Here is a 72,089-nt window from a genome sequence, read left to right on the forward strand (position 1 = left end):
TTTTATAAAAAGAGTAGTATCAATTTTTTCTCTTGAAAATTTATTTTCTAATAAAAACTTACTTAATCTTTCATACCATGCCCTAGGAGCTTGTTTTAATCCATATAAAGCTTTGTTTAACTTAAATACATGATCTAAAAATTTATGATTTTCAAAATCAGAAGGTTGTTCTACATATACTTCTTCAGCAATATAATCATTTAGAAAAGCACTCTTAATATCCATTTGAAACAGTTTAAAATTCATAAAGCAAGTAAAAGCAAGTAGCATTCTTATTGCTTCTAGTCTAGCAACAGGAGCAAATATTTCATCAAAATCAATTTTTTCTTGTTGATTATATCCTTTAGCAATTAGTCTTGCTTTATTTTTTATTATATTTTCATCTTCATCTAATTTATTTCTATATACCCATTTAGTTTCTATTATGAGATGATTTTTAGATCGAGCAACTAGTATCCATACATTATTTTTTTTCAATTGATTTAGCTCTTCTTGAATGACAATTATTTAATTTTGATCTTTTTTAGCTTCATCTATTATTTTAGATTCTAGATGTGAAATAAAAGCTACATAATTATAAATATTTCTAAGTGAGGATCTAGTTCTTACTTCTTGTATCAGATCACTAATTATTAATTCTTTAAAGTGATTGTGGACATACCTCCATTCTCTTGGAAAATTATCTGTCTTGAGGTCGTTCTTAAATATTCTGATCATTGATGCTTTTATCCTCATGCTTTTCGTCCAATTGATTTTTTTTTTGCTCATTTGAGTCATTGAGGATGAACTCTTTCATTCCATCTTCTATCGTACCTGTATCATCAGCACTCTCTCTCTTCCTTGATGGAAGATCATTAGTTTCATAAAAAACTATATGAATTGACTCTTCTACTACTAGTGTTATTTTATTAATCACTTTAAAAGTTTTGCTAGAAGTGTAATAGCCAAGAAAGATAGCTTCATCAGATTTAGCATTAAATTTACCTAAGCTATCTTTGCTTTTATTCAAAATAAAATACCGACAACCAAAAACATGAAAATAGCCTATATTAGGTTTTCTACCCTTCCATAATTTATAAGATATTTTCTTTAAAATTGATCTTATTAAGGCATGATTTAGAATGTAACATGCTGTGTTAATTGCTTCTGCTTAAAAATACTTTGGGAGCTTGCTTTCACATAGCATGGTACATGCTATTTCTTCTAGGATTCTATTTTTTCTTTCAATAATTTTATTTTGTTATGGAGTTCTAGGTGCTGAAATGTTATGTTCTATGTCTTTTTCATCACAAAATTTTTCAAAATCTTTATTTTCAAATTCAGTGCCATGGTCACTTCGAATATAAACAATTGGTAAACTTTTTTCATTCGACATCTTTTGATAAAACTTAGAGAATGTTGAAAATGCTTCATCCTTAGAAGTTAAAAATAAAATCTAAATAAAACATAAAAAATCATCAATAATTATAAAATCATATCTTTTTTCTCTTAGACTAGTTGTCCTTATAGGATCAAATAAATCTATATGTAAGAGTTCTAGAAGTTTAAAAGTTGAAATAATATTTTTAGATTTTAAAATTTTATTTATTTATTTACCTAATTGATATGCATCGCATATTTTATCTTTATCAAAATTAATTTTTGACAAACCAATAATCAAATTTTTTTTAACGATTTTAGAAAGTATATGCATACTAATATGTGCAAGCCTACAGTGCCAAAGCCAACTAGTCTCATTAATTTTAGTATTCATGGCCATAAGACATTGCATATTTTGTAAGGATAGATTATCTAAATCAACTATGTATACATTGCCATGCCTATGTCTAATGAATCTAGTACTAATATCAGTGGGACTAATTACAATGCACATAGATGATTCAAATACTAGTTTATAACCTTCATCACATAATTGACTAATATTTAAAAGATTATGCTTAAGACCATCTACAAGTGATACATTTTCAATACAAGTGGAGGGAGTGATATCAGTGTTACCAATGCTGATGATCTTTTCTTTGCCATTATCTCCAAAGGTGACCATCCTTCCATTCTTGGCTTCTAATGTGATGAATTGAGATTCATCACCAGTCATGTGTCTTGAGCATCCACTATTGAGATATCACTTCTGTTTTGTTACTTGGGATGCAAGACACATCTGCACACATAAAATTAAGTTTTAACCTTAGGTACCCAAGCTAACTTGGTTCCTTTGGGGTTAGTCATAATGGTTCCTTTTGAAATCCATATTTTCTTAATATTTCTATCATCAAATTTATTTGATAAACATGAATAAGCTTTATGCCCTACTTTGCCATATTTAAAATAAGTAATATTTGATAATTTTCTTATAGATGTATTGACAAAAATATTTTTCAAAAACTTTTATTTTCTTAGAGTGTTATGGTCAAGTCTGACTTTATCATATATAGCTTTTTGACTATCAATGATCATCTGAAGTTTGTTTGAATTTAATGTAAACTTATCAACAATAGATTTTAACTTGGTTACTTCTTTTTTTTAGTTTTTGATTTTCTTTTATAGAGTTTCATTTTGACTAAAAAGTTCATCTTTTTCTTTTATTAGAGACTGATTCTTTAGTTCTAATTCTTCATTTTTCTTATCAACTTCTTCTTTTTCTTTAGCTAATACTTGATTTCTTGATCTCATATTTGTAATTTTTGTTCTTAATTCTTTTAGATCATTTAAAAGTTCATGAAAAGCTTCTGATAGTTCATCATAAGTAAATTTATTTTAAATTTTGGAGGTTATCTCATTATCATGTACCATAAGACACAGGTTGGCTTCTTCATGAGATTTTTCATCAGTGATAGAGTCATCACTGTCACTCCATGTAGCCATCGTAGCTTTTTTTTTCTTGAACTTCTTTTGATCTTTCTTGAGCTGGGGGTATTTTGATTTGAAGTGGTCCGACTTCTTGCATTCATAGTAAATGATGGGCTATTCTTTTTCTTTTTCTTTACTCGGCTCTCTCTTAGCTGGTGGTCTTCTCTTGGTCCCTTATCTTTTTCTTCTCATGAAACATCTAAATTTTCTGGTGATTAGAGACAAGTCTTCATTTTCTTCGCTATTGTCTGATTTTTCTGTGTCTTCTTCTTCTTGAGCTGTCGACTTGAGAGTGATGGTCTTTTTTCTTCGAGTTTTCTCCTCAGTGTGTTGCTTCATGATCAGTTCGTGAGTCATGAGGGATCCAAGTAGCTCCTCCAATGATAAAGTATTTAAATCATTGGCTTCTTGGATTGCGGTGACTTTTGCCTCCCGCGATCTTGATAAGGACCTGAGCACTTTTCTCACAAGATCACTATTAGAATAATATTTATCAAGACTTTTTAAACTATTTATAATGTCAGTGAAATGAGTAAACATTTAAGTTATTGACTCTTCAGGTTCTATTTTAAATAGTTCATAGTTGTGTACAAGCATATTGATCTTAGATTCTTTTACTTGGTTTATACCTTCGTGTGTGACTTTTAACCTATCCCAAATTTTTTTAGCTAAATTATAAATAAAAATATGATTAAATTTATTTGCATTCAAAATATAATATAAAATATTCATGATTTTAGCATTGAGCGGAGCTATTTTCTTATCAAACTCATCCCATTCACCTTTCGACTTAGGGAGAGACACCATCAATCAGTTTAGTGTGTGTGTGTGGTCTATTTATTATGACACTCCATATGTCATAGTCAAGTATTTGAATAAAACTTTTTATCCAAGCTTTTTAATAGGTATAATTTGATCTATTGAAAAGTGAAGGTCGGTTTGTGGATTGCCTCTCGACTAGGGATGTGCCAAATTGGGCTGCCATAGACCTTTGGCTCTTGATAGTTAAATCAAGCAAGGGCTAGATCACTGGACTCTGATACCACTTGTTGTCCATATATGAAATCCAAGAAGGAGAGTGAATTGAATCTTTTTAAAATTTTAAAAATTAGTGCACTAAAACAATGTGCTAAAATATTTGAGTGGAGTGGGTTGATTTTTCATAAAAATAAATTCAAACACAAAAGATAGAAATGCAAGTATAAGGTACAAAAAATAAGTAAAGAGAAGCAACCACAGCAAACACAAAGAATTTATAGTAGTTCGGTGTCAACCTTGCATCTATATCTACTCTTCAAGTTCCTACTTAAAAATTCAATCTACTAAACGAATTTTAAAGTTACAACACGTCGGACGACTTTGATCCTTGCTATCCAAATAAGAACATTTATTTCTCGGATACAAACCAATCCTCAATAATTCAATTTCAGATTCGGATCAACCCAACTGAGTTTTGGAACCCCCCAAAACTCAAAAATCCAAATACAATATGAGAAAAATAGGATACAAAAAATTCAGCATAATATCTCTTTAAATAAACACAATAAATATAATAGAAATACAATACTTAAGCAGAAGAATCTTTTGCTGAACATCCTCAATAAATTTTACACTTGATTGCTGCTGGAGAGTGGTTGGTGAAGTGATTAAATGCTTCTATTTCTCTCTTTAGGGTTGATTGAGCTTTTTTCGGATTTAAACCTGAATGCTTGCAAACTCTTATGATTTCTCACTTCAAAAGAGTATTTATAGTCACCATTCACCTTTGAGAATATCTTAGAGTTGGTTTAGAGCCATTTGAGAGTGTTTAATGCATATTAAATATATAAAAAATAGACTGAAAATTAGCTGTTATGAAGCTCGCCCAGAATGGATCGTCCCATATAGGTCATCCCACTGTGACTAGGAAGTCCCATGTGATGCCTCATTAGGTTAGACAAAAAGTTCAGCTTTCTATTTTGATCTCAGAATTTTAGAAGTCGTCTCAGATGGATCGTCTCACTGAATGAGTCATCCCAAGTGGGTTGTCCCACTGCGTGTCATGAGCCAAAATGAAGCGTACCGGCTATCCAATGAAGAGGGATGACCCAGATGGGTTGTTTCATTTTATACCAACTCTATTTTTTATATATTTAAGATCCTAAACTTATCATAATACTTTTAAATACTCTCAAATAATTTCAAATCAATTGGACACTCTCAAAAGACTTCACAAACATCTCCAACTTGTAGAAACTTTAACTTTGGCACGTTTGATGAAGTTTTTCAAATTCAATCTCTTGGACTATCTGAAACATCACAAAAATAATCTTCAAAGATAAGAAATACATTAGTAGTCTCCTCAAATAATTTGTGATCATTAAAATCAATTCTTGGAGCAACAGCTTCAAGGACTCACATTCTACTTGCATGGTGCTTGCATCTCACTAGTGTAGCTCTGATTGGCGCTTCAAGGACTCGCATCCTACTTGCATGGTCCTTGCATCTCACTGGTGTCTTACTTGTATGGTGCTGGCATCTCGAATGGCATAAAAGGGTGGCCTCCAGGAATTCACATCATGATCTCCAAGGATGTGCAATGTAGGAGCTTGTCCTAAGATCAACATGGCTTGGGTTGACCTCCTAGGACTTGCTTCCTACTTGCATGGTGCTCGCATCTCGAATGGAACGAAAGGTCGGCCTCCAGGAATTTACATCCCAATTTCCAGGGATGCACCGCCTAGGAGATTAGCACGGCTCTAGTTGGCCCTCCAAGGACTCGTGAGTCCATGAGAAAGAGGAGGGAGAGAGAAGACATGATTGGACTTAACTTATCTGGAGGGCTCCTAGGGAGTGGTTTATATAGACGAGGGCTGCAGCACATCATGGTCGAAATCTTGAGATGTGTGAGGAAGGCCGTTAAAAATAACCACTCGCATGTCCAAAAGATACAATCTGATAAGATGTGGATCTCACAGTTATGGAGGTCGTTTCATCATTTTGAGCTAGTTGTAAACGAGTGGGAGGATTTGGGCATCTCCTCATGTCTTTCGAAGTGGATACATGGTGGAAACTAGCTAGTTGGCCGAGGTGAAGAGTTGTATGGCTGGTTCGTGTCAGGCTCCAATTGATCGATAGTGCGATGTTAGATGGATGAAACCTAAGGTGTATCAAGACTAGAAAAAAAAAAGAAAAAAGGCTAGCACTGCTAACACACCATTAGACTTGCTTATGAGACAGGCCAGGATGGGTTCGGGCCAAGCTCAGCCCAAGGGATACGAGTGATTTTCTAGGTGGAAGCCCAACCTGGTCCAGCCTTCGAGCTCCTTCCTAGGGCAGGCCGGGCCTCGGTCTTCCCTAGATGAGGAGAAGGCAAGGAGGCAGAGAGGTGACCAGGGCTAGAGAGGCAGAGAAGATTATTAGTTGGGAAGGAGCAGAGGGAAATGAATTGTAACAAAGAGAGGATAGAAGAAAAAGAAGAGAGTACTTGGATGCCCATAAGATTGGTGTTTTAGGCAATTACCACTTTGATGGAGTCGTCGGGTTTGGGTTGCCAGTAGCCGCTCTTAACATACATCAGCTCATCAGAGGGCAACTTTCATATCTTTTGGGAGCTCTTCATCGTAGTAGGAGTTGATGGTTGGAAAATTGCCCTCTCCCTCCCCTCTCCACCCACATCTCCAGTAGAAATGAAAGAGGGGCTATCACCAGAAGCAAAGGGGAAACAATGACATAGAATGTCGGATGAAGTGATGGTGCTACTGGCGATGGAGGACTGAACCCGCAACTCCTCCACTCATCTTTGTCCTTCGCCTGATCTCTTCGAAATGAGAAAGGAGGAAGACTCGAAGAGAGATTTAGGGCTTTGAATTAGGGATTGTCTTTCGAGCATGATTTTTAGGCTTTGTTTTGATTTGTAGAGCTGAAAATTATGATCCAAGCCTATTTTAAAGAAATCAAGCTTGGATGGGCCGTCCATAATATGAGTAGGTCTACACACCACCAACATATAATTAGTTCCAAACATAACTGGAGAAATGGTGAGAAGAGAAATTCTTTTTGCATCGCATGTGGTTTATGCGAAGCGTGTGGTGTAGAAAAAATACACTTTACCACATTATGCCACATAGCATAATTAATAAAGGGATATACATTTAATATTGTTTAGCTTTTTTTTAGATTTTTTTTTATCAAAATATTTTTTTTATAGAATACAACAAGATATCATAGGATGAAAACTAAATGTCAAAATATTACTATAACGTCCTATTTGCTTTTTATGATACACTGATAATTATCTATAGGATGCAATAAGATGTCACTGTAATAGGATATTATAATATTATTATGATGTTTTGTTAGCTTTTTATGACATCCCTATAGGATGCAATAGGATGTCATAGTATTGCAACAGGACATCATAATAATATTATGATCTTCTGTTTGCATCCTATGACATCTTATTGCATCCTATAAAAAAGAAACAGGACATCATAAGATTAGAAAAAAATATTTTGGTCAGAAAAAGAATCTGAGAAAAGATGTTGAACTACATTAAATACTGTCCCCTTATTGATTGCACTACGTGACATAACGTACTGAAGTGGTGTATTTTTTTGCACCGCACGTGGTGCACGAAGAATTATTCATGGTCAAAAATGGCATGAGAATTTTGTCATAGCTGCTAGTGTTTATTCAACTCGTTTGTTCCACAGAAAGTGGAGGGGGGAAGAGACAGTTCTCGAAAAGTAAAGAGAGACCTTCTTGTTTCATTGGAAATTTAAGAGAGAGTAAAAAAATCTCTTTCATGGAAAGATACTTCCTACATTTCATGAAAATTGAAAACTAATAGGAGAGGTAGATTTTGGCATTTAGCATGGGATGAAAATTGATGATGCTTTTTTCTTTCAAAAATATCCTTTTAAGATCCACGGCTAAGATTTTACAAAATATCAATTGATGGATAGGATGAAATACTAAATAGTGATATAATATTATATTAATATTATCTTAATATTATGAATATAATATAATATTTTTATCAATATTAATATAATATTTATATTAATATATTAATATAATAGCGTATTTAATATCATATTTATATCTATATTAATAAAATTATTATATTAAAATATTAATATATATATTAATATATTAATATTATATTAACATAATAAATTATTATGATATAATATTATATTATAATTGTTGGGTATAAAATACCCTCAGCCGAAGTTCTTGACAGGATTGACCCTCCCAGGACTCCTCCGACTTTCGACTGCAGATGGTATCTCTCCGGACTTCTCCAACAGCCAGATTTCCACAGTGCTGACTGAATTTCCCCGACGGACGAACTTCCACTGCACCACCCGAGCTCCTTCAACACGAGTTCCCCCAGTCATCTATTAAACCGCCCCAAGTGCTCACTGATCTCCGCCGCCAGCCGACCTTCTATGGCTATCAGCTGTTCCCCGAATCCCTTCCAAACTTCTTCCAGCCAGGTTCAACTCCAATCTGAATTACCCCAGACTTCGTCAACGGCTGAACTTTACCAACGACAGATTCCTACAACTACCAGATTTCATCCGGACTCCTACGGGAGCCGGACTTCATCCCCGACTCCGGCTGCAGGCGGACTTCGCCCGGACTCCTACGGGAGCCGGGCTCCGCCCACGACTTCACTTACAGGTAAACTTCGTCCGGACTCCTACGGGAGCCGGACTTCACCCACAACTCCAATTGTAGGAAGACTCAGCTCAGACTCCTACAGGAGCCAGATCTCGTCTTCAACTCCGACCGCAGGAAGACTCCGTCCAGACTTCGTCCCCGATTCGACTGCCGGAAGGCTTCGCCCGGACTCCTACGGGAGCCGGGCTCCATCCTCGACCTCGACTGCTGGTAAACTTCGTTCGGACTCCTAAGAGAGCCGGACTTTGCCCCTGACTTTGATTGCAGGTGGACTTCGCCTGGGCTCCTACGGGAGCAAGATCTCGTCTCCGACTCCAGCTGCGGGAAGACTTCGCCCGGACTCCTACGGGAGCCAGACCTTGTCCTCGATCTCGACTGCCGAAAGGCTTCGCCCAGACTCCTACGGGAGCCAGGCTTCGTCCCCGATCTCGACTGCTGGAAGGCTTCGCCCGGACTCTTACGGGAGCCGGGCTCCGTCCTCGACCTCGACTGCTGGTAAACTTCGTCCGGACTCCTAAGAGAGCCGGACTTCGCCCCTGACTTTGATTGCAGGTGGACTTCGCCCGGGCTCCCACGGGAGCCAGATCTCGTCTCCGACTCCAGCTGCGGGAAGACTTCGCCCGGACTCCTACGGGAGCCGGACCTCGTCCCCGACTCCGGCTGCAGGCGGACTTCGCCCGGACTCCTACGAGAGCCGGGCTCCGCCCACGACTTCACTTACAGGTAAACTTCGTCCGGACTCCTACGGGAGCCGGATCTCGTCTCCGACTCCGACCGCAGGAAGACTCTGTCTGGACTTCGTCTCCGATCTCGACTGCCGGAAGGCTTCGCCCGGACTCCTACGGGAGCTGGGCTTCATCCCCGATCTCGACTGCTGGAAGGCTTCGCCTGGACTCCTACAGGAGCCGGGGTCCGTCCTCGACCTCGACTGTTGGTAAACTTCGTCCGGACTCCTAAGAGAGCCGGACTTCGCCCCTGACTTTGATTGCAGGTGGACTTCGCCCGGGCTCCCACGGGAGCCAGATCTCGTCTCCGACTCCAGCTGCGGGAAGACTTCGCCCGGACTCCTACGGGAGCCGGACCTCATCCCCGACTCCGGCTGCAGGCGGACTCCGCCCGGACTCCTACGGGAGTCGGGCTCCGCCCACGACTTCACTTACAGGTAAACTTCGTCCGGACTCCTACGGGAGCCGGACTTTACCCACAACTCTAATTGCAGGAAGACTCAGCCCAGACTCCTACGGGAGTCGGATCTCGTCTCCGACTCCGGCCGCAGGAAGACTCCGTCCGGACTTCGTCCCCGATCTCGACTGCTGGAAGGCTTCGCCCGGACTCCTATGGGAGCCGGGCTCCATCCTCGACCTCGACTGCTGGTAAACTTCGTCTGGACTCCTAAGAGAGCCAGACTTCACCCCTGACTTTGATTGCAGGTGGACTTCGCCTGGGCTCCTACGGGAGCAAGATCTCATCTCCGACTCTAGCTGCGGGAGGACTTCGCCCGGACTCCTACGGGAGCCGGACCTCGTCCCCGACTCCGGCTGCAGAAAGGCTTCGTCCGGACTCCTACGGGAGCTGGACTCCGCCCACGACTTCAATTGCAGGAAGACTTCGCCCAGACTCCTATGGGAGCCGGACCTCGTCCCCGACTCCGGCTGCAGAAAGGCCTCGTCCGGACTCCTACGGGAGCCGGACTCCGCCCGCGACTTCAATCACAAGTAGACCTCATCCGGACTCCTACGGGAGTCGGACTTTGAGCTCCTGTTGCAAGCGACCCACTCCGAGTTACCGCTGCAAACGAACTACCCCAAGTCCCTACCACGAACGGCCTTGGCTGAGACTCCTTGACAAATGATTCCCGTCCGGACTCCTACGGAGACCGGACTCCAATCGAACTTTGGCCGACAGGCCTGGGCCCTCTAGCAGGCCACAGCAACGGCCACGACTCTGCTCCACTCCCTGCGACGGATTCTACGCGGCTTCACCACCCCCCACGACAGGCTCCACGTGGCAGGCTGCAGTAATCGTCAGGAATCTGCTCCACTCCCTGCGGCGGATGCTGCGCAGCTCCACTACTCCCTGGCAAGTCGCGACAACGAACGCCGCTCCGCTCCCCGCAACTGATTCCACGTGGCGAGCCATGGTGACAGCCACGACTCCATCCCATTATTTTTCATGATAAATTCCTCCTGGTCCCATGCGGCCCATGACGAGGCGGTTACAAACATCGCTATCAGTCTGTTGCTCCCTCCGCCTATAAAAGGGGGACCCCAGATACGTTATTCTATAAGCTCTCATTTTTACCTAGAAACTCTGCTAAAATTTTCGTTCGAGCACTCCATTCTTGTTGAGGCAGAGAACTGACTTGAGCGTCGGAGGATCTTGCCGGAGCAACCCCATCTCCGGTTTAGACTTCCTTTGCAGGTCCCGGTAGCGATCGCGACTCCCTCGACTCTAGCTTCTCCGATGCAAACGGATTTTTTGCACCAATAATAATATATTAATATTATATTTATATCGATATAAATATAATATGATTATTTATATAAAGTTTAAGAGCAAAAAAAATATATCATCTTTTATCTATCAAGGATATAACAGGTATTTTATACAGTTTTTTTAAAAAAAATGAATACTCAATCTAACATAAGGTATTCTACAATAAGTTACTTTTTTATGATCAATCAAAAATATCAAAATTTTATTTTTAAAAAATAATTTTTTAAATAAATTTTTTTTTTTCATGAACTAAATGAGTCCTTATTGTAATCTTCCCCGTCTTTCAATGAGAAGCCTTTTTTTTTTTTTCCTAAACCATGAGACAAGGGCGCGTAAAAAAGAAAAAAAAATTGCTGTTCTGTGCTCTGAACCGGCTAGTCATAGCTACCTAGCTAAGAGAGACTTATTTCTCCTCATCTTGATGGCAATTAGATGAGATGATGCAAAAAAGAATCAGGACCACCGAACTTGGCCGCTGCCCTTCCAACACCGGCTCTTATCGAAAGAAGCGGGCCGGACCTATAATTTCCTTACCACCCCGTTGTTCTGCCGCAACGCCTGCTAATAGGAGATTGAAACTTTAAACTGCTTGACCACTCTCGGACAGACGAAATGGTGAGATATTCCGCGTCTATGAAGAGACTATGGAACGAGTGGCAACTAAGCGTGCTAGTCCTTTTAAGCCTATTTCTGCAACTCATTCTCATCCTTACCGCCCACTTGAGGAAGACAAGACCTTCCGAAGGGTACAAGATTTTCTACTGGCTGGCCTACCTCAGTTCCACTTACCTTGCGACGTACTGCCTTGGAATCATCTCCCAGGACTCAAGCGAGGACAAGGCGGCCGACCCTGACATGCAGTTGAGGGCATTCTGGGCTCCCATCCTCTTATTTCACTTGGGTGGCCTGGACAACTTCACGGCTTTGACCTTAGAGGACAATCAGCTCTGGATCCGTCATGCTGCTGAGTTATGCCTCCGGGCCGCTACCACTGGCTACATCTTCATCCGATTCTTCCCCGGAGGAGGGGGATACCGGGGTCTCCTCCTTCCCTTCATTTTCATCTTCGTTGCCGCTTTCCTTAAGTGCATTGGGCGAGCTTTGGCGCTCAGAAAGGGAAGCTTGGAGGGGCTCAGGGAGTCGATGCTTGGCGAGCCAGAACCTGGCCCAGACTACGCCGACACCATGGACCGCTATGTCGGCAAGTTGCGATCTGGCGTGCCGCCACTACTAAATATCAGTGAGGAATCTCGGCAAGCTACACCCATGCTGGAGGATCCTAATACCCCGGCACCATACCAGATCAATAAGGAATCTCGGCTCCCTACACCCATGGTAGGGGTTGCTAATCCCTCAGTATCAGTACCAACGGCAGACACTGTTGATGATCACTTTACCCCCAATTCCTCTCTGCAGTCCTCCACCACGTTGTCCATGCGACCGTCGACATCTTTCTCCGACAACGTCCCCACTGCCTACAAGTTCTTCCTGAGATCCAAAGACAGAGAACAAACTGAATTGGCTGGTCAGCAGTCCTCCAATTTCGTATCATCTTCCGGTGTGAAGTCTTCCAACAGCACAGAAACCATGATTACTAGCAGTTCAACGCTCCATGGCTCCATCCGTCACCCCTCAATAGCAACGGAGGTCAAGGAGGTCGCTGGCGTGACGCAGCATCACCACTCTACTCCCGATCCCTCCTTTCCATCTTCTTCTACTCATCTTTGCAGCACAGAGATTCAAAATTCTTCCCAAATTCCATCCTCAACTGGCACGAAGATTGAGACCACGGAGGACATGTCCACCATAATCCCGACTGCCTACGAGTTGCTCTCGGTATTCAAGGGTGTGTTGGTGGACGCAATATTTAGCTTCAAGGATAGGGAATGGAGTCAGGACAAATTCCTCGATCGTTCGTGGAAGTGGGCGTTCAATGTGACAGAGACCGAGCTAAGCTTCGCGTATGACATACTCTACACCAAGGCTTCCATATCTCGAACTTCCATCAAAGAAAGAGAGACCGTATCTCGAACAGGATGGAGAGGTACAGCCATCCGAGTCCTGAGCTTGGTATTGACGGGATCCACCCTCCTCCTCTTTATTTTCCAAGCCGATAGAATGGATGAGTTTCTGCTCCAGCACAGATGCGTCACATATGCGCTCCTCGTCGGAGCTGTGATTATAGACATCGTGACGCTGCTTCAATTTATTGTGTCAGATTGGTCCTTCGTTGACGGTCGTCGGCATGCTAGCCAGGAATGCGTTAGCAATGCCCGGTGGTCCAATTTAATGTCGCAGTACAATCTCATCAGTTTCTGCCTCAAAGATCGTCCTTCAACGTTCAACAAAATCCTTGGCGGACTTGGCTTGAAAGAATCCCTGGATCACCACAGATACACCCGATTTGCCCTTGTGGATGACGAACTCAAGGAATTTCTCTTCACCGAGTTGCGGGACAAAGAAGAGGTAGCCAAAAAATCGAAAGACTACAAGCCATTTACCATCTGCAGAGGCGATTGGGCACTCCGACGAGTGGAGCGACTCGGCGAACTTGGTTGGAGTGTCCAAGGAGCAGATTTCGACGAGAGCCTTCTTATATGGCATATAGCAACGGATTTGTGTTACCATTCCGAAAAGAATCATGTTGCAACGTATGCCGCAATGGCCAAAAGGCTATCAGATTATATGCTGTATCTACTGGTTCTGCGCCCTCTCATGCTGTTTTCCTATACGGTCATGGGAACGAAGAGGTTCAGAGACACATGCGCCGAGGTGAAAAAATACTTCGGGAGATACGCATCCTGTCCAGATGAACGGACGGCTTGTGCAATGCTATTACAGGTAGAAACGTCTCTTCGTCCGTTGATAGTTAAAGGAGACCAAAGCAAATCGGTTCTATGGGATGGTTGCATTCTTGCCAAGCAGCTGGAGCTCATATCGCCGGAGACGAGATGGGCGATCGTGTGCAAGGTGTGGATCGAGATGCTCTGCTATGCGGGAATTCAGTGCAGGGGTTATTACCACGCTGAGCAGCTCAGGGCAGGGGGAGAACTCCTCACCTTCGCCTGCTTTCTGATGACTCACCTGGGTATGGGGAAACATTACAATATTGAAATAGGTGATACCAAATCCAATGTTCGATCGGATGATCGAGTAGATGTGCATTTACTTTAGGACCAATTTTGTGCATTTCAAGTTCGATCAGCTGTTTACCTATGGGAAATTTTTGTGTTGCTTAGGACCAATCAGCTTTGGTTAAGCCCTCTGCTAGCAACAAGTTCACCCATGTACATCCATGAATAACAAAATTTCTTTTTTCAGACTGTATCTCCAAATAGAATATTAACTGAATAATGCCTACTCCACTGGCAAACAAAGTTGCTCGCTGCTTCTGGCTCCTGTGTTAATGCACATTTATATTACTTTTGGTAGCTTGAGAATTTGTTACTGTGATTTTGCTGAATTATGGAAAATTAGCCCCCAACAGGGAGGGTGCTCGCCAAACTACAACCCACAAGTTCAATGTAGAAACATGCTTTCATCTTCAAAGCCCCTACGATCACATCAGCAGCCGATGCGATCATGCAGAACAGACAGCAAGAAACTGCCATGCTGGAGTAAAAGACCTGACTTCTAAGCCAGAACGATCAGCAATTGCCGCCAGAACAGTCAAAGGTGAGCGTGCCATTTGATTATATGGAAGATTAAAACATTAGAGCTATAGTCTCGAGTGCAGCCATCATGAAGCATGGTAAAGTTGGAGGCCTTTATATTTCCACAGGCTCATCAAACTTCCACTATATTGAAATGAGAAATTTTTTGTGCACCACATGCGGTGCAATAAGTATGCATCGTTCCTTCCTATTGGATTATATAGCCATACTTTCTCACGTTAATTAAACGTGCCAGTCACACTTTTTGGTTTGAAATTTTGAATGACGAAAATACTCTTCTATTCTGAAAAAATTATAACATCCCGTGACCTATTATGACATCCTGAAGACATATTATGACTTTTTGAAAACAAAAAGTCATAAAGAGGAAAAAGTATTTTTATCATTGAAATTTTTTGTCATAAGAGGAGAAGGTATGATGAAAATATCCTTCCCCTCTTATGACTTCCTATTTCCAAGAAGTCATAACATGTCTTCAGAATGTCATAACAGACTACCAGATGTCATAACAGGCCACAGAATATCATAATTTTTTCAGGACAGAAGCAAATTTTCGTTATTCAAAATTTCAAATGAAAAAGTGAAACTGCAAATATTTAATGAGCGTTGGAAAGTGAAGGCTACGTGGTCCAATGGGATGGCATGGTGTACTCCACATCAATTTTATTGCATCGTATGTGGTGCACAAAGTATTTCTTTATGAAAATACTTTGGTCATCCCATTTGAAAGAAGTAAGATTGCAATTTTTAGGGATTCGACTAGGCCCTATACTGGAGCCATAAGAAGGGGAAAGCCTTTTGGCTCACAGACTCTCCTCATGAGACCATGATATGGAGCAGCCAGTGATTGCACACCATCTTAGGTTAAACAGAGCTATGCAATGAATTCTTGAGATTATTTAAGGGCTTAAACAATCCATAATTCGGCATTGGGGCCTTCACTGTGGACAAGATCCTCATAGGCAACCCTCTTTTCTTCAAGAATTCTATCTTCTTCAGAGATCACACGCATGCTCAAAACGTGTAATGCTTTCATTGAAGTGTTGTGAACTCCACACTCCCCGAATGTGTACCAAAGGGTTGAACAATCAGGCTGGATTTTATCTCTGTGTACATGCCCAATTATAAGCTAAATTATGTTTATCACACCCGGAAAAAATCATGTCATAAATAAATTAACCAGCTAAGCCTTGAGAACTATTTGAAAACAACTTTTAAAGATGCCTCTTGAAGAATGGTATTGCATGAATGAAATCTGGAAGAAGCAAAGCTATCAAATTTGGACAAGATTGAAGATATGAGATTCTATATCTCATTTGTCTTCTCATCTTTTTAGTGATTATAAAGATGTATTAGAATGAGCTTTGAAAGTAAAATATGAGATGGAAAGATCAGAATAGGAGAGGATAACAAAAAGAGATCGAGACTAACAGGAAATCTAGATGGTTGATAGAAAAATTCAATAGATAACTTAGGAATAAAAAAGTTGTGACCTGTGAATATTGTAGCAAGAATAATTATGGACTTTGTCTCAAAAAGTTGGGAGTATTCTTTTCATACGATAGAGTAGGACATATGGCACAAGATTTTTCTATTAAGAAAAAAGATAGTTTAAAGTCTTCCAAACCAGCAAATCAAGGAAATGTGTCAGTATTTGGTTTGACCCAGCAAGATGCCAGTGCAAGCGATCAATTAGTTACAGGTATCATTCTAATCAACCATTGGATGCTCATGTGCTATTTGATTAGGAATTTTTCTTATTTTTTTATGTCTTCCAAATTTAACTACATATTTGTAGAATTAAATAAACCATTATATATTATCTCTTTTCTTAATAAAGTTATTCTCATCAATGCCTTGTTTAAGAATTGCTTCATTTTAGATGAGGAAACTAGGATTGATGGAAACTGATCTAAAATATGATAAAGATGATATGAAGATTAAGTATCCTCACTTGTTTAAAAATAAATATACACTAAATTTCAAGGATGAAACTATAGAATGTGATGGCCTGATCCATTAGACCAGTTCCTTGCTAACTCAGGCCAAACCCAAAATCGAAACCCATCAGAAAAGAAAAAAAAAAAACTGAATTCTTGTTCTCTTATTGATTCTGAGAAAGAGTCGGAGTCATAGGATAAAAAAAAGATTTTAGGGCTCTCTATATATAGCCCCCATGTCCCCCTATGGCCCTACATCGGCAATCATCAAGCCTCCTCTCTCTTTTCTCCCATTGAAGTCGCATGATATATTATTATTGTGCTTACCTAAAATCAAAGTTAGAGATGCCACTGAAGTCGAGGTAAAGCCTCGATCCCACATTCTCTCTCTCTCTCTCTCTCTTCCCTTCTTCCCATGACCTTAAGCACCACCAACCGCCACCAGTTTCATTGAAAATCCATTAGAAAATAAAAACTCTATTTATTTCTTTTTTTTGAGTTTTATTCCCTTTTTCTAATTACAAGTACTACCACCATTGGACACTAGACCCTCTGTCAGACTGCCCGACCTCCCTAAGATGCTTCCTAATGAAGTCATGGCCACCAGTGAACGATCATTGAAGAAAATCTGAGATGGTCTGGTTTCCCTATTTTTGGACCTTTTCACATGACTTTCCTACGGCCAATCTTCACCGCCAGCTGTCTTTACCCCACCATCATCGGCTGCAAACTACTGCCCCTCCAGTGACTAGCTACCACCCACCTTCTTTCCCTATTCAGCCAAAGAAAGGAAGAAGAAGAAGAAGAGAAGAAAAGAAAAGGAAAAAAAAGAAAAGAGAAGAAGAGTTCTCACTATTGTATATCTCTCTCTCTAGGGTTTCTTTCTCTAAGAAGACTTATAGACCCATATTAAGTCATGCTTTCCTCTTTCGGAGATCCATGTTAACTCTAACAAGATAACCCCCAATTGCTTTGGTATCGGATGGTCTATCAATCATCTGAGCAACAACCTCATTTTATTATTATTTAATTTTATTTAATTAATTAAAATAAAATTAATTATAATTTAATATTTTAAATAAGATTAGCTGATTCTTCTAATGAAGTCTGAAGATCCAGGACAGTCGAGGTAAGTAAATCATATATTTCTTATTTATTTTTAAATTATCATATTTTTCATACAATTGAACTATTACTGTATGAAATTATATTTTTTATAAAATAAGAATCAGCATATGAGATATGAAAAAATATATTTTATTACGATAAGTGATTCTATAAATATGTTTTATAAAAATAGCATATTTATGAAAAATAAATTTTATTATTATTTTTATCTTTGTATATATATATTTAAAAAAAAGATATAAAGATTTCAAAGACTCTTAAATAACTTTATATGAGTACCTAGAATTAAAAAAAAATTGACATCTAGAGCATGAATGTCTGAGAGCAATACTTTGAACCATAACACGAACGTATGACTAGAATGATTTACGAATTATGTTTATAAAATATTCATAAATTATGCATATATGATTATCTTTATGATTCATTTTATTATATGCTCTATAAAATATTTTATTTTTATAATATTTATTATTTTTTAAATATTGCATATCATAAAAAAATTTATGCTTGATCCAGTAAGGAGGTATATGTTTTACTTTCTGAGCTGGTGTAACTCATATCCTTTTTATTTTTTTTCAGAGGAATAAGACTATTAGGAATGACGAAGGATTTAGGCTTTGAGATATAGATAGCAAGCTTAAAAATTTTATAGCTGAACTTAGTTTATTGGATTATTATGGATTTATAGTCAATTATTTATTAATTTTAAATATGGATTTTGATATTTAAGCTTTGGATTTAAATGCTCTAAATCAGTCTTGATTTAATTATTTGATAAATGATTGGAATTAAACTTTTTATTATACTTTATTTATGATGGATTTTAGCTGATTATAAATGTTGGCTTTATATTATCGGGTGTGGCACCTTTCGATAGAGCCACCGTGTTATGTCTCGAATTCAGAGTGGATCTGATCTATAACTTATGTAGACTAGAAAATACTGTAGTACAGGTTCGTTGAGCTGACTATGGGCTGGTCGTAGTATTTATGAATAGATACATAAATTTGAATCCTTAGTCTAGCAAGGATACCATGGCTTAAGCGAAGATAAATATGTGAGGATCTGTGCAGATGTACATTTAATCCTATATTTATTATTTACTAAAAAGATATTGAATACTTATACAGGACCAAAGAATCCAAATAATATCTTTAGTTAGTCTTTTACTAAGATTCTATGTTGTTACATTGGAAATAGAGGAGGAGCAAGAGGGGGAGCTTGTCTTGCTGCCATTGTTAGGATTTGTTAAGAACAATAGACCTATTCATGTGCCAAACCAGTTTGGGGTCATCCTAGGTTTTGCCCAAAATTTACTTAAGCCCAGGCCCACCTATCCTAGCCTGCGGGCCTACTTTGTAATCTCAAACTAGGCCCTTAGGCTTTGGACGGATCTTGGACTTCATAACTATTTTTTATTTTTTAAAGTATAAAATAAATATTTAAATTTTAAAAATATTAAATATAAATAATTAAATATTTTTGACAACCTATAATATATCTATTATTCCACTAAATTGATATATCAATAGCAATTATCAATTAAGTAAACAACATATCCAACATAAATAAGACTATAAAATAAAAAAAGTTTCAAACTGGATCGAGTTTTAATTCCCAAGTCGGAGCCCATCTATAAGGCTTTAGGTTCAAGCAGGCAGGTGGCCTATGAACACTCTAAGGGTCCATTTGGTTAGGATGTATTAAATTATAGGATAATATGATGATTCATGAGAATCATTTATCTACAAAAATGATTGTAAAGAAAAAATAATTTTTACTATGTTTAGTTGATAAAAAAATCACTCTAAAAAATGACGGTGAAAAAAGATTACTACATTTGATTAGAGATAATCCTATATAGAAATATGACAATATTTATAAATATATCCTTTAATATAAAATAATTTTTTAATACTAAGATAGCATCGTCATCTTCAATTAGTTTTTATATAATGACTATAATCATATAACTCTTTGCATAATATTATTTTCATATTAATTTTTTTTATAAAAGCTTTTTATTGAATGAATTTGAAAAGATATTAGAATAAATTTAATGATTATATATGCAGCTTTATTGAAAGTATTTTTGTCAAGTATGGATTATCATTACTTAAAAATTTATCAAATATCAATCTCTTAATGATGTTTATTTTATCTTCTTTCTCTGAAAAATAAATATGAAGCCTATCATTTTTTTATTATCTTTCTCTTTCATTTTTTATAATCAAACATAGTAATCTAACGTGAAATTTATTTTTTTATGCCATATTAGCTCCAACTAAACAGACCCTAAAGAATAGAGATTGGGTCACATAGAGGCAGAGGATCCAAATAAAATTAAGAACTTGCATATACTATTAAGATTTCACATGATCATAAAAGAAATAATTTAGTGTGGTAGATCGAGCATTGAACTAGTTACTGGTTTCTGACTTGCACAACTAGCTGGAGCTTAGTTTACAAATCATTATAGAATAGTTCATGTAGAGAGTTAGTATTATAGAGAAGCTCAACTTGTTGAAGTTAACAAGTACAAGGACAAGTAGGGGCATGCATTAGCCGGGTCAAGGCATTTTGGAGGTATATAAGAAACCGAATAGATTTAAAATCAGTTTCCTACGAAAACCGGTTCAAACTGACTCAACCATCGACAAAAGCTGCTTGAAACCAACCCAAAAAATTTGATTTGGTTTGATTTGGTTTATCGAGTTGATGTTTCATTGGTTGGACCAAATGGGTGAGGCTAAGCTTAAACATAACAGGTCAAAACATAAAAATTCCATTTTATTTAAGATTGATGTTCAATGAGTTGGACTAAGTCTAAATATTAAAAATCTTATTTTATAGATAAGAGGAAATAAAAAATAAAAAATTAAAATATAAATAAATAAATAAATATAGAGGGTTGGGTTGGTTTAGTTTGAATTGATTTTTAAAATCTCAAACTACAATCAAACCAAATTTTTCTACTTCAATCCTTTCTCAGACCAACATCAAATTATATATTTTTAAAAAAAAAAAAATATAAATCGATCTGAAGAGACTGGTTCAGGTCGAGTTCATGATTTAGCCAATTCTTTGCATAACCCCAAGGACAAGTGAATGATTATTGCACATGAACTCTTGATAAAAATAGATATAGAGATTTTAAATTTCGTGGAACGGAGATGTCATAGTTTCTACATGCAATGGGACACCGTACTACCCCATCCCATCCTGATGGTAATCCTGGTTATATATCCCGATAGATATCCTCTATCTCTCTCTCCTTCTTCTTTCTTTTCTTTCTTTTTTCTTTTTTTTTTTTCATTTCTTTCTTTTTTTTTTTGCTTTTTTCCTTGTTTCTTTCTTTGGTTCTACTTTTCTTTCTTTTTTCTTATTTTTTCCTCCCTCTCTTTTTTCTTCATTTTTTTTTCTTTTTTTCTTTCACTTCTTCCTTCTTTTTTTTTAAAAAATTTTTTCTTCCTTTCGTTCTTTCATGTTTCTTTTTCTCTTCTCGCATGGATGGATTTTGGAGTCATGAACCCATCCTGATCTTATTTTCTCACAAGAATGGGATGGAGCGATTGAGACGTAAAACTTTGATAGATACTATGATAAGTTTTTTATGTTAAAATCTCTAATATTTTAATGATAGTGGGCTTTGTAATTAGACTTAAGAGCTGTAAATGGGCTTTTTTATGTAGCTGGGCTTTAAAGATTGTTTTTTGTTCAATCATTACTTAAGTGCTACATGTGGTAGCTAGAATTTGGGTATTAATATCAAAAAGGAGAAAAAGATAGATTTTGAGAGTGAAATATGTAGGATCCTTGTATTAAATCAGCCATATAAAAATATTTTTTTTTTATTTTATCTCAAAAAATCCTCCTTAAATATGGCATCCTCTCTCTCAAAGAAATTCTTAGTTTATTAAAAAAAAAATCTCATGTTAATGTTCTCCCTCTCCCTCTCCCTCTCCCTCTCTCTCTCTACAAAAGAGCCACTGCATAGCACGTGCAAAATACTAGTTAAACCAGTCTTGACATTAGGGGTGCATCTTGTGGTAGGCTTAATCCGAATCTACCTGCCCTCCCATTCCTGGGGCAAAGTTGGGTTGGCTTTTATAAAGTTGAGTTGGGCTTAGACTCAAAATTCCCAATCCAACCCTAAGTTTGATTTGGGTACGTTTGAAGCAGCCCGACCCTACCCAACCCTATAAAGAAACCCGGGAAAAATTCCTGATTGGATAAGTTTAAACTCACTAACAAAAACACAGTCCATCACTCTATCCACTACCTAACCTTTTGGACATAGCAGGCCTTCTGTGTTAAATATACCTTGGTCAGAAAAACTGCCACACCTGAAATTAGACTTTAGCTTGAGGGGCCAATCATCAAACATCCTCAAACTTCGATAGTTTATATCCTCGTCCACAAAGTCTACCAGTATAGATGGGCCAAGGCATATTTGCTAATGTTAAGATTTATCATGTTATTTGAGATATGTATTTATCTGACCTGAAGTTCTCGTAACGTTCTAATTCTGTTATCACCTTTTGGTATCATGTTATAATAGAAAAGAAAGAAGGACAAAATAATACCATCTGGTCTTCATCATCCAGAGATTCCTTGATGCTATCCACCTTCATAGACAGCCGCAATAGGCTACACTTACCACCAACTACAACACCTTCCTCAATAGCTGACTGTAAATGGCAGAATATCTCATTTCATCATTAATTAGCCAACAGAAAGCATCAAGATAAGCTGAACCTACCTTAGTTGCATTAAGAGCTTCTTCAATTCTCAGCTTTTTATCTTTCAACTCAACTACTGTCTGTGCACCTACCTGTCATTTATTTCCAACATTAAATTTTGTGTAGCGTAACACAGAAATTGTCCACACTTGTATGTTGATTCTAGAAAAGATTGGAGCTAAAAGAGCATAAATTACCTTAATAATTGCAATTCCACCACATAGCCTTGCTATCCTCTCATTCAATATTTTCTTTTGAACTTTTCTTCAGAGTTCTGTAACATACCAGGGTTAGATAGATCAACTACATAGTTTTGCCATGAATATGATGGTATTGTCATTAAGTATGGATAGAAAGAGAACTCCAACAGGTTATCCACTAACAGTAAATGTGAAACTGACCCTAACTGTGATTTGCATGTGAGGATAGCAAATTCGTTCAGAGCATACCAAGAAGATGAAAAGCTTAATTAAAGAGATTGTACTTGTAAAAATGCATTAGACAAAAAAAAAAATGCAGCCAAATTATGCTAAAGTACCAGGATGATTCTTGTTACAAGCCAAACATAAATTACTGCTTATAGATTTCTAATAGCGGCTTGATAGGAGCATTGCATGAGCTTGAGCATCCTGCCACTGCATGTTTGGTAAATTTATTCATTTGTACAGTGAAGTCAGTCGCCTAGAAATTTAAAATGTCATTGTTCTGTAGATACGGTATTTTGACCTTTTCAGTCTCCACATCTTGTAATATTTAATAAATATCAACTTACTCAAACAAGACTATCTATAAGTGTATACCTTAAAAAGTCAGTTTAACATTCTAAGACTATTTTTTGCAAATTATAAAAAAATGAGAAAAGAAAAAACTTTTTCCATTTTTCTATTTTCTTGCACAATAAAGAGAAGCAGCAGTCATTTACATTTTGCTTTTTCTGATGGAAGAGCTGCATTTAAGGAAAAAAGACATTCACTGATTTTTCTGTTGCTCACCAACTTTGAATTAAAAAAAAAGGAAAAATTGCAGTATAACAAGAAGGCAAGTTTTATCCATGCAATGAAGCTCAAGATTGAAACAAAAAAAAAAAAAAAAGGATAGCACGAATAATAAATAAAAGTAGCAAGATCAGGAAAACTAGATGCGAGTAAAATTTAATCAAACATATAGGATAAACATGATACTGGATTTAGCTTAAAATGCAATAAGTTGAGCAGGAACCAAAGGTAGCCAGGTACTCAATAGTCACGCAGATGATGACTTGTAATGATTGATCAAATACTAGAATCTCACGTGAATAGTGGGATGTAACTTCAAACAAGTTCATGTACCTGTACAAGATTTCTTAATTGAGCAACCCTCTTTTCCACTGCATGCTGGGTGCTCCCATTAGTAACAATTAGTGTTGAATCCTTAGTAATTACTACTTTCACTGCAGAACCTAAAACCTTTTTTCCAGCCTTTTCAAGAGTCAGTCCCATCTCATCTCTGACTACTGTGCCTGTAAAACAAATAGAAATATGAATAGAGAGGGAAAAATAACAAACAAAATCAGAAGACTATAGATAAAAGAATGATCTAAGATCATATGGTGGAGAAAAATTCATTAGTAAAATATACTAATTTGTCTATTACTAATCTAGCTTTATGCATATACTTCAAAAACCATCAAACTACCTCCAGTCAAGATAGCAATGTCATCCATGCAGTGACTCTTGCGCTCTCCAAAGGCAGGAGCTTCAATAGCAACCACCTTCAGCACACCTTTTGAGTTTATTCCTAATTACTAGAGCAAGAGCTTCCTCCTCAATTCCCTCTGCAATTATCAAGAGTGGGTACTTATCTTTGACTGCACTATCCAATAATATAAACATCTCCTTTGCATTTGTGATTTTTTTGTCAACCAAAAGTATCTGCATAGAAAAAGTCACACTAGCAACTTCCTTTGCAGAGCAACACAATGTTAATGAGTATAACATACTAACTACCTTGCTGTTTTCAAACTGCACTGACATATTTGCATGATCAGTAACAAAGTAAGGTGACAAATAACACCATCAAACTGCACACCCTCTACAATTTGCGGACTGTTCTCAGTGCATTTTCCATTCTCAATTCTGACTACACCTTTTCTTCTGACTCTTTTAAGAGCTTCTGCAATCATATTTCCTACACTATAGTCCTTTCCAGCACTAACTACTGCAACATCAGCAATTTCATGGTCGTCAATCTGCAATAGGAGCATCTTTCTACTGTTGACATGCCATCATAAAAGTGCATCAAGAATTATGTGATGAAGAAATTATGGGGGATTGAAGAAAAAAGGGTTAGAACACTCAATTTAGATAAAGTAACATTTTTTTTCCAAATGTTGGGAAGCGAATTCTAAAATGTCACGGGAAAGAGGTGGAGATGAAAAGGAAATTAGCTTCAATCAGCTTATAAAAAAAAAAAAAAAAGAATATCTAGCAACTATGATATTTCCATAAATTGGGCTACCATTTGACAACATTCATCCAATAAAAGTAAAGAATATATTAATTACAGGTTATGTCAACCTTAGCTCCCTTGACATCAATTTGAGTTCAGAAACAAAAGCCCGGGCAGTCTTTTCAATTCCCCGTGCAATTTGAACAGGATTCATGTAATAACCCAGATTAAAAAAAATAATAATAAAAAAAGAGAGAGAACGAAAGAGGACTCCTGATAGAATCCGTCTTCCCTCTTTGAATCAGAATGGGATTGGGACTCTAGGAGCCCTAGATCCCATCTATAAATTCCCTCTTCTTTATCTTAAGCAAGCCATGAAAACATCAGGCTTCCTCTCTCTTCTGTCTCCCTCTTTTCTTTCGATGGAGTCGTTGATTGCCTTCACCGTGCCCATCGAAAATCAAGATCGGAGATGCCACCGAAACCAAGGTAAGGTCCCAATCCTTCCTTTTCTCTCTCTTGCTCATCTTCTCACAACCCCAGACCTCACCGCCGGCCATCGATTTTGCTGGAAATAAATTTCAAAGAAGATCCCCTGTTTTCTCCATGTTATCTTATTTTTTTTCTTCTTTCCGTCACTGGTTGCCATCGTCGGTCACCAGACCCGATCTCTCGACGTCATCGGGGACTGCTCCACCGGTCGGAGTGGTGGTCAATTGGGGGGGAGGCCCTTAGTTCGGGAACAAGGGGGAGGAAGGACCTCCCCTGTTCTGTGAAGAAGAGAACCACACAGGTCCTCTGCTCCCGTGAAAAGAAAAGAAAAAGGAAAAAGAAAAAAAGAAAAGAAAAAAAAAGAAGAAGGAAAAGAAAAAGAAAAAAAAAAAGAAGAAAGAGAGAATTTTCTCTTTCTCCTCTCTCCTTTCTCTTCCTCTTTCCTCTCTCCTCTCTCTACCTTCTCTCTCCAATTTCTCTCTCTAGATTCTCTCTATTTTCTCTCTCTAAATTTTTTTTTTGTGGATTTTATCTCTCTAGAATTTTTCTACTCTCTCTCTGACTGCATCACAGACTCTAGGATAAATTTGAAATAAAAATAAGATGATCTGAGATTGCTTCGAAATTCATGTGGTAGATCTGATCCCAGTCCGATCCTATTCGAAATTTGTAACACTTGATTCATATTGAGTCACCTTGATAGGACCTCTGATGATCTCGATCATGAGTGCCTCATCGGAAGGATACGAAAGTTTCTCTCTCCACTTTCTCCTCTACTTTCTCTCTCTAGAATTTTCTCTCTCTTCATGAATTTTCTCTCTCTAGAAGTCTTATGGATCAGTGGAGGATCCTGATACATAGACAAGTCCTAATTTTGATTAATCCTAAGAGAGGTCCTCGATTTGTGTATTAGGATCAATTATCGGTAATTTCTCTATATGTGATTTTTATATTGATCAGGATCATGAAGAGATGATTGTTTGCATATGATATCGAGTGGAATATTTTGTTAAAGAAATTCATAAATCAAAGAAGAATATTGATTTCTGTGCTTGGATCAGTCACCGGTAAAGGTAAGAATCCCTGTACATGATCACTATTATATATATGCTATTTTACTGTTGGTCTTGCATCGTTGGTTTTGCATCGTCGGATTTGAGATCGATGAATTTATTATACCTGAGATACTGTTATTTGATTTTGAGCATGAGTATGTTATGTCAATATATATGTATCAGAGATTGATGGCATGATTATATGGATATGACATATCTGAATTGATCATAATGCAAGTCAGAATTGATTTGATGAAATCAACACATAATGATTAAATGAAAAGAAAGAGATATATGGTATGGACTAGTCTTGTCATGTGGAATAGCCTGCCAGGAGCTTATGCCTGGGACAGCCCCCACTGGCTTACAAGTGGATCAGCCGGCCAAGAGCTCATACCTGGGACAGCCCGCCAGGAGCTTATACCTGGGACAGCCTCTCACGGGCTTTGGTACGTGGGACAGCCGGCCAGGAGCTCATCCTGGGACAGTCTTGAAAGATTTTTTAAGTGGATTCGATCCGGATGGTGACTGAGGTATAGACTTGGATAGTCCAGAACCAGAAAGAAAAGGTTAAAAATCATGTGATTATGAAAGGAGAAATGAAAGATAAGACATGAAATAATTGTTGAATAAAAGGAGTTTCACCTGTTAACATATGATGATGCATCTATTTTAACAAGACAGAAAATTTATGAATGTTTGCATTATTCTGGACATTGAACATAAGATTTTATATTTTATTGCTTATCGTTATTTTCAGACTATATTACTATATCAGTGTGATATGGAAATTCTTACTGGGCTGTAAAGCTCACACTCCTTTATCTTTCTTTTCTTCTCAGAGTTACAGGACGTTCATGATTGGCTATGGTTTGGATTTACGGGTGAACAGAAGGATAAATAGAGTGTCATAGTATTTGATCAGAGAATTGAAGAAATTTAAATTGTAATTATGTAAGATTTTACGAATTATTGTTGAAATTAATTGTTATGGATGTTAAGGTTGTAGTGATTTAATTTGGCCTTGCATATTCTTTAGGGCTTGCTTTAAGGAGTGTGTGGCTATCACGTATCCGACCCGGGTATTGGGTTCGGGGCGTGACAATTCATTCCCACAGTGAGTACCTAATTATGAATATAAAGAGAGCCCTTTTACCAAAACAATATTATATATATGTGTGTGCGCATGCGCGCACGCGCGTGTGCATGCATGTGTGTGTGTGTGTGGGTTTGCCCCTGAAATTTCAAGAGAGGTGCGTATAAGTTATAAGAAATGATATTACAATTCAATTCATAGCAATGTGAGAGATGAAGATGCACAGATTGTGCGTCACTATGGAAGGAGGGGGAAAATAGAAAGGGTATAATCAAGATATCTCTACTCTAGCAAGCTGAATTAGAGGATGGACAGGATGCTATTTAAGCATGCAACTAAGTACTTACCTTCACACCTTCAGCAATCAAACCTCGAGCAAGAACAATAGAAGTGGTGCAACCATCACCAGCAAGATCATTTGTCTTTGCACCCGCTTGTCTTACCTATATAACACCAACATTCTCTAATGGGTCCTCCAGTTCAACCTTTGGCAACCCAAAATAAACTAATGAGGAGCAGAAAGTTTTCAAAATGATCAAGGAGAAATAAATCTTCTCCTAAGAAAGTAGATTTCTGTATTTCAGTTTGTTTATCTAAAATTTATTTTTTTGAAGGGATTTGTGTATCTAAAGTTGATGCAAGAAAATAGAAACATTGTGAAAACAAGCTTCACTCATCAATTAACCACTTTATTCTCCTACAACAGAAACCAAATAAAAATGATCTTTCTATTGAAAAGGAAGAGAATTTCTGACAAGAAGACATATGCTGTCCACTTTTGTCTAAAAAGATTAAGCAAGTCCCATTTAGATTTTCAAAAAAAAAAAAATCTAGTTATCCTATAAGGACTTCATTAGTGCATTCATCACAGACTGAAGGCAGAGAAAAACAATATTGCAGTAGAAATAGAGAACATATATATGTTGATACAATCACAACCTAACAGCTGCTAAAAAACGTAGGTTATTAATTTCTAACTCATCTTAAAACCATAAATCTTCAAGCATTAACACAAATCAAAATCCAAGCTAAGACTAGATCCTGAATTATGCAGTTCTACTTTCTCACCAGGAGGCATATTCCGGAAATACCGAAACAAATAAATCTCACGGTCGAACTACCAGAATGGTCTAGAAATCCGAGTCTTTCTTAAGTATTAAGTAAAGTCATTTTTTTGATTGAAAAACTAAGACTTTCTAGTTCTTATGAACCTAACTCATTGAAATTCCATCCAGTAAAACGGAAGAATTCTAAATTTCCAAAATAATAGATAGGAATATCGCAAATAGAGCAATTGCGACCCCCATAAGTGGTGTAGTCCCCCAGCCCGGTGCTACTTTACCATATTCCGAATTCAATAGTTTCAATAAATTTTCTACAGTAGTTCGTCTTGGCCCAAATCTAGAACTACCCTCAACGGTTTGTGTAGCCATAAAATATCATTTAAAGGCTCCATGGAAGCAGAGCAAAAGATTTAGAGAGGCTACAGTTCAGTAGTGATCCAAAACCAAACCAGATAAACAATGCCTATCCTTTTATAGTACCTCCTTAAGGACGGTCTCCCCATCATTAACAATCTTAGGAGGTCCGTACTTGTTCTCCAACACCACATTCCTGCCCTTCGGGCCCAGGGTCACCCCAATCAACTTTGCCACCAAGTCCACCCCAGCCTGCACCCATTCATCCATCCAAGACCCAACAGACTGTTAAGCAAATCAAAGCAGTAGCAAATTAACAATGAAAAGAGTTCATTTCAGCAGTGGGATTGAGACTGACCTGGAGTTTCTTGGTGGCCGAGAAGTCATGGTTGAAGTGGAACTCTTTGATGATGGGTACTGGAGGAGGTCTCTTGGGTGAAAAGGGTAGCTGGGCAATGGTGACGGAACATGGAGAAGATGCCATGGTCAGTTGGCTGCGTGCTTGAGCGGTTGAGGCGGTAGGATAAGGTGTCTTGGAACGAATAGAGAAGCCCAAGCCCTGAGGCTTGGAGGGAAAATTATCTTCCCGAAGATCCTTTCTTCGTTATCTCGTATCAATGTTAAAATAGGTTATTCCATTATAAAAGGGCCTAACTTACCCCCAAAAAAAAAAAATCAAAAAATAAATTAAAAAAAAGTTCAAAGAAAAGATGATGATGATGATGATGATGATGATAATAATAATAATAAAAGGTCTAAGGTTGGAAATGGACTGGACTGGGTCGGACCGAACTACATCTCTATCTAAGTTCAACTTAGGCATTTTTGGGCTTCAAACTGAGTTAGGGCCGATTAAGTTAGCCAGTATTTACAGAGGAGTGCAGCTGATTAAATCATAAGCAATTTTCTCATTAATGATTTCAATATCTAATCATTTTAACAAGCTTTGAATCATATATAACAATACCTTCAGAAGGTGATATAGGAGCTTGACAATACCAATATTCAATAGTTGCAAGCCATAGGCTTAAGAAAGGATGACAAGGTGTCTGAGACTTGTTTGGCCTTGAAGTCAGGCCCTATTTCGGACTTTTTTCTTGTTTAGGCTAAATCTGGGCCTGGCCAATGACATATTTGAGCCCAATTTGAAAAATAAATGAGCTTTATCATTAAGTCAAAGAGTAATTCTTTGTGCACCACATGCGATATAATAGTAGCACACCATCCAATAATATTGGGACACGTAGTGCATTTAGATGGAATGGATATTTAATGCCGCTCAGCTTTTTGCTTCCTTAAGTTTCAATGACAAAAATATCCTTTCCTTCATAAATCAAAGAAGTAACAAATATTATTACTTTTTGATGCCTTATATGATTTTTCATGAATATATATGACGTCTTGAATCATATATATGATTTTCTATATCTTTATGACATTTTGAACAATGTATGTGGCTTCTTAATACTTCATATGACTTTCTGTAAATATATATGACATCCCGAGTAATATATATGACTTCATGTGAATATATATGATATCATGAATAACATTTATAGCTTCCTAATGCCTTATATGACTTCTTGTGAGTATATATGACTTCTTGAATAATATATATAATTTTTTATAAATATATATAACATCCTGAATAATATATATAATTTTTTAATACCTTATATGACTTTCTGTGAATATATATGACATTCCGAATAATATATATGACTTCTTGTGAGTATATATGACATCTTGAATAATATATATTATTTTTTAGTGCCTTATATGACTTTCTGTATATATATATAATATCTCGAATAATATATATAATTTTTTGTGAATATATATGATGTTTCGAATAATATATATGACTTTCTAATACCTTATATGATATTAGAAAGTCATATATATTATTCAGGATGTTATATATATCCATAGAAAGTCATATATATTATTCTGGATATCATATATATTCACAAAAAGTCGTATATATTATTTGAGACATCATATATATTCACAGAAAGTCATATAAGGCGTTAGGAAGCAATATATATTATTTAAGACCTCATATATATTCATAGAAAGTCATATATATTATTTAGAATATCATATATATTTACAAAAAGTTATGTAATGTATTAAAAAATTATATATATTATTTAAGATATTATATATATTCATAAAAAATTATATATATTATTTAGGATGTCATATATACTCATAGAAAGTCATATAAGATATTAGAAAGCTATATATATTATTTAGGATGTCACATATATTCACAAAAAGTCATATATATTATTCAAGATGTCATATATACTCACAAAAAGTCATATGATGTATTAAAAAGTCGTATACATTGTTCAGAATGTCATAAAGATGTAGAAAGTTATATATATGGTTCAGAATATTATATATATTCATGAAAAGTTATACAAGATATTAAGAAGTAATAATACTATTTTTTTCTTTATTTTATAGAGGAAAGGATATTTTTATCATTGAAAATTAGAAAAAAATTATTGGGCCATATTAAATGTATGTCCCATCGTTAAGTACGCTACATACTTTAAGATAATTAGATGGTGAGCTCCACGTCAAATTTATTGCATCACATGCGGTGCACAAAGACTTTCTCTTAAGCCAAAATTTAGTTTAAAATTTTTAAAATCTAGCCCATAGTCTGACCTGTTAGATGTATGCCCTAGAAGCGAAGTTAGCTGACACGTGTAACTTTTCTAGTGGCATAATTTATAATTAAATTAAATTAATAAGATTAATTTTTCATTCATATTGAGCCATATGTTCATGAATCATTGAAGAAATTATTAGGATAATGACACATATTCTCAAGAGTTGAGAATTTGAGATGTGTCATTGGTGATTAATTCCTAAATATTTCTAATCGATGGATCATCATGAGAATGATGATTGATCCGATAAGATTAGTGCACAGATCATTTTTCTCTAGATAGACGAGTCTCAAGTCTACAGTATAGGGACACTGGAACGAGAGTGCAGGAGATTGTTAGAAAATAATGGTACCGAACATAACCAATATAAGTAGTCACATGAATATCTATCCAACCATCAGTGACATACTCGATGTCACAGTGGTGTGAGTAGTCCTTAGACCTACGGTGTCTCGACTATTCATAATGGAGCTACTATAGTTTGACTGCACAATCACATAGCTACCTAGCCATTCAGAACCTTATAGTATACGTTGGCTACAGTAGATTTATTGGAGTAGGATGCACACCTAAATAGAATCTATCGATCTTGATAAATAAGGAGTAGTCCTATGTTATTCATGAGACTGAGTTCAGAAATCTATAGTCATGGTAATGTAAACAATAGAAAGGAGTTTGTATAATATTTCATATATAAACTCGAGTCGATTGAATATTACATATTACAAACGATAGAGTTTGATAAATTATTCATGACTTCCGTCTTATCGAGACTCATGATAGAAGGATCGAATTACATAGAAACTGCACCTAAAGGTTCAATATTTCATTCTACTGGGTTGCCATTATATACTACTAGGTATTACTTGTAAATTGTGAGACTTGTCAAGCATCATCTTGATGATCAATGACCCTTGATGGGCAGAATTGGAATCATTCCAGCCATCGAAAGGAGTTTCAATGATATTATGATAGAGATCATAGTATATCTCGCTATCAGACAAAAAAGAACCTATGGGGTCACACACAAAAGAGATCTTTGTCCGATCAAATAGTTGATCTATGATTAATTATGAATCACAGAGGGATCTAATTATTAGTATGATTGATGAGTGATCCAATGTAATTATTGTAATTATCTAACTTACTAAAAGTTAGTGAGTTGTAGAAGAATTAATTAGTAATCAGATTGCTACTTGGCTCAATTTAATTAAGCAATTGGATTAGGATCAAGTCTAATTAAATTAGATTCAATTTATTTTGGATTGAGTTTGATTAGATCGAGCCTAATTGGATTATGAGATAATCCAATTACAAGAAAGATCAATTAAGATTTGGATTTGACCTAATTCTTAATTGAATTGGGATCTAACTAAGAGAGATTGGGTTCTTAGAATTGGACTAAGATTCCTTCTCTCTTTGGGTGCACTAACTCCTAATTAGATTAGGATTTGAATTTGATTTGATCAAGTACCAAGAGAAGACCCAATTGACTAGGACTCTCTCTCCCTTGACGCTCCAAACCCCTCCACGCCACACCACCTCACTCATGCCCTCTTCTCTTATGTTTGCATGAGAAATCTCATGCATGAAACCCCTTCTTGCGTGCACTTCTCTCTCTCTCTTATGGATAGGGATAAGATCAATTCAAAAGATGTTTGAATTGATCTAAATGCTTATATGATAAAGATTGAGAAAGGATTTAGGCATGGGATGGAAGAAGTTCTTTTTAGTGTAGGAGTTCAGATTTTTGTGTGAAAAAGTCTTATGCCTAAACCCCATGTACCACATTGCGCCCACTCTCTTCTGGATAAAGATGAGATAAAAGGGATTTGAATTTGATTCAAATCCCTATCCTATTTGGATGCCAAATAAAGGAGGGTTGTGGGCTTGGGGTTTAGGCTGATTTTTTACGAAGAAAAATCTGATGGAAGGGCGTGAGAAATTCTCCTTGGCATGGGTCTTTTCTATGCGTGAGATCAAAGGAGAGGTGTCTCCTCTCTAGGGGTTTTCTCCTGTTATGGTGAGAGGTTTTCAGGACGAGAGAAAAATAGAGAGAAGGTCTCCCTATTGTTCCTCTTCCTCCTCTTCTTCCTCCTCTACTCTATCTTCTCGGAGAGAGTCTGAGAGATTGGTGGAGATCAGCAACATCAACCATTAGGTGGTAGCTTCTGCAAAGGCACTAACATCCCGGTAAAGCAATGGACCTCTGATCAGATTCGAGGGTCTCGTGTGGATATCTGTAGAGTATACCAAGATTATCAGCTGTGGAGATCATCGATCTGCTCAAAGATATAAAAATTGGATCTCCAATTTGATTTATTTTCTTAATCAGATTTTAGATAGAATGCTTTCATATTCATATGATAGATCCTAGATGGTTAGCAGAATACATCTGATACATGTTAGATTAAAATAATTTTAATCTGAATTTAATTTCTACTGCAACTAGATTAGTAAATCTAAAAGTTTTAAAATGCATGCATGTAACCACCTGAAAATCCAACAAACCATAGTCGGCCCGGCCCAATGGGCCTCAGGCCAAGCTGAGCCAACCTTACGATCAAAATATTTATTAACAATGCTATTTACACCAAAAAGTAATACTGCAAACTTTTATATTAATATAATCACTCTTATCATCGTATTGTAATTTTAGAAAAGGGGCTATAATTGGGAAGGTAATAACATTATTTTCATGGATAAAAACAATATATATTTTCTAAACGATATAAGCTCTTTTATAGAAAATTTTAATATAAATATAAAATAATAATATTTTTATTTGTTATTTATGTTATAATGGGATGTAATAGTGCTAAATAATATATTACAAAACAATTATCTTTTTCTCATTATACATAGTGTGATAGGGGGCTTCAAATTATTAAGTTGGACATGTCTAGAAATTCCATGTCTCATTTGAAGAGTATAATGCCCTTCAAGTCAGGGTTTTGTGCTCGAATTATTTTTATGTCATCCATGAAATCATAGTAACCATTACTGTTTTTTGAGAATTCAGATGGAAGAAAGGCTCTTCCCCCGAGTTAGTTGTTTATTATAGTGTATATTGGCTGAGTTTACTTTCCCAGCAAAGGAAATAATAGCATATCATTGCATGGGCGTGTTACATCAAGCAATGGGAAGGACTGGGCTCCATGAAATTAACCAAACAAAATAACCAAAATAGACCAAGTACAATAGATCAAAACCTATGCGAGGATCTCACGACTCCAGAGCTAAGCTACGAAAAACTTAAAAAGGCTGTGCTGACTAGAAGAGGTCGTCTCTCGCAACAGCTTAAAAGGCCATCTTCTACGCCATATAAATGATCAAGTTGATTAACCATGTGTCGCAAATTTTGATCGGTGGATGAAGAAGTCCAGCACTTAAGAGTAAAAACTGCTTGTTTAGCTGTTGGTAGAGGCATGGAAGCTTAGAATTTGAAAACACGAGAGTTTCGCTCCTTCCATAAACACCACATGCTGGTTACAAGCAGACACTTGAAAGCTGAGAACTTATCTTTTATAGGTCGAAGGAACCTCCAAGAATCCGAAATGTGAGTAAATGAGGTTGGCAACTCTTGAAGGTGGAATTTGGCTAGTATGATGAACTAGAAGGATTTGGAAAACTCACATTGCAACAGTAAGTGATCTGTAGACTCCGGAAATACCCCACACAAGGGACAAAAGGTTTCAATGTTAATGCCCCTCCTCAACAGATTTTCTTTCGTTAAGATTTTATGATGATAACACAGCCTAGTGAATGGCTTAGCCTTTTCAAGAACAGGTATTTTTCGGATGAGTTTTCCAAAAGAAGTGACCACACCGCCATGTATAAGGAAGTTATAACAGTGTTTAACACAATAGGATCCATGTTTATTCCATTTCCATATCCATTTATTAGATTCAGTTGGCTGTAGTGAAGGTTGCATGATCCGAGAAAGAGTCTGTAAGTCATATCTTGCTTGCACAGGCATAGATTGTCGAAACTTAGTTTCAATATTGTGCTGAAAGAAATCTACCACCGAACTTCTTTGATTTTTAGCAAAGTGGAATAGATGAGGGAAAGAGTAGTTTAAAGTCTTGTCTCCAAACCAGCAATCAAACCAGAAGAGAATTTGAAGTCTGCCAAATTTGGGCCGAAAGAATTATTTGAACAGGCCATATAAATCTAGCATGGTACTCCAGAATGGAGAGGCAATTTTAGTCAAGTATCTCGATGGTTCCATAGGTAGTCTCCTTGAATAGTAAATGGCTCTTAATAACTTGCACCATGATTTTTGTTGATTGTTAAAATACCTCCACCACCATTTCAGTAAAAAGGCTTGGTTGAGGGTAGAGAGGTTCTTAACTCCAAAGCCTCCATATTCTCATGGCCTACAAACTTGATTCCAGTTCAAAAGATGTCGGATGTAGCTACCAGTATGCTGGATATTCCATATGAAGTGCTGGTGGAGCTATTCAATTTTTTGGATGACCACCTTGGGAATCTTCAAAACTGACATGCAGTAAACAGGGATGGCGCATAATACCAAGTTTGTCAAGGTTAAGCGACCCGCAAGGGTGAGTGTCTTTTGCTTCCAACCACCTAACTTCTTCGTTATCTTCTCTATCAGAAAAGACCAATCATGCTTGGATAGTTTCGAGTGATGAAGGGGAATGCCACATAATGAGTGGGAAGCTGACCAACCGGACATCCAAGAATAGTTGCAAGGTTGAGTGTTAGGTCCTCGTTGATCCCCAAACCAATGAGTTGGGTTTTTTGAAAAATGATGCTTAGGCCTGTTGCAACTTCAAACCCATACAGGATTAGCTTAAGTGATTTGATGCTTTCTTTATCAGCTTTACAAAAATCCAGCATATCATTGGCAAATTGTAAGCAATGTGTACACTCATCCAAGCTATGTGGGCCAATTCCATGAATCAGTTTCTCAGAGATTGCTGCTTTGAGAATTTTTGTGAAGGTATCGGTAACCAAAATGAGTAGAAGTGGGGAATGTGGGTTGCCTTGTTTTAGACTTCCTCAATTATGAAACCACTTGCCAACAGAGTTGTTGATGATCAGCACTAAATTAGATGAGGTGAGTAGGGCCTTGATCCAATCGATCTATTTACTGTCAAAACCTCTATGAGATAAAAGGTCGAAAAGGTGATTCCAAGAGATACTGTCGAAAGCCTTTTCAAAATCGATTTTGCAAAGAACACTAGGGATCTTAGATTGCTTGCAATAAGAGATCAATTCTGAACCTAAAATATAGCTCTCAAAAATTAATCTTCCTTTGATGAAGGCTGTTTGATGGTCAGAAACCAGATCCTCCATTTTGCTTCTGGGTCTGGATGATAATACCTTTGAAATAATCTTGATCAATCCATGCTCGATGCTGATGGGTCTAAAGTCCTTGACCGAAGTTTGGTCAATTTTTTTTTGGTATCAGTGTTATATAAGTATAGTTGAAGTTAGATAGATCACATACACCATTGTGGAAATCTGAAAAAACTTTGATTATGTCATCTTTCAAAGTTGTTGGCTTTGTTTACCAACTTCATAAAATTTGGGAGGAGATTGAAGTGGAGAATGAGATGAAAAATTTTGGGGAGAATATAGATCTAGGATTCTTTCTTTCTTTTTTCTTAGTACATAAGGCCTCTTACGTGTGAGGCTACCATATTCTACAAAAGTTCATACATCAATACATAAATCATTATGACAACATGAGCCCAACTATATATGAGCCCATATATGAACCCAACATACAACTAAAGCAAAACTTACATAACTTAAAAATTAAAAAGAATAAATATTACATTTTAACACTCCCCTTTAATGGTTGTTCTTGAATGCCCATGAGGTTTCTAAAGTAGGTGAATTTCTCTTTAGGTAATGCCTTGGTGAAAATGTCCGCCACTTGGTTTTGAGTTCTCACATACTTCACTTTAACTTCCTTTTCTTCTACCACATCTCTTATAAAATAGTACTTGATTTTGATATACTTCGTACGGCTATGATAGATAAGATTTTTTGTCATAGAAATGGTAGACTTGTTGTCACAAAGTATTGTAGTGGCTTCTTCTTGCTTTTCACCCACATCTTTTGGTATTCTTCTTAACCAAATTATTTGTTGTGCCGTCAAGGCAATTGAGATATATTCAACTTTCACGGATGACAATACCACAATATCTTACTTCTTTGATGCCCAAGATACGACACCGGATCCAAAAAAAAATGCATAGCCCGATGTGCTCTTCATATCATCAATGTTCCCGACCCAATCACTATCACAAAATTTAAATAACTTCACATGATCATTTATGCTCATTTCATACATGATTCTATAATCTTTGATGCCTTTGATGTATCTCAAGACTCTTTTTCCACCCCAAAGTGGACTTTGCTTGACTTTTGCTGAATTTAGAAAGTAAACTTAATGCAAACATTATGTCCGATCTTATAGTTGTGAGATACAATAAGCTTTCAACAATGCTTCTATATAGTGATGCATTGGCTTTACCACTTTCATCTTCTTTCATGAACTTTTCATTTATCACTAAAGGTATTATCACAATATTGTAATTCTTCATTTTGAACTTTTTGAGAATACTTTCTACATATTTTTTTTGACAAATAAAAATACCATCTTCTCTTGGCTTGATTTTAATTTCTAAAAAGTAATGGAGCAAATCTATATCATTCATTTCATATCTTCTCATCATATCACTTTTGAAAGTTAAAATCATATTCTCATTATTATCGGTAATGATCAAATCATCAACATAAAGAGAGACAATGAGAATGTCATTATTTTTCTTCTTCACATAAAGTGTTGGTTCACATGGACTTCTTTGAAAATTTTTTCCATTAAAGTAGGCATCAATTTGAGAATACCATACTCGGGGTGCTTGCTTCAACCTCATACAATACTTTCTTCAACTTATACACTTTGCCTTTTTGACCTTTGATGATGAAGCTTTGAGGTTGTTTTAATAAATTTCTTCCTCCAATACCTCATTCAAGAATATCAATTTTACATCAAGTTGGTGTAGTTTTCAACCTTTATATATTGTCATAGAAATGAGAGTTCTAATTGTGTCATGTCGAGCAACTGGTGTAAAAATTTCTTGATAATCAATTTTGGATAGTTGAGAGTATCTTTTTGCTACTAATCTTGTTTTGTATCTTTGAATGAACTCATCTGAATTGTGTTTTGTCTTGTAGACCTACTTTAAGCCAATGACTTCCTTATTATTTGGTTTCTCCACTAGCTCTCAAGTTTTATTTTTCTTAATCACATCAATTTCTTCTTGCATTGTCATATTCCACACTTCTTCATATATAGTTTCTTCATAAGTTTTAGGCTCAATCATGCAAAAGTTACAAGTGACATAAATGTCACATAGGCTTTTCATTCTTTTGGGAGTGAAATTTGAAGATGAGCTTGAGCTTGAAGTTGATGATGGACTTATACTTGAAGAAGTTTATGGTGAACCTTCATCCTCATTTTTTTCATTTTGGATATCATAAATTTTTTCATCAAGAGTAACAATATTTTTTTCAACTTTCTTATCCTTCCAATCCCAAGTAGCCTTCTCATTGAAAAGAATATCTCTTTTTATGATCACCTTCTTGTGCTTCAAGCTAAAAAGTCTATAGTCTTTTGATTTAAAACTATAGCCAACAAAAATATATTTTTCACTTACTTCATCAAGTTTGTACCTCTTCTCCTTTGGAACATATGCATAGCATACACATCCAAAGACTTTGAAATACTTCACCGAAGATTTTTTATCGAACCAAGCTTCAAATGGTGTTTTGTTTTGGAGAACTTTTGTTGGATATTTATTCATTAAGTACACCGTTATGTACACCACTTCTACTCAAAAAGAATTTGGAAGGCCTTTTATCTTTGAGCATAGATCTAGCCATCTCAAAAATAGTATGGTTCTTTCTTTCGACAACTCTGTTTTATTCTGGTGTGTAGTCAATGGTCAATTGCCTTTGTAAACCAATATCTTCACAAAATTTTTCAAATTCATTTGAGTTATATTCATCACCTTTATCACTTCTTAGCATCTTGATATAGTGCTCACTTTGTCTTTCCACAAGATTTTTGAACTTCTTAAAGATGGTGAATGCCTCGACCTTATGCCTCATAAAGTATACCCATGTCATTCTTGAGTAGTCATCAATGAAAGTTATGAAATAGATATTACCGATATGAGAAGAAATTTTCATAGGTCCATATATGTCGGTATAAACAAACTCCAATGGTGCTTTGGCTCTCCATGCATACTTTTTTGGAAATGCCTCTCGATGTTATTTTTCAAGTGCACATCCTTCATAAATTTTTTTCTTGTCTTATATTACCAGTAGACCATACACCATATTTTTTTGATACAGACTTCTCAAGCTTTGAAAGTTTAAGTGCCTATATCTTTTGTACCATAGCCATGACTTATCATTTACCTCTATCTTCCATGCAATATTTTTTGTATAGTGCAAAATAAGAGGAAAGCTTCTATTTTTCTCTATGTTGATATTTGCCATAAATTACTTTTTTTCTCTTTTGTCATATATCTTGTATCGATTGTCTTCCAAGTGTGCCATGTATCCATGCTTAATCAATTATCCAACACTTAGAAGATTTTGTGTCAAGTCCGAAACAAGTAGAACATCATGGATGAACTTCTTTTCTTTTTTTGTGTCAATTGCAATTGTCTCTTTACCTCTTGCTTGGACTAGTGCATCATTTTTTATTTTGACTTGTGAAATTGAACAATTATCAACGTCAACAAAGATGAACTTGTCACCGGTCATGTGGTTGCTACATCCACTATCAAGGTATCATACATCATTTTTTTTGTTTCTCCATGGTTTGACATGCATAAAATGTGCTTTGGCCACCTTCATTTTCTTCGAAGAAGTGTGCTGGCTCACTTGTTTGATACCTACAATCTTTTTGAATATGGCCAAACTTTTTACAATTATAAAATTAAAATTTCTCCTTAAACCAACAATCATTTTCAACATGAGAAGACCTTTTACATATGTTGCACCTAGGTTGAGTGCTCTCATCATTTTGATTTCTTGAAAAATTATTTCTTCTCCTTCCTCTTCCTCTCATATTTCTCCCTCTTCTTCTATTTTGATTTCCACCTCTAGATGACTCCCCTTTAACTTGTGCATAACTAGACGGTTCTCTTTGAAGACTTTTGTCAAATACCTTGAGCTTAGATTGAAAGGCACTTTCTAATGATGATTCTTTATGCCTAAATAATTTTTGCTCATGAGCTTCAAGAGATCCCATCAACTCATGAACACTTAAAGTAGAAAGATTTTTAGATTTTTCAATAATAGTAACTATGGTATCAAATTTTGGAGGTAAACTAGCCAAAATTTTCTCACATATTCTTAGCTCGGTGATGGTTTCACCATAGCTCTTCATTTGATTAACAATCTCTACGATTTTAGAGAAGTAATCCTTCAACTTCTCATTTTTTTGCATTCTCAAATTATCTAACTTTTTTCTTAGAGTTTGAAGGTTGATAGTTCTCACCTTGATATTCTTTTAAAATTTCTCTTGTAAGATATCCCATGCCTCCTTTGATTTGGTGGCTCTAATGATTCTTAAGAAAATCTTGTCGGACATCGCTTGTTGGATGAAGAGGAGGACTTTAGCATCCTTCTTTTTGTAGCCCTTCATTTGCTCCCTTTGTTGGTTAGTTGGAGTGGATGGCTCTTCCTACCCACTCTCTACCAAATCTCAAATCTCTTGTGAAATGAAGAGGATCTTCATCTTGATGCTCCAATAATCATAGTTTTTTTCATAAAAAATAGGAATAGAAGATTGATTAATGCTTATACTCATGTTGCTTGAACTTGCCATAGAGATCTTCTTGAATGGTACTCTCTTTCCCACTTATTGTCTTCAAACTCAAAGCTGATTGATCTTCTTTGCTTTGATACCATTTTTGTTGGCTTTGTTTACCAACTTGATGAAATTTAGGAGGAGATTGAAGTAGACAATGAGATGAAAAATTTTGGGAAGAATATAGATCTAGGATTCTTTCTTTCTTTTTTCTTAGTACATAAGGTCTCTTATGTGTGAGGCTACCACATCCTACAAAAGTTCATACATCAATACATAAACCATTATGACAACATGAGCCCAACTATATATGAGCCCATACATGAACCCAACATACAACTAAACCAAAACTTACATAACTTAGAAATTAAAAAGTACAAACATTACATTTTAACAAAAATTTTTCAATATTTTTGGTAGAAGGTCATATGAAAGCCGTCTGGACCTGGAGATTTATTTTTTTCATGCTGAAGATGGCCGCCTTGATCTCATCTTCTGAAAAAGGATTGGTCAAAGAGCTAGATCTGGTGGGTTTCTAGGGTACAACCTTTCCCAATCAATCTCTACACGGTTAGCACCGGTGGTTTCGAGAAGTGAGGAGTAATAATCAAGGAATGCTTGTGCTCAATCTCAGGTTGAGTTTTTAAAATCCTGCTGCTCTGATGAATCTCTAATACCTGATATTTTTGTAACCTGTTAGATGCACTGATGTGAAAAAACTTGGTGTTTCGATCTCCCTCACAGAGCCATGAGTTACGTGATCTTTGTTGCCACAATGTCTCTTCTTGTTGAAGCAAGGAGTCCAGTTGAATTTTGAGTTCAATTATAGTCTTCCGTTCATCAATACTTAGGTTCCTTTGTTCTTCAATTTTATCAAGTTTGTTAATGTGGTGAGACATGCTTTGCTTCTTCTGAACAATGTTACCAACTACTTTCTTAGTCCATCTTCGGAGCCTGGCTCGAAGATGATGAATCTTAAGAACCATGTTGGCAGCACCCTCCTCAACAGTGACGACCTGACCACCATTTGCTGACCAGGTCATTGAAGCCTTCATAAGAGTACCAAATATTTTCAAAACGGAAAGGTTTATGTTGATTCATTGCACTACAATTCATTGTTTTCGATGATAGGAGGGGAATGTGATCAGAAGTTACCCTCAGTAAAATAGATAACATAGAAGATGGATATATCTTGTGCCAATCGAGGGAGATGAAATATCTATCTAGTTTAACTAAACTGGGTTGTTGCTTAAAGTTGGACCAACTGAACTTGTGAGATGCTGGGTTGATCTCAAGATGAGCTAAAGAGTCAATAAAATCATTGGACTGCCGAGAAGAACGAGCACCCTCAGGTGCTCCTAATCTTTTAGAACTGAATCTGGTGGCATTAAACTCACCAACCAGAACCCAGGGGGAGGTAATGAAAAGGCTTAGGATGCATTTGGTTAGCCATTAAAAAAATATATTTTTTTTATTTTTTAATTTTTAAAAAGCAAAAATCCAAAAGCAATATTTGGTAACACCATGAAAAGCAAAAATCAAAATAATCAAAATAATTGCTTTATATGCAAAGCAAAAGTTTTTTGCTTTCCAAAATTTATTTTTCTATTTTTTTTTTGCTTCTCCACATCTAAAACATCAAACAAAAAAATAAAGAACATGAACTTTTCTTCCTCGTCGAGCTTTTTACCTCTCCATCTTTTTCTCCCTCTCTTTTCGAATCCTTCTCTCTCATCGAGCTCTTCACTTGCCTTCTCTGAACGTTGCCTTTTGCTTTATAGCAATATAGTTACCAAACATACTTTTTATTTTTTTGTTTTTACTCAATAGCAAAAATTAAAAAAAAATAAAAAATATTTTTTAAAAATTAAAAATCAAAAGGTGTAACCAAACGCACCGTTAGTGTTTTCGGTTCAAGCAAAAAAGCAATGTAGCTAGCTCGATCATGAGGCCCATAGACATTTGTGACAATGAATTTCTCAACACCGTTCTTTAGGGAGAATTCCGTGCTTATTGAATATCTGCCAGTTTGAAATGGTTTCCCGATAATCACACATTCGTTCTATGCTGTTAGAAGACCACCAGCAGATCCTGAAGCCTCCAATGTTTGGAGGCCTTCAAACTTCGGACCACATATAGATCTAAGGATTTGTAGGGACAGATGATTGAGTTTGGTTTCTTGAAGATAGACTACCGTGCATTTGGCCTCTTTAATTGTCTCTTTAACCAGACGTCTTTTACACTGTAGACCAAGACCTCGGACATTCCAAAATAAGATTAGCATCGGATTTCCAGTGCGCGCAACAACATAAAGAAAGCCTTCCTCTTGGTGCATTTAGGTGGTTCTGATGTTAGCAGTCCTCTAGTGAAGAGAGTCGAGTAATAATAAGAGTGGAAGCACCAAAAGAAAGCTTCATATTGAACTAAGTGCTTACAAAATGCCAGCTTAAACAGAAAATCGGTGAGCACAGACGAGCCATAAAAGGGGGAAAACATCACCAGGTAATAGAGACTAGTATTCACAAACATAATACCAAAAGGAGTAATAACATTGATAGCGTAGATAAGACTGCTTATACTAGAGAGAGCAGAGTGTATCATCAAGCTTCTTTAGCCACCAGCGGGAGGCTGCAACACTTAGTTTCAAGACTCTTCAAATACATGATAGGAGTTGAAGCTTCTTCATCTGAGATGATCAACCCACATCTATTGATCATTGTGGCAATTTCTCCAGCAGTGAGCGAGTTGATGAACAAAATATTCTCCTCATGCAGCTATACTTCTTGGTAATTCCCAATGACTTAAGCTTCTTTGACTGTATGCCAGCCTTCTTATAGCTGTAGTTGCCGAGTTTTGAGGAGTTCGGCATAGGCCAATACTGTTGAGTATGGTGGTGAAAGCCTGGGAAGTAGGAATGGGCTGGAGAGAGGATGGGGTAACGTGTTTATGTGGCTTAACGGTCGAGTACTTAGTAGGACAGTTGAAAGGCTTTGTGGCAAAATTCAAAAGTTCAAAAGGCCCACCCGTTGTGGCCTTTGAAACGACACGAAACGGATTGTTTGAGGTGATATGTTTGTTTTGAAATTTGAATCGGTAAGAGTCACCAAATTCAGGAAGTTAGCTGCGAACTTAAGTAGCTCAGGTGCAATGAAGAGAGTAGGGTTAGGGATGTAAGAGTAGATTTCCGGTGCGAGAGTCTCCTGATACTCCGGGAACGAGTCGATGGGGGAGAGAGGTGGTAAGAGAAAATAGCGCCGTCGAGAAGAAGAGTGATGATTGTACCCTTCCGGAGAACTGGCACCGGAGGCACTGCCCTGGCCATGAGAAGGATTATGGGGCTGACTATGGTGCACCGAACCAAACCAGAACTCGTAGTCCGAATCTCCTAGATCCCCTTGTTCTTCACTTCGCGAAGAAGAGTGATCAACCAGTGGGTTATACGGAGAAGAGAAGTTAACCATTAGTTTAACTTGATAACAGAAAGCCCCAACAGTGACTTCAATGGTCTTAGGAATGGATTCCAAATTTTCACAAAGGAACTGAAGATCAAAACTAGTGAGATCTTCCATCTTAATACTAGAATGATTGGCTCAAAGGGGAACCTCGAAGCTGGCAATGATACTTGCTACAGCATTGATATTCCAGCAAATCAATGGTAAGTTGAGAAGACTTGCAACACCTTGAACCTCAGCTTGTAGCGAGTGCCATCAGCAGTCTGGTCCCAATGATTAACAACAAGAGTAAAACCCTCACCCCATATATATATATATATAGACTACACAACCATGTATTCACACTACAAGAAAATAAGAATTTCCCGACCTTTTTTTGCCGACGCTTTTGGAAAGCGTCGGCAGGTTGCGCTGACCTGCCGACGCTTTTAAAAAGCATCGTTTCTTAACGACGCTTAAAAGCGTCGTAAAATTTGAAACTGTCAACGCCGACGCTTTTAGCAAAAGCGTCGTTAAATAAAGAAAATACCGACGCTTTTTTAGCATTTTTAACGACGCTAAAAAGCGTCGTTAGGTTCGTTTAATACCCCCAATCTTTCGTGCCCTAATCCATCTACTGCCGCCCCTTTCCACCCGACCCCATCTCCGCCGACCCCATCTCCGCCGCCAGCAGCGCAGCCGCCGTCCACGCCGCACCGGCCGTCCTCCCCTCCCCCCTCCCGGCGATCGAACGGGCTTCCAGATTCAGTGCCCGGTTCACTGGTTCAGAGCAGTCCTACCGCCCCAATCTTCCCGTGCGGTCCCAAGCCGCCTTTCGCCCTTGTCTCCCTCGCTCCCGTGGTCAGGTGAGATCTCTTCCTCCTCCTCTTCTCTTCTTCTTAAGAGCTTTTAGAACCATGGACTCACACCGCTCTGCCATCCTTCTTCCCCCATCATCTCCGCCCCCGGCCCCTTCCCGTCCGTTAGCACAGCCGCTGCCGCCACCGCTCCGCTGTAATCCTCCAAACCATCTCTCTCTCTCTCGCATTTACATCAAAACCTGCCCCTATCCCCGCTTCCTCCACCCCCATCTAGTGACCCAGCCACCCCGACACCCAAGCGGCTTGTGGCGGCTCGATGATCGGGGGGTCATCTTGGATTTGCTACTATTCTCTGAGCTGATATGCATTATGTTTATTCTGAACGATGATGATGCTGATACAGGATATACTGATTTCTATAATGAATGCTTGTTTTGGTAAACTGTTGTTTTTCTCTCTGGATCAGCTGCATATTGTTCTTGGGGATCCAGCAGGTAGACATTCCTTGAGCAGTGTAACTATGACTTCATTGTAAAATGCATTCTTCAGATATTTCAAATGTTTATTATGTTAATATTGCTCCCTTGGTTTCAAATAAGCAGAATTAAGCAGGTAGCCTTAGTAATTGGTTTTGGGGTATAAATTACTCATAAATGTGAAGCTTGATCTGATAAGAAACTAATTATCGGTATTATTGTCGCTTGAAGTATCAGCCACAGTCACAAGTTGAATAATTTTGTCAAATGCTAAAGTTCGGAATTTGCGAGGGGAAAGGAGCCGGAAAAAGTAAGATCTCAGTTGATATTTGAATTTCTCGGTGAAAAGACCCGAAAAACTTTTGAAAGGTCCAAAAGGAAGTAATAAAAATGGGGGGAAAAAAAACTATTTTTCCTAGAAATGGCAGCGAAGGAAAAATTTTCACATTACCAGGGATTTTCTTTTTCCATGATAAATTGGTGAATTATTACAATCACTAGGGCACTAGATAATGAATCGTGCTAAGCACCATTTAGAACAATCCCATGGAAAACGCTCCCATACAAAAGAGTCTAAAAATTCAGATTAGTTTTATTGGTTGTTATTATCATATTAACAGTAACTTATGTACTAATAATAAAGTAATGCCAACCTACATAAGATATCTAAAGATTAAAATTATTTTTAATCCTAGCATATTAAGTCACACAACACCAAAGAAAACTTCAAAATATAAATTATTCACCGTATCAGCTTTCTTGAATGTTTTAGAGTTTTGAAGCTCACTTATTGTTAGTTTGAGAAATGTTATGTCGAAACCACAGAATATTGACATGAAATCTCCAAATAAGGGCTCGGCGAAGAGAGGGTAAAGATCAGACCTTTATGACAGAGGAAAAACAATTAAACATTTATTTGATAGAAAATAATCAAATCTTAAACGAACAAGAGAATGTAAAGATCGGGCCTTTATAATAGAAGGAAAAAAGATAAATCTGTATTTGAATAGAAAAAAAAAATCAAATCTTTAACGCAAGTGTTTTCGTGAGGGACCTAAAGAATCTTCAAGAGGCGAGTAAAAAAGATTAAATCTTTATTTGAATAGAAAAAAAATCAAATCTTTAACGCACAAGATAGGGTAAAGATCGGAGACAGCAGAAGAAAGATTAAATCTTTATTTGAATAAAAAAATTAAATCTTCAACGAAGTGTTTTCGTGAGGGTCCTAAAGAATCTTGAAAAAGATCGACTCTCTATTTGCTAGAAAAATAACCAATCTTCAACGCACAAAAGAGGGTAAAGGTTGGACATTTATAATCGAGGAAAAAAGATTAGATCTCTTTTTGAATAGAAAAAAAAAAACAAATTTAAGAGGCCTAAAAGAATCTTCAAGAAGGGAAATCATATGACAAGAAGTTGAGATAACTCTCTCCTTTCCCTCTCGCTTGAAATGCTTGAAAGGCGCAAAGGAGTTATCACCAAGAATGTGTTTGAATCGCTTCTGGGGCTTCTCCTCAAGCTCCGAGCAGCACCGCCGTCCGGCCACCCTCCGCTTCCACGGGTGCCAGGAGATCGCCGCCACGACACTGGAGCCCAATGCGACGCACACGAAGGCCATGATCGCATCGATCATTTCTTGGCCCGCAATTGCCGAAGCTCTCCCCCTCGGCTTCGCAAGAACCGTCGGAAGTCGGCGAAGTAAAACCGAAAGGAAAGGCCTGGCAGCCTGGAGGGAGGCTGTGCATTTATATCAAACTTAATATAATCATTGTTTATTATATATTATATAAATAGCGGAATGGCTCACGTTGGGCCATCACCTACTGGGCCTGGCAACGTAAGGGAAGGAGGCCATGCGAACGTGGCGTGTCTGTAGGCCTCCAAAGCGAGGATCGGGCCAACAACACTGTCTGGCGGACCGAAAATGTTCCTTCACCGCTGCATCTTCCTTGCTACTTGCTCCAAAAAAAAAAAAAAAAAAGGTTTACAAAGTGCTTTGTGTTATGACAAATGTGGTTAACCATTGAAGACCCGGGCATGGTTGACCTCAATTTAACCCAATTTCATTCTTAGGTCTTGATTTTGACCCGAACCGAAACCATTCGTTGATCTCAATAGGTCTGATTGAGTATATGGAAATAATTTTAGACCTCACAGATCATTCGAGTTGGGTTGGACTGAAGTATGATATCTAGGTTAGGATTAGATTAAATCGGTCTATAGTTCAAGTCAAATATTTAGCTATTATCTTACTTTGTTTTGTAGTGTTAGTTTTGTTGATCTTACTTTAAAGATCAATGTACCAAACTTTTCTTAACATTCTATATTTTCAATTTCTTTAAAGATTCTTTAAACATTCTATATAGTACAATTAATTAAGGTTGTGATACATGGTTGATGAATGGATAATTTTATAGTTTCATGAATCCTGATTGATTGCTTATCTGACATGTGGCGCTCGTTATGTGGCTGGACCCTGATATTGTGTGGCCTACGTTATCCTTATCTTCGTGACTGATGAAGACTAAGCATCTGGATTAAGCTGGGCCAAGCTCGTCAAGTATTTTATGTACAAGACGCAAAAGATAAAGATTGGTTTACTGTCATCAAAACAAAACCTAGAGACTTATATGATATGGAAAACCAAGTGGAGGATGATGACGATGACACTTATACACAATGTATGCCCTACAATTTTGTGCCAGCTGATGATTTAAATGCTACGACGACGTTGGTTAGAACAGAATTCGAAGAAAACACTACTGCTTGATTGTTACTGGTAATAATTATTTATGATGTATATATTTTGCATTAATTATTGTATTATTTTACTCCATATATTAACTGATTCTACCTTTTATTTATATAAATGCTAGGTGACATCATGTGTCGCAGGTGACGATATGCTGGTGTGCAGTTCCAGTTTTCACAGACAGAGGCTGGTACGTCTTCTTCAGCACAGCAGCCTGAGGCCAGTTCAGCTGCACAGCATTCTGAGCCCTGTCCTTCATCATCAGCACAGCACGATCCTCCTGTTCATCAGCCAGATGATGAGATACACGTGCAGGGTATATATTGTCTTTCATGTAATTTTTTTTTTATTTCATTTTATGTATATTTATGATATAGTTACTTTTATGTATTTTTTGCAGATGGATCCGGGAGAGTACGCCCCAGACGCGGACCCACAGTAGTACGAGATGTGTGGCAGATGCGTGAGGGCGAGAGGATTGTTGTGGAGTGCAATCAGCTAGGTCAGCCAATTAAGAAAGCTGCCTGCTTATTGACTTCATTTTTGGGGACTGTTGCTCGGAGGCCTCAGCTATGTCCGTTGGGCTATGCAAAATGGAATGACATACTTCCAACGTACAAAGTTGAGCTCCTTTGAGTTATAGAGGTAATGAATTGATGTTCATACTGTATATTAATTGTTAATCATTTATATAATTTATTTCATTTAATTTTTTTTTTTTATAGAGCAAGTTTGTTCTCCCTCCATCCACTCATGATTTTGTAATGAAGTCTCTCAACCGCAAATGGAAAGAATATAGAGCACAATTGAAGAAGGACTATATGAGACAGGGTATGACAGAGGAGGAGGTTGCTAGGAATTGTCCTCCTGATGTACCCCCTCATCAGTGGATGGAGTTGGTTCATTATTGGTTCTCCGAGAGGGCACAGGTATATTATCTGTTTATTATCTTTTTTTCCTAAATATTTTATAAAAATATTGATTTTTATTATATATTATATATATAACAAGTTCTTTACTTTATTTTACAGACTTATTCTGCTATTGGTAGAGCTGCACGAGCAGCTCAGTCTGTTCCTCATACATCGGGGTCGAAGAGTTATGCACGACTCCGACAGGAGTTTGTATGTTCCTTAAACTTTCATAATTAACTTTAAATTTTTATGTTGAAATATTTATATAACTAATATCATTATGTATCGTGGACCATGTCTGTATCATGATACTCATATATTTTTTTAAATTATTATAACTGTTTGCTTAAAATTGAAATTATTTGTGTAGGAGGATGAGCATAGGAGGGAACCCGGATAAGTGGAGTTTTACCGGATGACTCATACTCATCAGGATGGTACTTTTATTCAAGATGAGTCGAGAGATTTATATGTATGATATTATTAATATTATATTTTTTGCAATGATTTAAATTTAATTTTATTAGCTATTAATGTATAACTCTTGTTTTCAAAAAAAATACAGGAGAGGGCTACATCTCTCATTGCGGAGCGTGACGACGAGTCCGCAGCATCTATGCGGCAGAGCCGTATCGAGGTCGAGGTGTTCACAGAGTTGATGGGACCAGAGCGCTACGACCGAGTGAGGGGTTATGGAGTAGGAGTCACCCCCACTCAGTTATCTGAGGTTAGTAGATATACGCAGCATGCTGCAGCAGATGCTCAGGATTCACGCGTTCGCAGACTCGAGGCGGAGATACAGGAGATTAGACAGAGTCGTGCCGCTGAGATGGAGGAGATGCGACAGAGCCGTGCCGAGATGCAGGCCATGAGGGGACAGATTGATCGCCTTACATCTTTATTAGAGATGTATGGTTCATCTCAGGTAAACACATAATATTAAATATATATTTTTATATTAATTTAATGATTTATATATTTTTATTTATAGATATGCAAATCATGCTTTTGATATGTTTCTTGTAGGCTCCTGGCACATCAGGCACCCGTCGAGATAGCGGCACGTCACGTGGAGACAACGACGACCACCCACCTGCAGATTGATATTATTTTATTTTTATTATATTTTTATATTTTTTTATATTACTCTTGATTGTAATGGACGATTAGTACTTTATTTTTATTTATATAAAATATTATCTTTTGGTTTGGTTAAATTTTCTATTTAAGTTTGTTTTTGGTGTGAATGGTGGTGATTGTACAGGTGTGAATGTGGTGATTGTACAGGTTTATGTTCGAATAATTGATATAATTTCGTACAGGAATGTATGTATTCTTTTTTTTTTTGTAGATAATACCTGTATTTTTTTTTCTCTTAAAACCTTTAACGACGCTTATAAGCGTCGTTAAAATTATTTTAACGACGCTTATAAGCATCGTTAAAGACAAAAAAGCCGACGCTTCGAAAAGCGTCTTGGTAGAGTGGATGACGCGGAGTCATTAACGATGCTAAAAAGCACCGTTAAAATTGTATTTTGCGACGCTTTAAAGCGTTGTTAAAAATATATTTAACGACGCTTATAAGTGTCGTTAAGACAAGTTTAACGACGCTTATAAGCACCGTTAATGTTAAATTTTACGACGCTTTAAAGCATCGTTAAAAAATAACGATGCTTTTAAAAAGCGTCGGCGCTTTTCATCTCCACTCTTACATAGGCAACGCTTTGCCGACGCTTTTCGAAGCATCGTAAAGCTAAATAGCGACGCTTTAAAGTATCGTAAAATAATATTAATAGCATCGTTAATGACTATTTTTCCTGTAGTGTCAGTAATTCAATCTATTAGTGGGACTTGCAGACTATTTTCTGGCCCAAAGGTCATGCATGAAATAACTTTCTATGTATTTGTAACCGTCTGTCAAAGAGGTACCCATGAAATATCTTAAAATACCATTTTCATCATGTTAGATGGCTTCGAGGACATTCCTTACTACTAATATCAGGAAGGTCCAAATTAAAATATAATTATTATTTTTATTTAAAACTCAAAATAGATATTATAACAATGCTTATGCTAATTTAACAAGAGAATATGTAGAATCGGACCCTCTTGGTTGCTGTGACCTTCTAGTTTCTTTACATTTAAATTGAAAATTTAAACTCCCAAAACATATATTAACTAATAGTTACTATTTTTAGCATAGTTTATAATGATTTGGGAAGCCCAAGCTGTTTTAAGAACTCTAGCGTAATTTGAGGATATCCGCCTAAATTTCTTGACAACAGAATTCCAATCACTATGATATGAAGTCCCATCATTTCTTTATCACAAATTTCGTTTTTCCAACAAAAAACTTACATAATCAAACTATGCTATTATTTTTGTTAAGAATAGCGTCCATCAAGTACATGAGAAAGGGACTGGTGCAACTTATATAATTAAGTTACTTATGGAGCTGGCAAATCATCATTTGTGGGTCTGACCAGCTTTTCGTGTTGCAATTTAAGGAGACCTTTAAGTAATTAAGGTCCTTTCTTACGCTTGTTTGGATATAATGGCAAAATTATCAAAGAATTAAAAAATTAAAAAAATAAAGAGATGTTCTTAAAGGTTACCATAAAAAATAGGGACATGAGATTTAGCATTTCCTTAGAATGCTGGGTTCCCATGCAAAATCGTGGGAATGGGGTGCACCCAAATTCCAACCACTGCTTTATTCTAAATACAACTAGCACAACGTTGGATTGGGTACTTCCTTTCATTATTTTTATGGTTTCTTGCAGGGTCTTTTTCCTGAGGATTTTGATTTTTTTTTAAATTAAAATCTTGATTTCAACTTTAATCCCCTCCATCGAAGGCACTGGAAACTCCAGACAAAAAAAAAACTTACTTCTTCCTAATCAGAAAATTACAAAACAAATTATCTCTATTACACATGGAAGTTAAAAATATCAAAAATTAATTAAAAATTCAATTTAAAGGGAAAATAGATCATATCTAACATTTTTGGTGTAAAAGATGATATCTAACATTAGCGGGGAAGAGTCTATTCAAAGCAATATTGGTTGTTGAATACAATAAAGTGGCTTACAGAACTTGCATTTTAATGATTGGAGTTATCTTTTTCCATGTCAAGGAGGTTGATATAAAATATTTATTGTGTACATACTCATATTTTTATTTGTGAAAATTATGTTAATTTAGGCTTGAATTAACTCCTAATTAAACAACTAAAGGGAGGATCTGTAACACCCGGCCCAATTGGGCCCAGAATCAGCCCACAGTTCAAAAAAAAAAAAAAAATCTGATGAATCCCGATCGGAGAAGAGTTCTAGGACTCTTAAAACTCTAGGATCCTCTATAAATAAGCATCCCCTCTCCCTTTCAAACCTCCACCGGCAATCTTCAAGCTTGATTCCTCCTCTTTTTCCCTTGGAAGCCACGGCACCCTCTTCTTGTGTTCATCGGAAATCAAAGGTCGAAGAGGCCACCGGAGTTCAGGTGAGGGTTCAATCTTTCTTCTTCTCCTTCTTCTCTTTCTTTCCATGGTTTTAGACTCCTCACCGGCCATCGGGATCGCTGAAAATTCCATGAAACAGGAAACCCCTGTTCGGTCGGAACCCTTTCCTCTCTTTTCCGACCACCGGTGCCGCCGGTTGCGATGTCTCATCCCCGAGACCGGACCCTCATCTCTCTATCTCTCTTCCCTAAAGGTCTTGGCCGCCAGTGATCGGCCAATGACCGAAAAATAAAAAGAAAAGGGGCGGATCCCCTGTTTTTCAAATTCTTTAAATCTCCTGCCAGCCGAACCTCATCGTCGGCCATCCTTGGCTCCACCACCGTCTCCACCTACTGCCAGACATTCGGCCATGCTGCCATCCCTCGTCGGAGCCAAGCTAGAGCCCCCTCGTCCGTCCCCTGTTCGGCTCAAGGGAGGCCGTGGGAAGAAGAAGGAAAAGAAAAAGAAAAAGAAAAGGAAAAAGAGAAAAAGAAAAAGAAAAAGAAAACAAAAGAAAACAAAAATAAAAAAAAAGAAAGAAAGAGAGAAATTTTCTCTCTCCTCTCCCTCCTTTCTCTCTCTTTCCTCTCTCCTCTCTCTACCTTCTCTCTCCATTTTCTCTCTCTATTTTCTCTCTCTAGACCTTTCTCTCTCTTTATGAATTTTGTCTCTCTAGAATCTTTCTCTTTCTCTCTCTAACTGCATCACGGACTCTAGGATAAAACTTGGGATAAAAATATGATGATCAGAGATTGCTTCAAAATTCGTGCAGATCCCGATCCAATCCATATTTGAAATTGATAACATCAATCATGGTTAATTCATATTAAGTCACCCTGATATGATCTCTGATGATCTCGATCATGATTATCTTATTTGAAGGATACGAAGATTTTCTCTCCACTTTCTCTCTCTGCTTTATCTCTCTAGAATTTTCTCTCTCTTCATGAATTTTTTCTCTCTAAAAGTCTTATGGATCAGTGGAGGATCCTAATACATAGACAAATCCTAATTTTGGTTAATCCTGAGAGAGGTCCTAGATTTGTGTCATTAGGATCGATTATTGAGTAATTTTCTCCATATATGATTTTTATATTTGATTAGGGTTATGAAGAGATGATTGTCTGCATATGATATCATGTGGAACAGCCGGCCAGGAGCTTATGCTTGGGACAGCCCGCCAGGAGCTTATGCCTGGGACAGCCCCCACTGACTTACAGGTGGATCAGCCGGCCAGGAGCTTATGCTTGGGATAGCCCGCTAGGAGCTTATGCCTGGGACAGCCTCTCACGGGCTTTCGTACGTGGGACAGCCGGCAGAAGCTCATCCTGGGACAGCCTTGAAAGGCTTTTTAAGTGGATTCGATCCGGATGATGACTGAGGTATAGACTTGGTTAGTCCAGAGCCAGAAAGAAAATGTTAAAAATCATGTGATTATGAAAGGAGAAATGAAAGATAAGACATGAAATAATTATTGAATAAAAGTGTTTCACCTGTTAACATATGATGATGCATCTATTTTAACAAGACAGAAAATTTATGGATATTTACATTATTTTGGACATTAAACATCGAATTTTATATTTTATTATTTATCTTTATTTTTAGATTATATTATTATATCAGTGTGATATGGGAATTCTTTCTGGACTGTAAAGCTCACACCTCTTCATCTTTCTTTTTCTTCTTAGAGTTACAGGACGTTCATGATTGGCTATGGCTTAGATTTATGGATGAGCAGATGGATAGATAGAGTATCATAGTACCTGATCAGAGGATTGAAGAAATTTAATTTGTAATTATGCAAGATTTTATGAATTATTGTTGAAATTAATTATTATGGATGTTAAGATTGTAATGATTTATTTTGGCCTTGCATATTCTTTAGGGCTTGCTCTAAGGAGTGTGCGGCCATCACGTATCCGACCCGGATGTTGGGTTCGAGGCGTGACAAAATGGTATCAGAGCTTAGGTTATGATCATTGGGGATTATGATATACGTGATAGGATATGACAGAATGGTATTAAAGCTTAGGTTATGATCACTAAGGATTATAATGTAAGTGATTAGAATATTACAGAGTAATATCAGAGCTCAGGTTATGATCATATGAGATCTATGATATAAGTGATTAGGATATGATAGAATAATATCAGAGCTTAGGTTTAAGATCATCAGAGATTATGAAGAGATATTAAAACTTTATATAAGATCAATAGGATGTGACAAAGTAATAACAGAGCTCAGGTTATGATCATTAAGGATTATAATATATGTGATTTAAATATTACAGAGTAAAAATAAAGCTTAGGTTATGATCATTGGGGATTATGATATAAGTGATTAGGATTTGATAAAATGATATTAGAGCTTAAGTTTAAGTCACTAGGGATTATGAAGTGATATCAAAACTTTATGCATGATCAATAGGATGTGACAGAGTGATATCAGAGAATATGATAGAACAGTACTAGAGCTCAGGTTTAAGGTCACTAGAGATTGTCATATAAGTGATATCAAAATTTTAGGATTATAATCAATAAAGTATGATTGATAATATCAGAGTTTAAGATTATGATCATTAAAGGTATGATAGAATGATATTAGAGTTTAGGTTATGATCACTAGAAAATATGATTTAAGTGGTATTTGAGTTTAAGGTTATAATTATTCAGAATTATAATTTTAGTGATATCTGAACTTAGGTTATGATCATGAGGAACATGATAGATATAAAAGAGAAGATTTAATATTTAGATTTTAAATCAATAGATATTAAGATGAAATTTATGCATAAGTGGCATATGATATCTATAATAGAATTGATGAGTTATATCTTGGATTTCAATTAGTAGGATGGTCTGAATATAAGAAGAGTTGACCCTGGAAGGAAGTGCAAGGTATTGATAAGTTATGTTGAGTATACTAGATGATTTTGGAATGCTAAACTTATATGGAAAGAAATCATGATAACTTTTTTGATTTTGATGTTAATTATCTGAGCATTACAAATTTTAAATTTATCAGAAGGAAGTAAGGATATGGTCTAAGAAGAAATTTTATCATATGAGAGAGGAATATTTTTGAGCATTGAACCTATAAGAGGATCATATATGAAATTCAATTTTAAATAAAAAAATATATTTGAATTTTATTATGAGAATATGAGATACACATCTTAGTAAAATCTTTGGTTACTCAAAATATCATATTCTGAATATGATTCTTTGATCTTTCAAGTTGCATTGAATTTCAACTCAAAAGCTTACTTTTCTAAGTGGATCAAAAGTATTTTGATATTATTGTTAAATTAAAGAAGAAAATTTATTTTATCAGAGTATGATATACAGGTTATGATGAAATTTTTAATAATTCGTATTACTATCTTTAGATTAGATTTTTTTTAATTTTTCTTGTAATTGTTGAAGATGGTGAAGTGTATTAATTATTCAAGTCAAAGTTTGGATTTTTTTTTAAATTGAACTAAGACATCTTGTTAGTGTTAAATTTTGAATGACTTATACAAGGAACAAGATTTTGCATGGATTTATTGATTAATATTAAGAATTGTGATGAAGGGAGCTCTATAAGAAATAATCAAGTTGATTCTACTTAAGGATGTTGGCTTGAGTTCTCCTAGTTTGTCAAGTTAGAATTAATTCTTTTAAAAAAGAAGATTGATTTAGAAATTATCTAAATGATTGTAAAATAAATCGAAGGTTAACTCAAATTAATTTTAAACATATTGGATTCTTGAGGAGTGGTGAAGCTTATGTAATAAGTTCAAACATGGAAGGTGGATGAAGATTTAATTTTGATATGCTATGCCCAATAGATAGTAAAGATAAAAAAACTTAAAGTTTTGCTCTAAGTTAAATTTGAAGGTTGAATCTATCCTGGATTGATCTAACATATAAGCATATTTTTTTTTTATCTTTGATAGACTTATATAATTTGATAAATTAAGATCAGAGTGTGCAGCAAAAGTATGGTGGATTAAATTGATTAGAAATATTAATCTTTGATTCAAAAGATATTATAGAATACATTAGTTGCAAATAAGGAATAATTTTATTGATGTGGAAAGAATGCTATAAATTTTGATCTAATCTGATTATAGCCGGATAATTTTTGTCAGTAGGTTGCTTCATTGTAGATAATACCAAGAAATTCTAGATATCTCAAGTTTATTAACAGCTTGATAGTTCTGATATTAGTTCAAACTTAGAATGCCGTGACATAGATCTCATATTTTTTTAAAAATTTAATATTGTTATTTGGACTTATATAGAAGATTGAGGTTTTCTTAAGATGAGAGTCTACATATAAAATTTGTTGGAAGGTCAAGAGAAGAAAGAAATCGATGATTGTGAAGAGTGCCCGATGTTTGATCTTTATTTATTTTTCTATCAAAGGTAGTCTGAGATAATTATGAATTTCGAGTGGAAATGTATTAGACAAATAACGGTGATATATTAATACAAGTCCAAAATATTACAGTTCTTCAAAAAGTTGAGAAATCAATAAGAAGGGATTAGTTTGAGATTTCAAATAATTTTTGTTATAACAAGATCATGAGAAATAAATAATATGTAAGACATTATTGGAAGCGTGAGAATGACATGATACAGGTATATATATATTTTTAGAATATATCTCAAACAATATAAGTTAATTTCGAGGATGAAATTATTTGAAGGGGGGAGAATGTAACACCCGGCCCAATTGGGCCCAGAATCAGCCCACAGTTCAAAAAAAAAAGGAATGGAAGAAGACTCCCAAAGGGAGTCTTCTTCTCCGATGAATCCCGATCGAAGAAGAGTTCTAGGGCTCTTAAAACTCTAGGATCCTCTATAAATAAGCCTCCCCTCTCTCTCTCAAATCTCCACCGACGATCTTCAAGCTTGATTCCTCCTTTTTTTCCCTTGGAAGCCATGGCACCCTCTTCTTGTGTTCGTCAAAAATCAAAGGTCGAAGAGGCCACCAGAGTTCAGGTGAGGGTTCAATCTTTCTTCCTCTCCCTCTTCTCTTTCTTCCCATAATTTTAGACTCCTCGTCGGTCGTTGGGATCGCCGAAAATTCCATGAAATAGGAAACCCCTATTCGGTCGGAACCCTTTTCTCTCTTTTTCGACCATCGGTGCCGTCGATTGCGGCGTCTCAACCCCGAGATCGGACCCTCATCTCTCTATCCCTCTTCCCTGAAGATCTTGGCTACCGGTGATCGGCCAATAATCGAAAAATAAAAAGAAAAGAGGCGGATCCCCTGTTTTTCAAATTCTTTAAATCTCCTGTCGGTCGAACCTCATCGTCGGCCATCCTTGGCTCCACCACCGTCTCCACCTATTGTCGGACATTCGACCATGCTGCCATCCCTCACCGGAGCCAAGCTAGAGCCCCCTCGTCTGTCCCCTGTTCGGCCCAAGGGAGGCCGTGGGAAGAAGAAGGAAAAGAAAAAGAAAAAGAAAAGGAAAAAGAGAAAAAAAAAGAAAAAAAAAGAAAAAGAAAAAGAGAAAAAGAAAAAGAAAAAAAAATAAAACAAAACAAAAATAGAAAAAAAAAAGAAGGAAAGAGAGAAATTTTCTCTCTCCTCTCCCTCCTTTCTCTCTCTTTCCTCTCTCCTCTCTCTACCTTCTCTCTCCATTTTCTCTCTTTAGATTCTCTCTCTATTTTCTCTCTCTAGACCTTTCTCTCTCTTTATGAATTTTGTCTCTCTAGAATCTTTCTCTTTCTCTCTCTAACTGCATCACGGACTCTAGGATAAAACTTGAGATAAAAATATGATGATCAGAGATTGCTCTAAAATTCGTGCAGATTTCGATCCGATCCATATTCGAAATTGATAACATCAATCATGGTTAATTCATATTAAGTCACCGTGATATGATTTCTGATGATCTCGATCATGATTATCTTATTTGAAGGATATGAAAATTTTCTCTCCACTTTCTCTCTCTACTTTTCTCTCTCTTCATGGATTTTCTCTCTCTAAAAGTCTTATGGATCGGTGAAGGATCTTGATACATAGATAAATCCTAATTTTGGTTAATCCTGATAGAGGTCCTAGATTTATGTTATTAGGATCGATTATTGAATAATTTTCTCCATATATGATTTTTATATTTGATTAGGGTTATGAAGAGATGATTGTCTGCATATGATATCAAGTAGAATATTTTGTTAAAGAAATTCATAAATTAAAGAAGAACATTGATTTCTGTGCTTGGATCAGTCACTGGTAAAGGTAAGAATCCCTGTACACGATCACCATTATAAATATGCTATTTTATTGTTGGTCTTGCATTATTGGTTTTGCATCATCAGATTTGAGATCGATGAATTTATTATATCTGAGATATTGTTATTTGATTTTGAGTATGAGTATGTTATGTCAATATATATATATCAGAGATTGATGGCATGATTAAATGGATATGACATATCTGAATTGATCATAATGCAAGTCGGAATTAATTTGATGAAATCAATACATAATGATTAAATGAAAAGAAAGAGATATATGGTATGGACTAGTCTTGTCATGTGGAACAGCCGGTCAGGAGCTTATGCCTGGGACAGTCCGCCAGGAGCTTATGCCTGAGACAGTCCCCACTGGCTTACAGGTGATCAGCCGGCCAGGAGCTCATGCCTGGGACAGCCCGTCAGGAGCTTATGCCTGGGATAGCCTCTCACGAGCTTTCGTACGTGGGACAGCCGGCCAGAAGCTCATCCTGGGACAGTCTTGAAAGATTTTTTAAGTGGATTCGATCCGGATGATGACTGAGGTATAGACTTGGTTAGTCCAGAGCCAGAAAGAAAATGTTAAAAATCATGTGATTATGAAAGGAGAAATGAAAGATAAGATATGAAATAATTGTTGAATAAAAGTATTACACCTGTTAACATATGATGATGTATCTATTTTAACAAGACAGAAAATTTATGGATATTTGCATTATTCTGGATATTGAACATCGAATTTTATATTTTATTATTTTTTTTATTTTTAGATTATATTATTATATCAGTGTGATATGAAAATTCTTACTGGATTGTAAAGCTCACACCTCTTCATCTTTTTTTTTCTTCTCAGAGTTACAGGACGTTCATGATTGGCTATGGCTTAGATTTATGGGTGAGCAGATGGATAGATAGAGTGTCATAGTACCTGATCAGAGGATTGAAGAAATTTAATTTATAATTATGCAAAGTTTTACAAATTATTGTTGAAATTAATTATTATGGATGTTAAGATTGTAATGATTTATTTTGGCCTTGCATATTCTTTAGGGCTTGCTCTAAGGAGTGTGCGGCCATCACGTATCCGATCCGGATGTTGGGTTCGGGGCGTGATAGGATCAAACTAGAAATCACCCTTCCCCATTGAGAGGGCATGGTCTGAACAAACAATTAAGAAAAAAGCAAAGATCCAATAAAGCGGAAGCATAGGAACAGAGAAGGAGAAGAGCTTACAAGCACCCACGACAGCGGTGATGCCTGTTCTTAGGAATATAATGTTATTAAGAAGAGGAAATCGATTTTCAACTGTTACATCGACACGTGACGTAGTATAGAGGTTGGGAGCTACAGACGACCGAAGATATCTCATGGTTTGCTCAGGGAAGTAAACGTCATACAGTAAAATAGATGATGGCATATTAATTGAAATTTAAGAGCTGAAGCTTTAACCGCCATGTTAAAGATCTTGTTTATTCCTTGATTTCTTTAATTCTCAATCTTTGCATTTGGTGCATATAGATGTAATCGCGGGCAAAAAAAGGAAAGCAGATGGGTCTTCCATTGATGTAAATTTCTAAACTTTACATAAGTTTAAAATATAAGAAATTATATCTTTTACAGTGTGCACCACATGGCCATACATGCCGTCTATCACCACTTATTTCCACATCAGTGCACCAAAATAAGTGTTTGATCCATAAGATTCATAAAAATGAGTAGTTGTGATTGATGGCGTATATGACCATATAGTGCATTCAGCATAATGGGAGAGAAAAGAATAGGAATTATATCCAGTGTATAAAAATATTATCGGCATTGTTACTGCTTGTTTCGGCTAAGTCGGAAGGTGTGGCCTAGTCTTTGTGCAGAGAGTGCTGGAGTGATCTACACAAAAAAGTTTGAACAGGAAGTTTTCGCTCCTACGAGGATCCTCTGACATTTAAGTCAGATTCAGAAAATAAAGAAAGCAGTAACGAGTTCTCTGAGAGGGATTACTTATTTTGGTCCTCAGAATTTTGGTTGTTTATATAGAATATCATCGAGCAACTGATTGAACAATTGTGAGATCATGCGATCCCGAGATTACAAGATCGTTAAACATACCATTGCGAGTGAAATATTTTAAGCCTTAATCGCTCTCGCAAAATCAGGAAAGACGGTTATCTCTGAGCCTGTCCATTAGGATGGACAGCTGTTGCATACGTTGGGTAATAAATCGGTCGAGATAACGGAGACAGCTCACGTGCTAGGCAGACCATGTGGTAGGCAGTAAGTTAGTAGTTCGGCTCTGCATATCTCAGCTCTGTTATTAAATTTCCAACCGCTGCAATAGCTCGATGGCCTGGGGTATCCCACAATAACATGCTGATCTGAGATACTCATGATACCACCGTAACAGACACCATGCCAATCACCTATACCATACAGCATGTCATGACTTATGAGCTGACTGTGGTGAAGCATGAATGTAGTGTAGCGTATAATTTCTTAGAAGAGAAAACAACTTGAGAATATATAGATAATTATTAATTAAAAGCTCTGGTAATTGAAAATTGGAACCTTTAGTCAAGCCATTTCCACATCCTCTAAAGAAATTGGAAAAACTCAAAATAATTTTTGACGACACTGAAACCTCTTCTTGTTTCTTTTTTGAGAGTTACGAAAGAATTCCAAAGGCTTTCCTCCCTTTTAATGAATTCCCTCTCGTGCCGCCCAGTATCTATCCATCTAATATAACTTTATGGATCTTTTCTAGAAGCATGGAAGCTTCTAGAAAATTAGACATCCTTCTGAAAAATTTTGACATCTTTTTTGTTAGATTTTTGTATATATATCATATATGAAAAGAACACTATAGAGAGAGGATGTTTGCCAGACGCAATCTCCTTCGTCTATCCTTGTATGTCTTATTAGCATTAGATGCATCTACCGCATACACTTTATTATAGGAGAAATCCACTGATCGGGATCAATCCTTTCGGGCTCATCCAAAGTGACTTGATGAAGTCACATCAGACATATACCAAGGACCACCAATTCAACCAGCAACACGGGTGAAGCCTACGTCCGACATCCATGACTAACCACCTCCATTCAAAGGAAGTGGGAGAGATCTCTCTCTCAATAAAGGACCAGAATGTGGCCTAACGGCCTGTAGAACTAAGACTAATAAACCTACAGTTTCTAGCTAATAGCCTACGGACTTAACCTCAATACAAAAGAGGTACTAAGGGGACCCTCAGGTAAGGACAAACTAATTCAGCTAAGCAAGGGAGGACGAGGAGGCATTCTGCTCTCCTACAATCTCTCTCTCATTTCTTTCGACTCTTCTCAAAGCTCTACCTAACTTAAGCATCAAAGAGTCCCTCGTTAGAATACCACCGATAAGTGCGGACTTCTTTTGCAGGTTCTTCTTAGCATCGCAGATCCCAGACAACGTTTGTCTCCAGCCACATCAGCCATCTTCTGGAGTGTAGCAACAGATTAGTGCTAGAGGAAGGATCTTAGTCCCTCTTGAGAGGAAAGAGAGTATGGTACGAATGAGAGTGCGAACTTCACAACTTTCCACTAGCAATCCATCCATTGCAGCCAGAGTAGTGCAGCCCACAGGTCCATCGTGGTGCAACCCTAACCACAATAGACATAATGTTGATTGACACTTTGGCTCACCTGATCCAGGCACCTATTGGTGCTGTGTAGCAACTCTAACAAATAGCAGAGTAGTAGTGGCATGTGAAGCTGAATCTTCAAGCAACTCCCTTCCATCGCAGTCAGTGATCTTACTCCCAAAGCTTAGGATCTACCCCCCTACGACATTCTTGTCGTTCTCCCACCTTGATGACTCGATCCTCCTCCTATTGGAGCTTGAGGGAGGAGGCACAATCAAGAAGCTCTTCCCCCGCTAGAAATTCGAGCCCATCCTACTTTCCTAGGCTCGAGAAATCACAGTGAGAGAAGGAGCTTGAGAAGAGAATCTAAGATATCGAGCACCACCTTGGTGAAGTCCAAAGCACGCTTTATTCTCAGCCTCAATTCTCCTAGATCATCTTGAGCAAACTGATACTAAATAGGTTCAAGATACCTCAACTAGAGCCATATGATGGCTCCATGGATCACCTTGATGGTTACAAGACCCTTCTGATGCTCCAAGATGCCTCAGACGCCCCCCTCTACCTCACCTATCCGGTCACTCTCTGAAAGTCAGCATGGATGTGGTACTTAGGACTCTAGTCCAGGTCTATCCACTCGTTCGAGCAACTCGACAAGCTGTTCATTATCCACTTTGGCAACAACCAAGTGCCACCAAGAAACTCTGATAGCATCTTCTCTCTTCAGCAAGAAGAGGACGAATCACTGCATGATTACATTGCGTGCTTCAATGCTGCCATACTCGAGGTGCTTCAACTCTGATTGCAGTGTCTGTGCTCAAGTAAAGCTTGCAGAATAAGTGTCTAATCTTCTTCCTCAATAAAATCTTCCCAAAAAACTATACTGACCTGTTGGCCTGAACCTAGAAGTGCGCCCAGAAGGAGTTTCAAGTGGTGTGCAAGCAAGCAGAAGGCAAGAAGAGGGATTAGGAAGATCCTCGGATGGCTCGAGCCAAAAGAGAATCCTTCTGACCGCCAAAGAACTATAGACCGAGAAGCCCACCCCGACAATTCGACAGCTACACCCCTCTATCCCCCCTCAATCCCATATCCTGATGGAGATTGAGGGCCAGAGATACCTAGCAATCTAAGTTGATGAAGGCCCCTCCAGATAAGAGGAGTAAGAGGAAGAATGATTATTTTTATCGTGACCATGGCTATGACATCGAAGAATGCCTCCAGCTCAAGGATGAGATCGAGGCTTTAATCCAGAGAGGTTACCTCGATAAATATATTTAAGAGTAGCAAAATCAAGTATCCGATGAAGAAAATAATAGCAACCGACCAACGGCTGGCATCATCAACACTATCTCTAGCTTCGTCAGTGGCGGGGGGGGGATAGGAGATCAAACTGAAAAACAAGGAGAGGCAACGTTCGAAGGGCATAGTTTCTCTTTACCAAATGATTTTTCAAGATAGTAATGTCGTAACATTACCGACAATAGCAAACAACAATATAAGTAGAATTTTAATCTATAATCAAACTCCAACTGACATCTTGCTTTATGATGTTCTTTGAAGGATAAAATTATCTACTGACCCAAAGCAAGCATGGGTAGAGCCGAGGCAAGATTAAATAAGGCTTGGTTCCAATGATAGTGCCTCCAATGCAATCTCAAAAAGCTCCTAGAGCTTGAGATGACCCAACAAAAAACAAACCAACGGAGCTGAGGCTTGATGCCGAACACCACACATGGACGAAGCCCCAAATCTCCTGTGGCTTAGGGACTGAAGGTGGCTCGATGTCTGTGAAAGCACAAAAAGGTCCTTTGGGGCTTCCTAAAATTCAGAGGTCCTATAGATGCAAAGACCCAAGAAAACTTGAGCCAACATCTTACCCCCAACAAGCGGCCCACTGGAACCGAAAGAATAGCCTATTGAAGCCAACTAGTGGCACACTTTAGTCGAAAGAATGGCCCACTGAAGCCAACAAGTGGCCCACTAAAGCCAAAAGAATGGTCCATGCTGCATGACCCACGATAGGCGAAAGCATGGCCCATTGAAGTCAACAAGTAGTCCACTATAGCCACTCAGCCCACTGTAGCAGAAAGCATAAGCCACTGAATCTAGCAAGCGGCCCACTGAAGTTGAAAGAACAGCCCACTAAAGCCAACAAGTAGCCCACTAAATCTGCACAGCCCACTGTGGTCGACATAGCCCACTGAAGCAAACAAATGGTGCACTAAAATCAAAAGAATGGCCCACTAAAGCCAACAAATGGTCCACTATAGCTGAGGCAGCCCATTATAGCTGACATAGCTCATTGGAGTCGACAGAGGTCGGCCCTCCAAGGACCCCATGTGACACATTGAAGTCATGTAGCTCATTAAAGCTGCATGGCAATGAAGATGATGGGGCTAGCCCTCCAAGACCCTACACTACCAATAGAGAAGCCAACGACGACAACGAAGGAGGGGTTACCCCTCCGATGGCCCCACTTCGAGAAAGAAGAAGAAGCATTGGATGGCACATTGAAGAAAATTTCAATAAAAGAAGCACTTTATTGAAGAGACTAGTATACATTCCAAAAAAACTCATTACAATATAATTTCAGTCGAATAGTACTCATTACAATAAAGAAGAAAAGAAATACAAAAAACTGACCTAGCTAATCCATCTGAACTATTCAAGCTCTTGACCAAGGCAAAGAGCCAACCAACACAAATATCGTAGAGAAGTAAAAACTTCACATGAAAGGTGAACACAATAAAAATATATTTTTTTCATTAATTTAAAAAGTTTATTTATAGAATGGTGCTGAAAAGGAGGTGCCAAAAGCAAATACAAAAAAAAAAAAAGAAAAAAAGTAAAACAAAGAAAAAAGAGAAAAAGAAGAAGAACTAGTCTTCATCTAAAGAGAACGCCGACTTCTTCACATTATTTTTGGGGCAGAGACATCTCAAGTCCAGCTTTGGGACCATCCAATGCAGGCACATCTTGCAGTCCTCAAAGTTCTAGATAAATGTGATCGAAGACACTTCAATGACACCCTTAAAATCTGTCAAAGCCTTATACTTCTTGATGCATCTGAACCTAGCCTCAATGGAAACTTTTGTAGTCTCGACAAACTCCCCTCTGCCTTCAGGCAGAGTGAAGTCTGGCCCAGGCCTCGCCAACCTGGAAGAAGGTTGGGCCCAATCCGAAAGAGGAGTTTGAAGCGGCTTTGAGGCTACCGACATAGCAGGCTACAGCAACCTAACCACTACTGGCTCAGACCATGATGGGGCAGGGACAGGAAGCTCCTTCCTTCAAAGCACAATAATGCGGACGCATCCAAGAAGGAACCAAGGCAATTACTTCCTCTGCTCCAAGCTCAATAGATACTTTGAACTCAGAAATGGAGGGTATGTGTTGCATGAGAAATCCACCGACTGGGACCAATCCTTTCGAGCTCACCCAAGATGACTTGATGAAGTTACATCAGACGTGGATCGAGGACCACCAATTCGACCAGCCATGTAGGGGAAGCCTATGCTTGACATCCATGACTAACCACCTTGATTCAAAGAAAGTGAGAGAGATTTCTCTTTCAATAAAAGGCCAAAATGTGTCCTAACGGTCTGCAGAGTTAGGCCTACCAAACTTACAGATTGCGGATAGTGGCCTACGGACTCAACTTCCATACAAAAGAGATATGAAGGAGATCTTCAGGTAAGGACAAGCTAACTCAGCTAAGCAAGAGAGGAAGAGGCATTCTGCTCTCTCACAATCTCTCTCTCATTTCTCTCCACTGTTCTCAAAGCTCCGACTAACTTAAGCACCAGAGCGTCCCCCGTCGGAATACCACCGGTGAGTGTGGACTTCCCTTGTAGATTCCTCTCGACATCTTGGGTCCCAGATAGCATCCATCTCCAACTTCATTAGCCATCTTCCAGAGCCTTACGGCAACATAGTTTATTCAAGATGGAGTGTCAAATAGATCATTTTGGTCCCATCGGTTTTGATAACTTATAATACCTTTGATAAATAAACTTCCTTTTAGTTTATGCATTCTCCATACTTTATGTTTATTAATCATTAGTAAAGTGGCATTGTTATGGTGTACATGCTAAGAAAAAGAGTGTATTTACATGAAGGGAAGTGATGGGCATGTACATCCCATGGCCACATTAGTCGTTTGTGTTACATGCACTAGACATAGATGTCAACCCCTAAAGTCATATCAAATGAGAATTATGGTGGAACAACGTATAATTGAAACAGAGGCTAATGCCACATTGCATTCCTGCTGAACTAACTGTATTAATTCTATATTTTGGGGGGAAAAAAAATTGCCTACCAAATAATGCCACAAGCAATACTCACAATGCAATTCAGTGAGGTACAAGTTTTATATTGGTTATGTCAATGGCTGTAAGAGAGCAATATTTGCTTTGATTCACCAAGGAAAGAAAAAAAAAAAGGAGAAACTTAGAAATTATCCAAGAGCACTTTCCATTTTCACAGACAGTGCAACAGTTTTGGAGCTGATGGAGATCTCTATGTTTCCATGTGGATTTATTTAACAAACTAAAGAAAACTTCAGACTTCATCCAAGATAAGATAAGACCTCCAATCTATACATAAACACTACCAGAAATATCAGTTGAATCATTGGAGATTTCCATAGTTTTCTAGGTACACAAATCTGACTATCAAAAGAAAGCATAGAAACCAACCCAAGCACATTGTTCAATTTTTTTTAACAATCAAAAGCAATACAGATACTTCACAAACACTAGATTCTTCAGTGATCGACCACGAAGCTGGAATACCCCCAGGGTTACGTAAAAACGTATGATTCTGCGATTGGAGGAAATCCAGAAATCAGTCTAAGCAAACTTAAGACAACATAACATTACGAAACATTTAGGGTATCCTGGCTTCGGTTATTCAAACTTCTTCACTGGGACGAAACAGAGACATTTGACGAATTCACAAGCCACAATTCCAGAGACAGTTGACAACAACGGAAGGAGACAATCACAAGACACCAGAAACAGAACTGCATACGTGAGAGATCAAGTTCTCTGATAATTGGGGATGGCTTGGACCTTGAAATTCCCGAAAAAATTCTTTTTCACCTGGCTCTCCTCCTGAACCATTTCAACGAACCCCTTGGGCATTTCAGCAACCTGCACCACCTCCAGGAAAAAGAAGCGCGAAAGCTTCTCCGGCGGCTCCTTCAATTTGGGACAGTAACCCACAAATAACTCGCCGAGGTACGGCATTGCACCGATCTCGATTTCCCACTTCTCCAATTCTGTCAAAGAAAGGACGGATAGCTTCTGCAGTTTTTGAAAACCTGTGGCGTTGCATCTTAAATGCTTCCCGTCGTAGGCATTGTACAGAGAAAGGAGTACGAGATTAGACAGAGATTGGAGGGCTTGCAGAGGGTCTTCCTTCAGCTTACTGTCCCAGAGGTACAGATAGGTGATGGACTTAAGGCTGGAAACCAAATCAAGCAACTTGTCCATGGGACCTCCAAGTTTCAGTGTGCGAAGATGTTGGAGAGGCGCCGATGGTTCGTTGGACGGAGAGCTCAGAAAGCTCAGATCAAATGTCTCGCCACGCTCACATTTGATAGTTAGAGAATCCAGCAGCATCATCTTGCTTATCGACGCACAGAGCTGCTCCGAAGAATTCCCATTGACATCGCTGACCGACAATTTTCGTAGTTGGATCAAACGTCTCAGCTCTTGGGGGAGTATTGGTGTACATGTAACGCCTGCCAGCGTCTGGAGATCAATCAAGCAACTCACGCCGCTGCGAACATTCACCGACCGGCCTCTAAAAGAACTCGCGAGATGGAGATGTCTCATCCTTTGCAACCTGTGCACATCAGACACTTCCACAACATTTGTTTCTCGAATGTCTAAGGTCTTCAGGTATTGTAGGCTTCCTAAGGATTTGGGAAGTCTATTCACACCCGTCCGCCTCAATCCCAAGTATCTCAACAGAGCAAGATATCCCAGTTGCTCTGGCAAGAACTCGATCTGGACGCCCTGAAGCTCCAAGACTCGCAGCAGTTTGTATGGCCAGATTTTCAAGTTGGTGGGGTTTGGAAACTGGCACCGCCTGAATAACCTTCGAAGCTCACCTTTCCCAAAGACCAAAAGAGAGCGAAGGTGGAAGGATCGAGCCAGCGCTTTGGTTATTTCTTCAGCATTACCCTCCACCTCCACGGAGAGAACACGATGGTGCGATGGAGTTGTTCTCCGGCGGTGGCGCCTCTTATGTTGTTTGGCTGGAGCAGCTTGGTTGTTTGAAGGCCTTCCTCCCGTCGCAGGAGCAAAGATACCGAAGTTTTGTTTGTCACAGATGTCAAGTGCGATCCTTCGGACAGGCTGAAGGATTCCACATGACATAACCTCGCCATTCACACCATATTTTCCCATATGGAGCATGCCCCTGCTAATAAGCTGTTGCAGCTGATGCTCGGCGGCTTCCTCCTCCGTCTTGCCCGGAATTTCTTGTACATACCCTTCTGCTATCCAAAGGCGAATAAGCCTCTTCCGGGGGATGGAAGAGTTCTCCGGGAACATGCTGCAATACAGGAAGCAAGACTTGAGATGCGGGGGTAGATCAGCATAAGCTGACAGCACAAATGGATCTGTAGCGTTACCATCTGTGCCAGCGTTTTTACACTCGACAAGATTGGCATCAAGATCTTTGAGGACATCTTTCCATGCCTCTGGTGTTGCTTGCTTCGTCCTCACTATTCCCGCCATAGCCCTTATAGAAAAGGGGTTGCCCTTGCATTTTTCCAGTATACCTTTTCCTATTTCTTTCAGTTCTGGAGGAATGCTTTCGTCCTCTAAGCACACCGCATCCCGAAATAGCTCAAGAGAATCCTCATCGGACAGTCCCTCGAGTCTGAGGATCTCCTTGGATTCATTGATTGCTTGGGGTAACTCATGTTTCCAAGTAGCGAAGATTATCGTTCCTTTGCGTCCAGTTTCTACTGGCAAGGCATCCCTTAACCAATCCCAGGCCTTCTTGTCGACCACATCATCTAAAACAAGCAAGTAATCTTTGCCCCCACAGTAGCTTCTGATTTCGTCTCTCAGCTTATTTTCATCCATGTTGTGGATTTCGCTCGGATAACCGTTCGAGCTAGACATGTAGAATCCGGTCAGCACGCTTTGTAGAACGCCCTTTTCACTGGACATGGATACCGCCGCCCATGAGCGACAGTGACAATCCATCCTGACCGGGGATCGGTAATAGACGGCCCTCGCAATACTGGTTTTCCCGGTGCCTGCTGGCCCCACAATGAAGATTAGCTTGCGCCCTCCACCCTCCGCCAAGCGAAACACTCGACTAATTTGATCGCTGAGTCCTATCCGAAACCAAAAGCCGGAAGTGTTTGTCTCCACCGCAGTGGGCATGATCTCAATTTCGGGCATTCTGTTCCGAACCTCTTCAATCTCTTTTACAAGCTTTGCCAGTGTCCGCCGTCGCGCATTCCATCTACCGCTCCCAATACAGAAGAGCCCTGAAAGAGATGTTATGTCAACCGGAAACCGGGAAGTTGGCAGCATGGACATCTCGATCTGGTGTTCCAGGCGATACAAAAGTTTCCGGGCATCTTCCGCCCATTCACCGAAATCCTTTTCCTTGGCCTCTTTGCTGCATCTCTCTCTTTGTTTTTCTGCTAACTTGAGGTACTCTATTATGTCTTTGCACGCATGTTTGATCCTATATTTGCTTTCTTCTCCTGTCCATCCTTCGTACTTCACCTTCCAATTGGTCAAAATATCATCAAAAACCCCATCAATTACCGCACTCATAACGGACATCGGAGCCCATTCCGCCATTTCACATTCACTGGATTGAGCAAGCCGTTGGCAAGCAACCCTTTCGCGGCCGTAAAGGGAGATACAGAAGCAAGGCGGTGGAGGCCAAATCCCGATCGGGTATGGCAACTGCGAGAAAGCAGGGATCTCACAAGCTTGTTGGATCATTTACCTCCACGCCACTTGCGAGATATATTTTATCTTGTCATTGGACATTGCGAATCTATTCTAATCTAATATCTAATATATGTTATATTAAAATGAAGACCACTAGACCTCCATCTTCCACATCGCAATACGAGCATTGGGAAGGCTTTCGTCCGTCACATATAGGGCTGGCAAAATATGATCCGACATATCAATTCGACCCATGTTTGATCCGTCGTGAACAGGTTTGGATTTAGACTAAACGGATTCAGGTCATAAACTGATCGACCCATTTAATTCGTTTAACAAGTGGGTCGGATATGAATTTTAAATATCTGACCCGTTTAACCCATTTAATATTCAGGTTGGATTGAGTCAGGTAACCCATTTAACTTGTTTAACCGATTTCTGACCCATTTAACCCAACCTGTTTAATCTGTTTAACCCATTTAAGACATGTTTAATCTGTTTAAAACATGTTTAATATGTTTCTGATCCATTTAACTCAATATGTTTAACCCTTTTAACCCATTTAACCCGTTTAACCTAATTTGACCTATTTAATAAACGAGTTAAATGGGTCGAGTCGAGTTATCTATTTAATAAACAGGTTAGATTCAGGTTTGAATTTTTGATCTGTTTAATAAACAGGTTGGGTTGGGATTGACCATTTTCTGATCCGACCCATTTATGATCCGACCCATTTATGATCCGATCCGACCCGATTGCCATCCTTAGTCACATGTGTGTGTGTGTGTGTATGGTAGGCCCCCATCTATGATGTTGTAACTTTCTCGCAAACATTAGGAGGCCTCCATCCATCATGTGTGCAAAAAAAAAAAAA

General features: G+C 37.8%; 3 protein-coding genes, 1 long non-coding RNA gene and 1 pseudogene across 4 annotated transcripts; 3 read left to right on the forward strand and 2 right to left on the reverse strand.

Annotated features, from left to right (window-relative positions):
• Positions 1-11,646: 11,646 nt before the first annotated feature.
• LOC140856361 (uncharacterized) lies at positions 11,647-13,858 on the forward strand. Its single transcript, XM_073253469.1, has 2 exons — positions 11,647-13,763; positions 13,855-13,858. Exons 1-2 carry the CDS (start codon positions 11,647-11,649, stop codon positions 13,856-13,858), a joined length of 2,121 nt encoding a protein of 706 aa, XP_073109570.1.
• LOC105032888 (chaperonin 60 subunit beta 4, chloroplastic-like) lies at positions 13,613-29,569 on the reverse strand (annotated as a pseudogene).
• Positions 29,570-49,210: 19,641 nt separating this feature from the next.
• On the forward strand, positions 49,211-50,146 carry LOC140857747 (uncharacterized). The gene is made up of 3 exons (XR_012141218.1): positions 49,211-49,336; positions 49,421-49,949; positions 50,052-50,146. It is a non-coding gene; the product is annotated as an uncharacterized lncRNA (long non-coding RNA).
• Positions 50,147-50,526: 380 nt separating this feature from the next.
• On the forward strand, positions 50,527-51,038 carry LOC140856366 (uncharacterized). The gene is made up of 2 exons (XM_073253474.1): positions 50,527-50,859; positions 50,961-51,038. Exons 1-2 carry the CDS (start codon positions 50,551-50,553, stop codon positions 51,036-51,038), a joined length of 387 nt encoding a protein of 128 aa, XP_073109575.1. The 5' UTR covers positions 50,527-50,550.
• A 16,931-nt stretch (positions 51,039-67,969) lies between these two features.
• LOC105032893 (disease resistance RPP8-like protein 3) lies at positions 67,970-71,266 on the reverse strand. Its single transcript, XM_010907484.2, has one exon. It carries the CDS (start codon positions 71,264-71,266, stop codon positions 68,321-68,323), a length of 2,946 nt encoding a protein of 981 aa, XP_010905786.1. The 3' UTR covers positions 67,970-68,320.
• Positions 71,267-72,089: the final 823 nt, after the last annotated feature.

This window comes from Elaeis guineensis, chromosome 1, assembly GCF_000442705.2.
Source record: "Elaeis guineensis isolate ETL-2024a chromosome 1, EG11, whole genome shotgun sequence".
Classification (NCBI taxonomy): domain Eukaryota; kingdom Viridiplantae; phylum Streptophyta; class Magnoliopsida; order Arecales; family Arecaceae; genus Elaeis; species Elaeis guineensis.

Coding starts and splice junctions, on each gene's coding strand:
- LOC140856361 (XM_073253469.1), top strand. CDS start 11,647: ATGAAGAGACTATGGAACGAGTGGCAACTAAGCGTGCTAGTCCTTTTA.
- LOC140856366 (XM_073253474.1), top strand. CDS start 50,551: ATGCGGCAGAGCCGTATCGAGGTCGAGGTGTTCACAGAGTTGATGGGA. Junction 50,860..50,960: donor AGATGTATGGTTCATCTCAG/GTAAACACATAA, acceptor TGTTTCTTGTAG/GCTCCTGGCACATCAGGCAC.
- LOC105032893 (XM_010907484.2), bottom strand. CDS start 71,266: ATGATCCAACAAGCTTGTGAGATCCCTGCTTTCTCGCAGTTGCCATAC.